This window comes from Mytilus californianus, unplaced genomic scaffold (genome assembly GCF_021869535.1).
Source record: "Mytilus californianus isolate M0D057914Y unplaced genomic scaffold, xbMytCali1.0.p SCAF_2, whole genome shotgun sequence".
In the NCBI taxonomy this organism is placed as follows: Eukaryota; Metazoa; Mollusca; class Bivalvia; order Mytilida; family Mytilidae; genus Mytilus; species Mytilus californianus.
This window is the reverse complement of record NW_026262668.1, coordinates 11596963-11650893: the sequence shown is the minus strand read 5'-3', so window position 1 is coordinate 11650893 and position 53931 is coordinate 11596963. Positions and strand designations below refer to the sequence as shown.

At 32.0% G+C, this 53931-nt stretch overlaps 2 protein-coding genes across 2 annotated transcripts; one reads left to right on the top strand and one right to left on the bottom strand.

The window, feature by feature from the left end:
* Positions 1-303: 303 nt before the first annotated feature.
* Positions 304-29314, bottom strand: LOC127729226 (E3 ubiquitin-protein ligase COP1-like). Its single transcript, XM_052236953.1, has 21 exons — positions 29029-29314; positions 26080-26139; positions 25257-25354; positions 23215-23276; positions 22120-22236; positions 21623-21691; positions 19900-19959; positions 18775-18816; positions 17762-17836; positions 14465-14715; positions 13236-13296; positions 10586-10668; positions 9997-10105; positions 8979-9060; positions 8430-8546; positions 7590-7707; positions 6592-6716; positions 5318-5406; positions 4896-4955; positions 4360-4404; positions 304-3242 (listed from the first exon to the last, which is right to left on the bottom strand). The coding sequence occupies exons 1-21, from the start codon at positions 29145-29147 to the stop codon at positions 3225-3227; spliced, it is 1860 nt and encodes a 619-aa protein (XP_052092913.1). The 5' UTR covers positions 29148-29314; the 3' UTR covers positions 304-3224.
* A 200-nt stretch (positions 29315-29514) lies between these two features.
* On the top strand, positions 29515-47860 carry LOC127729241 (DNA repair protein XRCC2-like). The gene is made up of 2 exons (XM_052236984.1): positions 29515-29572; positions 46856-47860. The coding sequence occupies exons 1-2, from the start codon at positions 29525-29527 to the stop codon at positions 47693-47695; spliced, it is 888 nt and encodes a 295-aa protein (XP_052092944.1). The 5' UTR covers positions 29515-29524; the 3' UTR covers positions 47696-47860.
* Positions 47861-53931: the final 6071 nt, after the last annotated feature.

Below are 53931 nucleotides of genomic sequence, written 5' to 3'. Positions count from 1 at the left end.
CATTTAGTCTGTTATTGTTCTAAACTTTAAAAAGACCAACAATCTTCAGAACATCAAGATCTACCTTTCCTCCATGTCAATCAAAATTATCAAGAGTTATTGCCCTTAATGACAAATTTTTTTTTACTAATTTTTTTCAAGTTTTTGTCTTTTTCTCCAAAACTTATCTATAATGGAAAGGTAGAAAGGGTAAAAAGCACTAATGATCAGCAATGCAAAACATGTTATGGCAATTGAGCCGTTAAGCCTCTTGTTTCTCACAAATTGTCATTTGGTCGCATATTAATATTGAGAACAATAATAATTGATTCTTCATTTATTTTTATAAACCTTGTTTACAGAGGATCTGTAGACATTTTTACATCCAAGAACTATCATTTCAAGTTAATAAATTTGTTCACACTTACAACAACATATGAACAAAAATCTATTAACTTGTACACTCTACTCACATGAACTGACATTCATTAACTTGCATTCTCTAACATTGACATGTGCACTAAAGTAAATCAACTTGTACACTCCAACACTGACATGTGCACTAAAGTAAGTCAACTTGTACTCTCTAACACTGACATGTGCACTTAAGTAAATTAACTTGTACACTCCAACATTGACATGTGCACTAAAGTAAATCAACATGTCCAATCCAACACTGACATGTGCACTAAAGTAAATTAACTTGTAAACATCAACACCTAGTATGTTCTGACATATAGACAAAATTCAAACACTGAGATATGATTTAAAGTTATTCAACTTGTACACTCTAATATTAACACTGACACAAATTTTATCTAATTAACTTGAACATTGACCTATGGACTGAAGTTAATTGACTGGTACACTATAACACCCAACACTAGCATATTGACTAAAGATATGTTACTTGTACACTCATAGTAGCACTGTATTAATCTTTTTCCATTTAATAAATTTAACCTATGAATACAGGAAAATATTGCTCATATAAATTGTTTTTGTTTGTAAAATTTACATGAATTTTAACACAATTTCATGTGGAAAGAGCTTGTGAATACATTTCAAAACTTAAATTTTAACACAATTTCATGTGGAAAGAGCTTGTGCATACATTTCAAAACTTAAATTTTAACACAATTTCATGTGGAAAGAGCTTGTGCATACATTTCAAAACTTAAATTTTATCATTTAAATGTATCTGTTCATAAAATGTTTCTTAAAGTTATCAAAATGTCAGAATAATGATTAAAATTCATGTTGAAATTTACATGAGAATATGCAAACTCATATCGGGTAAAATTCATTTTAAATGTGTAATTCCTAATAGCAAAATCTGAAAATCATATTAAAAATTTAAATTTTCAAGTGAATAAAGCTCATATCAGATAAAAGTTACATTAAAAAGTTCATGTTAAATTAAAAAAACACACATTTGTATCATTTTTTCTTCTTTAAAATAACATCAATCAATCAATATTCCATTTGAAAGAATTTCTTAAGTTATGTAGATGAGAGAATATATCAGAAAAGCTTCTTCAGCAAATTTTTCATCTTATTTCTGGCTAGCTGGTGCTAAATATTATTCAAACCCCACCATCCTATTAAATTTAACAGTTGTCTATTTGCATTAAGCCTACATTGTATTTCTAACTGGTTCAATTCATATACAATACATTACATAAATACCACTTTTATAAGCTTTCAGAAGTAATTTAGGGTGAAATAAGTTATAAATAGTTTAACAATTATAATAAATAAGAAACTTAACATACAAAAAAAATATACAAAATTCATTTAAAATGACTTGTGGCACAATGAAATGAACAACAATACAGTAAAGTCTGTATACTGAAATCATGACAGGTAAGATGTACCTGTATTAAGAAACCACAACAGGTAAAACACACCTGTGTAACTTACGTCATTACAGAGTAATTGTGATCTCTTAATTGAGGTACATTAACAACACAATATATTTTTGTAAAGATGGTGGTCACGAGAAAGAGGTAGACAAAATACAATCATACAAAAACAGTGGTTAACAATATGCAATAATTTACACCTCAAAACCATTCTACACTGAAGGTTAATTAGACATTCATTTTTTTTTTTAATTTCATGACAAAGCCACAATTACTGTTAAAGGCTGAATTTACCTTTAGATTAGTCCCAAGCTTTCATAGCTTTTTCAACATCTGTAATTTACAATTGAAAATCAAATATGAGATTTAAAACTGAAATACCCAATATGATTCCATTTCAAGATTTGAAAGGTAAGGTAATTGGTAAACGGGACAATACATTGATAGTTAGACAATTACATAGTTTACTCAGACCTACCAACTATCCCTATTTATGGGGGATATCCCCCATAAGAGGTGGTGACCTTAACTTTGAAATTCTTTATTATATGAACTGAACACCTCAAAACATTCATTTAAAGGAGTTTAAAAGGTATTTAAGCATATATATATATATATACTCATTTAAACAATATTGTAGTAGATTACAAACACTAATGACAATAAAAGAGGAATGGTTTGTCCTCTTGCGCTTAAAATCCCCTATGGAGATTTTGAAAAGTTAGAAGGTATGTTTACTTAAATGATGTTATCAAAAACAGACAGTTGAAAAGACTACAGAAATGATCTACACAAACAGCTGTCTAAGTTAATATTCCACACAGAACAATACATAATTATGAATGTCTAGTTATAATGAATCAACAGCAGTGTTACTGGCCTGAAATTGATATTGAATGAGTTTTTAGCCTTAATATAGACCATGTCCATATGGCAGTCTACTGCAACCTATCTTATACTAGCCTTCTCTACTTGAACCTAAACCCCAAATATAAATTAATAGTGTCCCCTTAAGTATATTATGTAGGTTTGATCATGACTTTTGTTAGTATACAACCTTTATCTTTCTGAATACTAAAAGTTCAAATGGCACATGAAAACAACCTGAGTAAACGTGGGAAAAGAGAATGCACAATGTTTTTGCAACTGAATTACAGTGGAAAAAGAGAATGTACAATAATTTTGCCACTGAATTACAGTGGGAATAGAGAATGTGTCATGCCACTTCAGTTTTTAACAACCTTTTTTGTTATTGCATTAAAAATAAAAATTTATCAAAATAATATTGTTTTTATCTCTAGCACAAAAATCTTTTGTTTGTAGTCCAAACTTCTGCACTGTTTGTTGTTTTTAGTACATAGATAAATATCGTTTTGGCTGCTATACCATTTCTAACACCTGCAAACATAAATAAAGAAAAATATCACTGTATGTATATAGAACCATATGTCTTAGAAATAAAAATTCACCCATGTAGATTTGTGATGGTCGTGGTTTATTCAAGAAACAATTCTTTCATGTCAATCTCTATGCTCATTTTAACATTATACATATTAATATCTTTACACCAAGCATTATTAAGTTGTAAAATGTTGACAAATATAACGCTTTTTGTATCTATGATTCTAACAGGAAAATTTAGAACTTTTGTACTTTGAAGCGTACCTATATGCAACGTTTGGTAGGCAGCCATTTTGATAAGGTGAAGCAAAAATGTTCTAAAAACCCAACCATTTCACGACTAAAGAGTGCACAAGTACATAGATTTACTTTCAGAATGATATTTATTAAATTTTCTAGCAAGTAACACCAACACAATGGCATCAAATTAATAGATAACAGATGTAGATCAAAAAGTAACTAACAGCGCAATTTTAATTGTGACGTCAATCATGTGCACCCCATGTTCTATTAAAATTAGGACATGGCTTTGTTTACAAAGGGAAGGAAGAGCCTCATATTGGAATGACAATTGAATCCTGGCTATGAAGATAGCTAAACATAGCGGACAAACCAGTGACAGTAAGGTTTTGATTGCACATGGGGCAATCTTTACCACATAGGGCAATCTTAACTCCAAATATCATTAGAAAAAACAGATTCTACCAAGATATTTCTCAACTTTTTATTGTATAACTTTTTAAAATGATCGGCAAGCTTTATGTTTTTCCATGAAAATTTAACTGTCTCCATATATATATATTCATTGTCTATTTCATTTGACAATGCAAGTACCCCATTAAAGAATGCCTTGCACACATTTTGATGACTTGACATTAGCTTCATTTTTTTAAACTAAGTCATTATATTCAAATGAAGAGTATAAAACATTAGTTTGATCTATATCTTAATCTTCATTAGAACAACAAGAACAAAAGGGACTGCTTTCTTTTATAGTCACATTAAATTCCTTGCCAGATCCATAATCTGATTTATTACTTGTGGTGTATTTTACAAAATATGCTGTAGTTTTCTAAATAAATATTTGAATCCTGATAAAGAAATCCAAACTCACTTTTACTGTTCCTTGACTATTGGCAGCAACCATAACATTGGAGCCCTGTAAATGATAATACCAAAAATAAAACTATGACATACAATGACCATGTCTCATGCAAAAGTTGGGAGTATACTCATAATAACATTTATATAAAACATGTTCATGTGGTGGCTAGCTTGATTTTTGTTAGATGGTCATTATGTAAATGTAATTCAATTTCAACATCAAATATTCTGGTCTTCAACTGATTTTGCTTTTGTTAAGTAACCTTAAAAAAGACAACCATATTCTTGGTAATGCTTCTACGACAGAAACATTATTTTTTTTGCAGATTGATGAAAAACACATTTATGTTTGCTTACATATTGCCCAAAACATCATTAAAAAACAGATTCAACAGATATTTCTCAACTTTCCACTGTATAATTTTAAATGTTTTGCAAGCCTGTCTTGAGATTAGTTATATATCACACTTGAAACTTTTGTTTCTGTGCAGTAACATTTTAACCACATATGTGAATTGAATTGACATTACAAAGAAGAATACTCACAGGTCTCCAAGAAACAGCACTAACAAACTCATTCACTTCCTCCTCTTTCTTATTCTTTTCCTGTAAAACCAGAAAAAAGAAAGACTTCACTATTTGTTAAAATATTAATCATATTATCGTCTTTTCTATCGATGAATGAAACAAGATGTACTGTGAGCTATAGTTCACTGATGATACCTACACTATAAGTATTTGGTTAACAGGAAGTTGATGAGCAATGAATGTGAAAACACATCAAACAGTATAACATGAAACTTGATACAAAATTTCAGTTCTTTAGAAAATGAGACAAAAATGGAGTAGGTTCTTAAAGATCTAAAATTGGTCCTAAGATTTTAATGTTTTCTATTCAGGCCAAAATACTGGGTACTACAAAATTCACATAGTGATCTCAATGGATGGCTAGCTCTGAATGTACTCACCAGCACACTTTTAACAGTCTCAAACTTAAATGTCAACAGTTGCTTTGATAATCCTTTATAATAAACAAACAAGGAATTATTCTCACTACCTAAAATAAAAAGAAAGAAATATAGGTGAAATATTAATCCTTTCCACGAGGGTCCCGTCTTTCGACAGGTTTAGAGGCCACTTTCACTTTGTGACCTTTAATAAAAAAATTTGTAAGGGTTCCGCGGAACCAAGTGTCTCTTATACTTTTGCTGTTGTCTATGCTTTCAGTGTGATAGGGGAATGCACATAAAAGATTTACAGTTAATGAAATAAAATGTTTGAAATGTATGAAAAAAGTTATGCTTGTAAAAAATGAATACAGTATGCAATCAAATCTATAGATTTATAAAAGAGTTGAAACATAAATTTATTGAATGAACAAATGATAAAGAAGATAATTTTTACATTGCTTGATGATTTATCCCTTAATTCAGACGACAACGGAATGTAGGATTGCTATGTCTCGCTTTTGCGACAAAAGTCGCAGGCTCAACAAAAATGGGGAAAAAATTATTAAAAATTTTCCTCTAGATACTATCTTTTGATTGTAAGAAGCTTTTGTCCAAATTTGGTAAAAATCTTGGATGGTTTATGAATCTAATAAATGTTTTAAAAAATTTTAACTGCGGACTGTATGTAATGTTAACTGGAAGAAAAACTAAGTCCATTTATAAGTAATATATGGAAAAACAGGAAATAAATTTTTACAAAATTTCCTTCTAGATACTAGCTTTTGATCATAAACAAGCTTCTGTCCAAGTTTAATACAAATCCAGGATAGTTTAAGAAAGTAATTAAAATTTTTAAAACTTTAACCACAGAGTGAATATTTGTGGACGCTGCCGCTGACAGAATGTAGGATCACTATGTCTGGCTTTTGCGACAAAAGTTGCAGGCTCGACAAAAATGTATGGATGGTTGTTTTTGTATTCATAAATTCAACTTAGACATATTCAAACAGTTAGGAGCCTCCCCTCCCCACCATAAACTGTAATATTAAAATGCTCTAAAATCTAAAACCAGTACAATTTTAATGGCTTCCATTGTTTTATATCAAAATTTGTTAGTCCTTTTCTGCTATTGAATTTAAAAGTTTGTACTTTTAAAAATTATTGACTTGCCTTAAAATTCAACTCAATATCCTTTTGATAATACAAAACTTACACTATCCATTTAAATAAATATAAATTGACAAACACACTGTCAAAAATTAAAATAAATCACACTGTGCTGCCAGACCTACCACAAGCTATATAATCACCATCTGTCGCCAGTCCAACAAAGTTTTTCTCATTAGTATGTCCTTTAAATGTCCGTAGACAGGATGGTTTACTGACCTCCCACAGCTTTAACTGACTATCTGTTGATCTGTTCAAATACATCATATCATTATTAAATATCATCAAATTACAATACCTTTGGTTTTTCAAGTCATATTGAAAAAAAAAAGAACAAGAGAACAAAAAATACTCCCAAAAAAAATAAAAAATAAATTTCAATAACTACTGATTAATTCAAATTGTAATTCTTGTACCATTTTCAAGCACTGTCAATAGATATGAGATGACAAAAACTGATCGTCTTGGCTATCAAAATCAAGATGTACTATAAGCTAGTACTCCCTAATAATATCAACGAGCTATGACTTGTAGTTGCTGAGAAAAATGTGACAGAAATGTTACAGATATGGATCGGCAGAGGTAACCAGTATATCCCCTCTCCATATTTCATTATTTCTATGGTAAATTTTTTTTATGTGAATAGTCAACTGACAAATAGCATTTTTTATTTTATAAGTTTACTTTATTGAAAACTACATCTGAGCTGTATTTCTGTGTATGTCTTATATTCAGAATAAAACTATTTCCATTTATTTAACAGGCAAATAATAATTATAAAAATCCAACACAAAGGCTGTTTACTTTTATGATTTCACAGAAATCTTGGTGACTACCGTAACAACAAACAGACCACAAGTACTTCTGATCATAAATTAACACAATATATCCTAAACAAGAAAATCATACTTAAAATGGGACAAAATTTGGAAGGAAATTTAGTATTTATCAACATTCATTATTATTCTAATACAAGGAATTATAAACATGACCTTCAGACTAACATTCTTGGAAGCTCTGTACTTCTCATTGTTATAGCAAAGAGACTGTTTATATTTAATTAATTTTGGTCTTTCCCAATTTTTTTTTATAGCTAACCTTATTACTTAAAAAAAATACTTACGCAGAAACTATTTCCTGAGAATTTAAGAATTTACAGTAAGATACTGCCTTCCGATGCCCTTTGAAAACCATCACAGCCTGTTTGGTGTTCCGTAAATCATAATAATGAACACAATGATCTGTAACAATCAAATGTTTTAATTCAGTGTTTATATTCAACAATGATGTATATACCAAATCTGAGAGGGTTATTTCAGAAAAATTGATAAAGCTCGGTTAGAAGTAAAGATTGAGAGAAAACAAATCCGGGTTACAACTAAAATCGAGGGAAACACATCAACTATAAAAGGAAAACAAAGGAACAACAGGAATACTGAAGTGCAACAAAAACAAACACCAACATTCATAGAAACGAACTATTTGATAACAACTGCCATATTCCTGATTTGGTACAGGACATTTTAAGAAAAAATGGTGGGTTGAACCTGGTTTTATGGCAGGCGCTTTTTCATAATAGAACATGTACAAAATCGATAACAGGAATCACCAAAAATACTGAACAGCATTGCAGACCACACCAACATCTGGCTCCCACCAAAAAATAGCAGACTATAAGACCTAAAAACAAAGACAGTCTGCTATTTATTTTAATCTGATTTTATGGGTCTTTTCAGATCAACCAATCTTTAAATCTCAAATATTTCAATGGATACTTTCTACAAAGCTTTGATATTTTTATTTTGGATGAATTTGATTGATAACATCATGGAAAATGCAAGTCAAATTGAGAGGTTTCACATGGACTCGTATACACAAAATATCTTATTAGTTTCTTTTCTTTTCTTAAATAAGACCTGCATTTATTAAATGTGTAATATTATTAAGAATAATGCGTACAAACCTGCAGATCCAAATGCTAAATGATAACGACTTTCTGGATTGAAATATACACAACACACATTAGCCTTGGCTTCTAAACATGCTATAGAATGATCTGTATTGGTGGACCATAATTTCACTGTAAAAGACAATAATCTCAACATGTTACAAGTAAATCTAACTTCTCCAACATGGTTTTTTTATTACAATATCAGTGGTTTTTTATACCAATCACTGACGCAGTGTGTGCAATAACAGAAAACAATCAAGCATCATTAGTATCCTTCAAGGCATTCAAAAGTTCTGAGTCGGATACAACTTTGTGTAATCGAATATGGGCATGTTAAGTTGAACAAAGTTTGTGAAGTTGGCCTTACAGACACATTCCTACCTTATTCACAACCTAAGCAATTGGTTGAGAGCAACAGTAATATTAAGCATCATGATATAAGAAAGTCTAAAAAAATATTTTTTTCACTGGCCAAATGCTTTTATATAACTTGTGTGATTATGACATCATTACACTTTCTATATTTATGTAGCACAAATTTTTTAATGCAAGAAGACAAACCTTTGGCATCATCAGAACCTGAAGCTAATAGTTTAGGATCCATTCTGTTGAAATCTACACTCCAACATCGTTTCTCATGTTCCTGTAAATATAATAACATTATATACTCTGAGTTTTGTCAAAGAATGGCAACACCAGACTAATGAAAGGTATGTTTCTTTAATTTTCATGCTATTTTCACATGTCTCGATTGGTGTGAGAAAAATATTTCTTCTCTCTAGAGGGCAAATGATTGGTCAAAATTTCAATTATGACGTCAAATTTTCTTGATTTCTTCTGAATTTCCTATTGTGGCGTCATGAAAAAAGGCGACTATGCCTGATGACGTCACATATAAAGAACACAACTTTCTTCAAATCTTTGAAGAGGAAGGATAAACTTGTTTAGATATGGTCTTAAAATCATTAGAGAAACAGATTCCACCACTAAATCTTGTGTATTATGATATTTCTCCACTCTCAACAGTTAAATTTCAAATATTTATAAAGCTTGGCAAGAAATGCATTTTAAATTTTAAAATTTAACTGTCTCGAACAGTCTTGTACTGCTGAATTCAAGATGAAATGAAAAGAAATGGAGCTGCTGTATATGGCAGCTTATTCCCATGCCTTGTTTTCTCATTTAAATGAATCAAATCATTAATGAAAAAAATGTCACCTACACTAAGAAAAACCACTCTTACCGTCTTTTTGTTGTGTATAGTACGCAGATTTTTACCCTAGGATAGATTTCTGAGAGGGGGGGAGTGAGAATTATGTATGTCTACATTATTTTTTATACTTTTTTTCAGGTCCAAACATATACATACATTAACATAATCCCCCAGGATTCTAGTTCAATTCTTTTCTGAAAACAAATCATTTTTCAATGTATGCATTACTGAGTTTCAAGTTGGGATTTTTCCAGAAAGTCACTGCGTATTATGCATACGTAACTTTTTTGCTCAAGTTTCCAGGACCAAAACTTTAACAACTGAAAAAGAGAAAAATATAAGTACCTCCTATTTGTTAAATCTTACCTGAAAAATTTTAGAAGTTTGACCCGTAAAAGCATCCCATAGGGTGATTGTCCCTTCATAGTCTGAGCTAGCTAGCAGATTTTTATGGTATGAACTCCAAGTAACACAACTGTAAAACATCAAATACATCATGATTAAATGCATTTGAAACACTTTCTTACATTTTGAGCACCTTCATTTTTAAGGGAAATATCCATGTAAAATTTCCTAAACATTAATCATAATGAAGGAGTTCAATTATACAATAATTACAGAAATTGAAATTAAATATGATACTACTTTACAACATGATATCTTGTTAAGTTTTAAATTCACCTTCAAAAATACCTGTGATTATATTTGTTTGGAACAATTCTTAAACAAAATACTGGTATGTTTTGCAGATGCTGCTTTATTTCATTTTTAATATCAATGTTATATATAACAAGAATGGACACATTGAAGTCGTTCCTGCATTGTTACTTAGTCATTATAAAACACTCTGTTGAAAGTCTATGAGATCAAGTTCCCAGTACATGAGCTAGTAAGTTCAGATGTTCCCTGCAGTCATGCATGAGCATTGAGATGAACAATGCCATGAAATATTTACCTGATTTTAGAATTGCACACCATTTCATGTACAGGATAATGTATATCTACAGCATCCTTTATCACAGTATCATATTCATATATCTGAAATAGAAAACGTAAGTCATGTGTCTATATATCTACAGCATCCTTTATCACAGTATCATATTCATATATCTGAAATAGAAAACGTAAGTCATGTGTCTATATATCTACAGCATCCTTTATCACAGTATCATATTCATATATCTGAAATAGAAAACGTAAGTCATGTGTCTATATATCTATAGCATCCTTTATCACAGTATCATATTCATATATCTGAAATAGAAAACGTAAGTCATGTGTCTATATATCTACAGCATCCTTTATCACAGTATCATATTCATATATCTGAAATAGAAAACGTAAGTCATGTGTCTATATATCTACAGCATCCTTTATCACAGTATCATATTCATATATCTGAAATAGAAAACGTAAGTCATGTGTCTATATATCTACAGCATCCTTTATCACAGTATCATATTCATATATCTGAAATAGAAAACGTAAGTCATGTGTCTATATATCTATAGCATCCTTTATCACAGTATCATATTCATATATCTGAAATAGAAAACGTAAGTCATGTGTCTATATATCTACAGCATCCTTTATCACAGTATCATATTCATAAATCTGAAATAGAAAACGTAAGTCATGTGTCTATATATCTACAGCATCCTTTATCACAGTATCATATTCATATATCTGAAATAGAAAATGTAAGTCATGTGTCTATATATCTATAGCATCCTTTATCACAGTATCATATTCATATATCTGAAATAGAAAACGTAAGTCATGTGTCTATATATCTATAGCATCCTTTATCACAGTATCATATTCATAAATCTGAAATAGAAAACGTAAGTCATGTGTCTATATATCTATAGCATCCTTTATCACAGTATCATATTCATAAATCTGAAATAGAAAACGTAAGTCATGTGTCTATATATCTACAGCATCCTTTATCACAGTATCATATTCATATATCTGAAATAGAAAACGTAAGTCATGTGTCTATATATCTACAGCATCCTTTATCACAGTATCATATTCATATATCTGAAATAGAAAACGTAAGTCATGTGTCTATATATCTATAGCATCCTTTATCACTTTATATTCATATATCTGAAATAGAAAATGTTGATCATGACAACACTCGGCCTCGGTGGCTGAGTGGGCTTAGTAGTCTGACTACTGTATCACTGGCCTAACAACACTGAGGTTGTGAGTTTGAATCCCACACGTGCCAGGTGCACTTGACTCCAATCTTAATTGACTAGGATTGCCAGTTTTCCTACAGAATGTCAGTGGTTCTCTCCTGGCACTCTGGCTTCCTCCACCAATAAAAACTGACCACAACAAAATAGCACAATAGTGCTGAAAGTGCCGTTAAACACCAATTGATCAATCATGACACCAATATACGGCTATGTATCCTACCTTTCTACCCCAAAAGCAAAACATGTTTTTAGGTGTAATACCACCAAATCATAGTACGTCACATCCGGTTGCATACGAAAAAGGGTCGAAAAAAAATATTCCCTTGAATTTGACAGTTGTAGGAAATTAATCCTACATTTCATTGCAGTAAAAAAAATCTGTGTCATAGACATATATCTTGGGTGTTTCAAAGCACCATTATTTTTTTATTTGGTGTTTCTATAGAATATTTTGGAAACTTGAGGTTACATGGTTACTAATGCTGGTACACAGGAAGAAAAAGGGTGAAAATTTGATTGGTTCACTTCCAGTGATGGTTATTTTCTTATTTGCAATGAAACGTTATGTGAAATTTTGTCTATAGTACTGGACAGGATAAAACTTTACTCATGCCAAGTATTTCTTTATTTGAAACAAAGATAAATTCTGCACAATTTTTTGAAAAGTGCAAATTTAACAAAGACTAATAGGGGAAAATCAATGGTGGTATTACACCAATTAATATGACAATATATTTATGTCATCCTTTGACACAGCACCATATTTATATATCCTGCAGAGAAAAGATAAGCCATGTGATCAATGTACTATGTATCAATATCATGCATATAACTACCATGTTCATATATTGGGAAAACATAATATTATATGCATATTCAATTTTAAGAACAAATTTAATTTCCATTGTCATTTGTATTTTTATCCAGTTGCCTTTCATTTAGACTCCAATTTATCGATGACCAAGATAATGTGTCCATAGGAAACCATATCCAGCTAGGACTATCACATTTCCATGTTCAGTGAATCACATAATCTGGGTCAAAACAAGAGTTTGGCATATATTTTTAAAAAGTCAACATCAAAATGAACATATATTCAAAGTATCAATGTATTGTGACCACAACTCCATGGTTAACTACCTTAATTCAAAACTTTAACTTGATAGAGGATGGACCATGAACAATATTGTATGTCCATAGGATAACTTGTCTTACTCGTACTATCATATTTCCATGTTCTGGAATAGCAAAATCTGGGTCAAAAGTCCACATCTTAAAAAAAAAATTTGTACTTTGTTTCAGGATGATTTCCAAATTTCCTTATGTGACCTAGCTTTTCTTTTTAAATCCACTAAATCTTCACTCTCTGTCCAGTTGTTTTAGGTGAAAACTTACTTTAATTTTTCTTGTAACTCCAGCTATAGCAAAATAATCACAATCTCTATCAAATTCTATACTGTAATAAAAAAAATCTCAATTTTAATAAATATATCACATCACAATTGTAATCTTACTTTAAGGTTAACTTGGGGCCTCAGTGGCCGAGTGGTATAAGTAGTCCAACTACTGTATCACTAGCCAGTCAACACTGAGGTTGTGAGTTCGAGTCCCGTATGGCGCAGGTGCACTTACCTCCAATCTTAATTGACTAGGATTGTCAGTTTTCCTACTGAAGGTAAGTGGTTCTCTCCAGGCACTCTGTCTTCCTCCACCAATAAAAAATGACTGACACGAAATAGCACAAAAGTGTTGAAAGTGGCGTTCAACACAAAATAATCAATCAATCAAGGTTAACTATATGCTATGTGTTTGTTATTTTCTACCTTATTTTGACTATTGACAGGATCATAACCTGTCTGTGGCTATTCCATTTAAATGAAATTGGAAGAGTAGGAAGGAAATTTTTAATTTGGACATCACTCATACATGTAGGTCATTTAAAGTTATATGTTCATTTGATGTAGGCAATCAAAATTACTCAAAGTATGGTGGTCGTTAGAGAATTTTGAAATTTCTTCCTACATCTGTATCAATAGCCCTTTAAAAGTAAACATCATTTGTTTGATTTTGATACTCTGTTTTTGTTTGTATGTTTGTTATCAACCTGGATTTAACATTGCTTCAACTTCCTTGAAAATCATATTGAGCCAAATAAAAAAGTCCAATGACATTCCCATAAATACAGTAATATTTCTGAATTAATTAAATAAAAATTCACTACTTTTTTATCTGTTTGTGTATGTCACTTGAATATTTGTCTGTATGCTTAAGTTCTTAAAACTTGCATGAACTTCTACATCCATTATGCGTTTTACTTGGTGTTTTTATCTGTTAGTTACTTATTTGTTTGTCTTTCTGTTTGTTACTGCCATCAGATCTTACTTAAATACCTATAAATAGATCTATTTGATTGGTTTATTTGTCTGTTTGTTACTTGTTTGTCTGTCGGTAACTTATTTGTCTATCAGTTGCTTATTTGTTAGTCTGTTACTTGATTGTATGTCTGTTTGTTACTTGTTTGTCTGTATATTTGATACTTGTTTGTCTGTATATTTGGTACTTGTTTTTGCTGTCTGTTACTTGTTTGTGTGTCAATATTTTAATTTATTATCATCAGATCTTACCTGGATACAATATTACTAGATCCATTATACATATCACTAGCATAACTAAGTGTGGCTAATGGTCGGAATGAACTAAATCTAGTAAATTTTGAAAGACTTTCAGTAAATTCATCTAAACCATTGCTCTTGTCTTCAAATTCAAACAGTTTTTTCTGTCGTATTGTGAAATAACATTGTTCTAAATCTTCATAATGCTGGTCCACTTTCTTCCGTCTTGCTGCATGTGTTGTGTTAAAGAAAGGTTTTCCAGCCTACAACAAATTTTTAAACAAATAAAATCATCTCCATTGAATTCTTTCAAAACTTTTCTAAATTTTGGCAGATTTAAAGCTAACAATGATTGGTTGGCACTTATGCATTGTAGTTACCTGTATATGTCTATTTTCTATAGTTTTTGTTTATTAATAAAGAATTTATATATCATTATTATTGTTATTCTTTTTGACGATATTGTGTTGTTATCTTGCATGAAACTTTGATTTATGTAATACAAAAGTGTCAAACTTATGTGAAGTTTCAATACTTAATTTAAGCATTACCTTCTAAAATCTCAATTGTTGGTTACATAACTAATGAAGACTTCCAACAAAGTAATGAAATGTAATTTGGTCAAGTACAATGTACACGAAAAACCTTTTACAAGTTCATTAGAAATATTGAATGCTTTGCTTTACTTCATCAATCTTCATGACAAATGAATACAGCCTGCTTCATGAAAATTATTAAAAAGCACAAACAAATGCTAGACAAATTAACCAGATTTTTTTGGAACTATTCCTTTCAAATGTATCAAGTACTTACTCATTTTCAAAAGTGTGTTCTATGATTTATAGAAAGTCACTCTTTGTAAAAATTTCTGTACATCAAACAGGATAAAATATTACTTTAAAGTTTCATTACATTGTAAGCATCCACTTTAAAAGAACAAACTTTCTGCTATAGTTTCAAAAAATTTTAATCCTCAAGGCTCAACCTTTGTATTTTATATCATGGAAATAAAAAAACGCTGGCAAATATGTACATTTATATGGCGTCAGTAAAACAATTCCAAAATATTGATGGTTTATATTATCTTAGAGTTATATATCTCAGTTACAAAAGGTTAAAACTTTGTTGTTGCATTTTAGTAAATAATTATTTTTCATAAAAAAATCTTTATCTTAGGTTACTGAGACGCAGAGTAAAATATTTACACAGAAAGGACAAGTATTCCATCAAATGTAATTTTCTGAAATAACATCCTATTCTCATGTTATAGTTGACCTATGATAGCATGGGCACAGGACGTTTACGCTTTTTACTTGTATCTCATAGGACATTTGTGCTATGAATTTTGATACACCTGTATCAAATAAACCGGACATTTGCGCTTTTTACCAGTAGTTGTCTACCCGTTACAGTAATTTAATGAGTTGTAATCATTACATAAACAAGTGAAACTGCGAGCTACTGCTCACTGATGATACCCCCACCCAAATATTTCGGTAAACAGGAAGTTGTTGAGTGATGAATCTGAAAACGCATCACACAATATAGCTGACTTATATAAACCCTGAAACCAAATTTCAGAAATCTTTGTAATGTAGTTCCTGAGAAAGATGCGACGAAAATATTCATGGGACGGACAAACAGACTGACGGATGGATGGATGAACGGACTGACGGATGGATGAATGGACGCACGGACTGTCGGATGGACGGACAGACAGAGATAAAACAGTATACACCCCACTTTTTTAAAGGGGGGGGTATAATAAATTCAACTTATATACCGGTATGTCGTTAGTTAATTCACATTGACACAAACTTTATCATAAGAGTTGAAAGTTATAGAGACTAGTAAGGGGCAAATATGTATATGGCTTTTGTCATAATGGATTTTTATCATTGAACAACAGTCAGTTATTTATATTAAAATTCGTTATATTGACTAACAGGAACCACATGCAAGAATTGAGAAAGAACAACTAGAATATTTATTATAAATGTGGGCGAAATACCAGTCAGGACAGATTACAAGCGCTAAATTTGTTCATTCTTTGGTCTTCAGCGAAACTAACCTGTGAAGACTTTACATGTCTTTTATGTCTTTAGAATGTTTACTTCGCCATATATAACTATATCAATGTGCTATGCAATGACTTTTAAACACGAATGTGCTATGAAATGACTATTAAACTTTTAACAATAAAGATAAACTGCTTCGCCAAGCACAGCTGGATACGACAGCAGAGGTCTTACCCTGAACAGTTGGAGCAAAAATGGACACAATATTCAAGCTTGATACACGTCTGAATTTGGATTGTTATTAAATATTTGACACATTATAGGTTTCTGACACAGAATAAATGCAGTCAAAGAACTGCAAAATTGGTTGTATGATTTGAATTTATATTCAATCGAAGATTTCTTTCTGTTGTGCAATACACTCTGCTGTTGCGCAATACTTAGTAAATCTGTTTTCAGACTATATACAAAGAATTTGCAAAATAAATTGTGACCCCCAATTTTTTTCTTTGGAAAATTGACAATTTCTTAAATCTTGAGGGAAAAAAAATTCCCCCCCCCCCCCCCTTTTCCAAAAAAAATAATATTTGAAGAGAATTTTCTGTTGAGGAAAAAAAATAGTTCCCCCCCTTCCAAAATAATTAATTTTGAAGAAATTTTCTTTTCTTAAAATGTGGTACAAATTAAGAGACATCCATACACTTAAACACAAGTTATTGTCTGAAAACTAGAAAAATGCTTGTTTTGGCCCCTTTTTGGCCCCCAATTCCTAAACGGTTGGGACCATCATCCCCAAAAACAATCCAAACCTTCCTTTTGTTGTATTGAACCTTTTGTTTAAATTTCATAGAGATCCATACACTTAAACTAAAGTTATTGTCCGGAAACCAAATGTCTTCGGACGACGCTGACGACGACAACGACTAAATACCAATATACGACCGTGGTCGTATAAAAAGTATGACTTTGACTCTGCTAGGTCAAACCTGCCAGTCCTAAGCCCGGATAAAAAATGAGGGAAGTCATTTGAAGCAAATATTATAAAAGCCCAAACATCCTATATAAAAAGCGTAAATGTCCTTTTTTTAAAAGCGCAAATGTCCTATAAATTGAAGCCCAAATGTCCATTAAAAAAGCGCAAATGTACTATGTAAAAGCGCATATGCCCGCGCCAGATAGCATACATCAACAGTTAATTCTTTTTTAAGTCATTGGATCAAATGTTTTACATGTTGACAACAGTAAAATATGAGAATACTAAAACATATTACAAATGACTCTCATAGCTTACATTTTTACTACCATTAAAACCATCTTGACTACCATTATCTGTAGCCACATCAAATCCATTAGGAACTAGATGATCCTAGAAATGATAAAAAGGAATTATCATTGTCAGGATTAACACGAGGTCAAAAAAAATTGCTTACATATGGTACAACACAATATTATCAAGACCCAGAACAAGTCATCCCTCTCATACAATGGAAGAAAAGTGTGACAGTTAATTCCATGCTCAGTAGTTAAAACAAAGGGACATCGGGTACATACAATGTTGGGTAAAGTATACCTCCACTTTTAAATAAACATTGATTTCAAATTCAATGCTCATTGGGCATAATAAAATAATCAAAGTATTGTCAAACAGGAATTCTGTATCATGCAGATATGAAAATTGCTTACATGGTACAACACAATATTATCAAGAACCAAAACCAGTCAATAGTTGTCTCATTGGCACTCATACCTCATCTTCCTATATCCATCCCTTCTCATACAATGGTAGAAAAGTGTGACAGTTAATTCCATGCTCAGTATGTACTACTTTCCAGTATGTTCTTTTTTGACCGGGCCCGATTAGGTGGTGTAACATCTTACAAAGTCTATCCAAATTATTTTTGCAAAGAATTCTGCTCAAGCCAGTGCTAGGGGCCATCTTAAACTTGCAGTGAGGTGAGTTTTTTTTTTAATTGCTCCATGTTGAGGTCTCACTGTGACTTTGAAATGAAGAACAGCAATAAAAGCGCTGTTCCATTGCTTTTTGTGTGGTTTTTTTTGCTGTGCATGTTATTGTGTCATGGATGGATACCCTATATCCTTTGTTTTTCTATCAGTAGTTACCATAAAACAGGAAAGAATGTATAACAGATCCTAAACTTGCTTACATTGTACAAATGAACAGATTAAATACAAAATCATTCTTTAATTATAAAGAAGCTGAATCATATTTCTTAGTATAAAAAGAGGAGCTTTTCAAGAAATCTTCCCAATATTGTCATTTACTTGGAGAAAATTGTAACTTACTGAAAATGATGAAAATTTTCTCTTTGTTTCTGAAATCATCACCTAAAAAATAACATGTAACAATACACTATCCTGTACAATGCTAAAAAAACAGTAATTTTTATCAATTTTATATAATCACAACAAAATAAAGATTTTTATTCTCACAGTGCATGCATCTATTTTCAAGATCTTAGATTTATACAAACTTTGTATTTTTGTTTATGCTTGTTATGCACATTCAACTATGCTTAAATAGATTGATATAAAACATTGTTATTGGTAGATTAGACATCTGTAAAATTGCTGAGGCATATTTAGTAATTACACTTTTTGTTGGTAACTGCTATTTACATGTTTTGTATTGTTAAATTATTGACTATGAATTCCTTTAAAAAAAAATTTGGGCATTGCTGTCTATTTGTTTTCATTAATACACATGATTGAACTTGATTTTTTAGCGACCTTACACGCATTGTTATTGTGTGGATCCATGTATAAAAAGAAGTTTCCTATGGTTAAAAATAGTCAGAGATGGCGATGAACATGTTCCAATTATCGTAACCAAAATCCCTTCCTCTTTTCCTCCAATGTGACCTGCAGAATTGGACTTGTCACAAGGTTTGTACTTACATTAGCAACACAACAGGTGCCACATGTGAAGCAGGATCTGCTTACCCTGCCAGAGCACCTGGTATTACCCCCCTTTTTGGTGGGGTTCGTGTTGCTCAGTCTTCATGTTGTGTTTTGGTCTTTTTTTAGTTTTTTGCCATTGTTTGGATGTTCCTTTGGTATTTTTCACCTCTCTTTCACACATGGAAATATTTTGCATATAACACTTAAAACATATCTGTTGTGAATTTTACTTCATAGAATTGCTCTAAATATTATAATTATTATTTTCTAAACCTGTTTATTCATTTATTCAAGAGAGACACCATATGGATTGAGATTTAAAATCTATCTATCACATGTTTACACTAATATATACATACATATCCTACTCTGCATACAAATTAATCATAATATGATACATTGTAAATTTGACAAGAAATTAATCTAAGCCATGTTATATTCATTCAATGATATCCTGGTCTTTACAACGGTCACATGATTAATCAAAGCACAATTAAAACATTATCTCACCTCCACTTTAGATAAATCTTCATCTATTAATGATAATTCTTTCTGAAGTTGATCCAGTTGCTAGAAAATAAAGGATCTTTATAAAGAAAATCTTTATATAAAAAATATGTCTTTTTGATTGAGTTAAGCCATTTCAATTGATATTTTATAGTGTGTCTTTCTATGTTGTAATGTTACACTACTATTTCAGGTTAGGGTGAAGGTTGGCGCCTGTTAAAAAATTTAAACTCGCTGCATTTATTTGCACCTGTCCTAAGTCAGGAACCTGTTTCATTGGTTGTCGTTTGTTGATGTGGTTCTTGAGTGTTTCTCGGTTTTTATATATATATAGATTAGACCGTTGGTTTTCCTGTTTGAATTGTTTTATACTAGTCATTTTGGGGCCCTTTATAGCTTGCTGTTCGGTGTGAGCTAAGACTCTGTGTTGAAGGCCGTACTTTGACCTATAATTGTTTACTTTTTACTAATTGTGATTTGGATGGAGAGTTGTCTCATTGGCACTCATACCACATCTTCTTATTTCTATCCAATGTAACTTCATTTACATTATTCTGCTATAAATTGTTTGTATACAAATGAAGGACTAATGAATACTAAACATATTTTGCAAAAGCAGGCTACTTAAAACCATCAAATATGAAACAAGTGAGCAAGATATGAGGCCTGTGTAATTCATTGTGTTAGCCAAGGAATGTTCTCCCTAAAATATATTTTAAGACTTTAGCTTGAGTTTTGACATGTTAATTCTCTAATAGCAATTCATTGACATTACTGATAAAAATGAGAAATTCATTGTAGTATACTCAATAGCTGGTGCACACAAAACTGGCTTTATGATTTCAGATGAACTTGTGAACACATAAATGTTGATTATGCTTAGCATTGCAGGTAATGTTTGATTTTTGTAATTTTTTTTCTCTCGCCAAAACTGGAAACATTTGAAAGATCAGAGTAATTGTTTTGTTGTGTCATTATGCCAAAGTGATATGTCTCCCATCTAGTAATTTTGATAGTATAATGCAAATGTTGAAATTAAAATGGCAATACTTTATCATGAAAACGGCAAAACATTCAAAGTTAATGAACCATGAATGAAGGTGTAGGGCAGAATGACCTGTGTGGAAAAGAGATACGCCAATGCTAATACAACTGCATAACAAATACCATTACTTACCATAAGTGATTTCCCTTTAAACTGACAACCAAACACAAAATTTGCCAACATTTCAAAGTCAATGCGCCATGACTGAGGGGACAGGGCCATATAATCTCCATGGAAATGAGACGTGCAAATTCTAATTCAATAGCAGACCAAATATCATGGACTTACCATTGGTGTTTCATCTAAATCTGACCTAACGACAAACTTTAACATGTAACCTAAGCAAAAGTTTCAAAGTCAATAGACCATGACTGCGGGATCTGGACCAAATAATCTCCATGGTAATGAGATGTGCCAATGCTAATACAACTGAAAACCAAATATCATTGACCTACCCCTAGAGGATCCCCTTAAGCTGACCTTATAATAAACTAATACATTGTTGACACTACAAAACAGCACACCTTATTCTCACTTCTTTTAACTTTGTTGAAGCAAGACAAAAATTAAAGTCTATGGTTTTGAAGTCTCAAGTGTGAAATTCATAGTTAAGGCTAAAACTGTAAATAATATAAGATTTATTGGCAGGGAAATGATAAAACAAAGTACAACATTTCTTACCTCTTGTTTTTTCTGTCTGACGTTATGTAAAAAGTCTTTCAATATCATGTGCTGGGATAGCTGATTGTCCTGTTATATAAAAAATATATATAATGTTTTTTTTCAAACATTTGAGATGTTTTTAAGTTTTGTCAGAATAATTTATATATGTCTCATTTTTGCAGTATCTATATTAGTTGATATTCCAAGATTAAAAAGTTTCTTTGTATTACTGTGTATTCACTATTATTTGTGGGATACAAATTTCCATGGATTTTGTGGGAATAGGTTAACAACAATATAAAATGTCTAACAAAGTACAAATTATATGTAGGCTTGTAAGCAGACTTTAACAAAACCATGAAATCTCATATCAGTAAAGATACCATTTTTCCTCAATCAATGAAAATAAATGAATCCACAATATTTATTCTGATAACATTGTATTATGTATAAAAGTATGTTTAAATCTGTTTTTGAAATGAAGGACACTAGATGACTTAATGAAATAAGATTACCGCTTCAAGTTTTTGTTTCTTGGTCTGTAAAATCTCCAGTAGGTTATTGACATTCGGCAGATCTAAACTATCTTCTGTGATCATGTCATACCAAGATGTACTTCCTCCATGTATATTCTAAATAAAATCAAATCATAAATTTTTTCTGTGCTGGTATCTCCATTTTGTTACATTCAAACTCTCATAGTAATCAAACTAGCATTTCATGACAGTCTTAATTGATTAAATAAAATTGAGAATGGAAATGGGGAATGTGTCAAAGAGAACAACCGGCCAAAGAGCAGACAACAGCCGAAGGCTACCAATGGGTCTTCAATGCAGCGAGGAACTCCCACACCCGGAGGCGTACTTCAGCCGGCCCCTAAACAAAAATGTATAATAAAGATTATATTCAGTAAAAACTAAAAAGAAAGTATTTCTTTATTGCAGGGGTCAACTTAAGCAGTGACCACTGGCCAGTGAATTTTTAGATGGGCTAGTAAAAGGTATCTCAGATGGGCCTTATGGACCAGTAAATTTAAGATGAAATTTGGTAATAAAAATTAAAGCATTAAGAGGAACAGGTAATTTAGAACGGCAGGTGGATATTTATTTCAAATGGCCCTACTGGCTGGTCTAATGTAAGTTCTTATGACGACCACTGCTACAAACCTGTGACACTTTTCACAAAAAATCTTAAGAGTAAAAATACTTGTAAGTCATACACATTTCAGTATAACTTACGATCAATTTTAATCGTAAGATTTTTTGTGAAAAGAGTCGCTGAGTGAAATGTTGTGTTGGCTGTTTATGGACTGTAAGGTTGTTTAAATGACACACAACTATACTATCTAGGTTATGGAATAAGAACTGAATGACCAAATGACTGTAACTTCCATTTGAAAATTCATTCTTCCATGTGAAAAACTTTTTTCTTTATCATATTGTTTTGTAGAGCCTTAACCTAACATTTCATTTTTATTCTATTTAATGAAAAAAAATATTTTAATGATTGCTTAAATACATAGTAAGACAATAAATTGATAAAAGATATGGTAATATTGTTTTCTGAGTTTTAAAATTAGATAATATGTACATGTACATTGTATAACTTACATTTTCTACCTTTATCTTTTTCTCTTCTAGTTTTCCTCTGTGTTTCATTATTAATTCATTCACTACAAAATAGATCATACAATGCCTGTATAGGTGTCTGTGTTTCATTGTTAATTCATTCATTACAAAAAATATCATACAATGCTTGTATAAGGTGTATCAAACAAAATATACATTCATCTTTCCACAGTATAATTTGATGCAAATTGAAATAACAATACCTTTTCTTTGTTTTAACTTGATCTGTAATGAAATGATTCAGAAATAAGTATCATTTTGCCTTGTTATTCTTTTTTTCCTTTTATAATAGTATGGGTTAGTTTAAAATTCAAAATAAAGTTTGCTGTTGCAATTACATATTAACATATCCTTTTATTCATATTGAACTATCAGTCTGCTCTACCTTATCATTTTGCTTATTGACTTTAACTGAAATATTAGAAATTTATGTTTTATTTCTAAGAAGTTGATATTCAAGTTGTTTTTAAGATGTATGAAGTGCTAAACATATTAACACTATTTAAGTATTTCTTACATTTCCATGTAGATAGGGGGGGCCTAGGTGCTCGAGTGGTCTAAGTAGTCGAACTACTGTATCACTAGCCTGTCAACACTGAGGTTGTGAGTTCAAATCTGGCTCAAGGCAGGTGCGTTCAACTCCAATCTTAATTGACTAGGATTGTCAGTTTTCCTACCAAAGGTTGGTGGTTCTCTCTGGCTTCCTCCATCAATAAAAATGGACTGCCATGAAATAGCACATTAGTGCTGAAAGTGGTGTTAAACACCAATCAATCAATCCATGATTGATGTAGATATATATGCAATTCATAAAGTAATTGTAGAAATTAATTCTGTAGTATCAGATCATAAAAGACAAATGTCACCAAGTACCTGATATTTTAATACTGTATAAATATTCTATGATCTGCCTTTGTTTAATAAATACACAATATATATATATATATATAAAATTGAGAACGGAATATATACATGTATATATATAAAAAATCAGCAATATAAATTTCTATTTCCTAGCATTTGAAATAAAAACATGTTGGCTAGTATTCATAAACTGTCTTAGGTGTGATTTTAAAATTGAATGGTACTAAATTAGAAAGTTATTTTTTATAAAATTTGAGTTTTTGAGACTGATTTAAATTTAGATAAAGACAAGTTTCTTCAAACAATTCAAATTCTATCTTCATAGCATTTTATCATTGTTTATATTCTTAAATCTTTCTTAACATGTTACTTAAGTAGCACATGCATCATTTAAACTACATATTTAATCATCCTTTTAGTTGTTTTTTAGGTTTATTTTATAAATTTGCACCCTATGACCTCACATTTAAATGTTTAAAGCTAACAGGATGCCTAGCAGGTGTAGGTTACTGGGTCTAGTAAGTTTATAGGACACTGTCTTGTAAACATCCTGTCCTGTATCAAATATAATATCCTATCTGGGAAAAGTTTATCTCAAAAATATCTGGTGTCAGCTTTAAAATTGTTTGAAATCATTTGCATGCGCCTCGAGGCATGCGCAAGTTTCAAAAATCTTCTAGTAGTATGGATCAGTGCATTTCATATACATGTATATTATATACAATAAAAACATTAATAAATGCTAAATGAACATTTAAATACAACAAACTATCCATTCACTATCTTTTACATTTATAACTGATTTCATCTTTTTTGGAGGAAAAGGGGGGGAGTGAATGAGGAACAATAATATATGGCATAATGCATAGGATTGATGTATTATTTGAAAATTAACAAAGAATCAAAGTACATTAGTTCTGTACTGAATACTGTTTTGCATGTTGTGCGGGGTAAAAAAAATCATAAGGACCATAACAGTTACCTTCCTGGAGCAATCACAGAACCATAGGTCTATTCCTGCATTTATCACAAGGACCATATGAGCTAGGACAATACATTAGGACTAAGACAGCTTTGAAAATATATATACAACATTTTAAAAATAGTTTAACAACATAAACATGCAATAAATCTACAGAGCTAAGGAATTAATTACTTACATGTGAAGTTTGGAAAGATCTGATCTGAACTCTCTATTAAATAGTTACACTTAGGACATCTATTACTATTCTCTAAACTTTGTTTGATACATTTGTAGCTGAAAATATATTTTCTCCAGTTAGTTCCAATGCCAACATAATTAGTGGTAGAAACCTTTTACAGGAATATTTTTTCAGAACTAACTTTGTCTCTGTACCCCCACATGAACCTCATTGTATGACTTGAGGAATATAAAAATCTACCACCATATGTTGAACAATGTTGAACACTACGGAATCTATACAAAACTGATAAAACATCAAGACAAAGACAGTTCTTTAAATAACTTTTTATTTTAAGATTCAATTTCTGTTTCTACTTTCATTTCTATTAATATACTTGTTAAACCACTTCCCCTTTCAGTAACTTTCAAAAGTCCACACACACCAGGTATATTTTTTCCTATTGTAACCGTCCTGATGACTCCACTCATGAGGTGTAACATGTAGACAAATGAATCTTTATTCATGCAGTATAAACATGGGTGTTGTTGTCTTTGATTTATATAATTGTATTAACCATTGTAGAAGGACAACTTTCAAATACCTGTGACTTAGGTATCCACCCCAACTTTACCCATTACAATAATATATGGTTCAATTTTAATGCACATGTACCAGTAATAATTGAAAAAAATAAATTCTCATCAATAACAAAATAAATTAGTACTATTAATAATATTATATATTTAATCTACAACTATACTCCATTGATTACACTATCTGGAGAAATATATATAATTTACAACACTTGGTTGTACTGTTTAAATTACTTTTATCTTACCAAAATGTATGACCACACTTGGTCATGTGAGCTTCTTCTATGATATCAAAACATATTGGACTGAAAAAAAAAAGAAAATGTATTTGTCCACAATGTTTCAGCACATAATTCACCTCCATTTAGATAACTTTTAAACAATTCTTTACACTAATTGTATACAAGTGGCTGTCAAATAACACCAAACTGGGTTTTTCTTACATTTTCTAGTGTACGGTAGTGGTTACAAGAGCGCAATTATTTGTTTACATTTTACTGGCAAGTTGTTTACCCCAAGATGTTACTCAGAATAGAATCTTGTACGGCTTCTGATTGGATGATACAGGATTGGAATTTCTTTTAATCGAAAGCTTATCTAATTAGGTTTAAAAAATCCAGAAAATCAAATTCACATTTTACAAAGTAAAGAAGATATTTTCAATATCTGCACGTCCAAGCCATTAAAAATCTGCTTTTTTCAATAAGTGAAAAAATAGACAATGTTTTTCAACTGCATTTTAAGTCAATTTTTGCCACATGACCATGTATATTTTTTTTAGTTGTTATGCAACACTGACATTTTTAGTAACAGGAACTGCTACCCATTTTTTCCTAGTTAGTGTAGTCTTCGAGAAAAAAAATATGGAACACCACTGGTACCCTATGGAAAATGCATTACGAATAATTGCGCTCTTGTAACCTAATTATTTTGTTATAGCAGGGGCGATAACTCATGAACTGCATAGTGAAAAATTTCAAAACAAATCTTGATCTCCATTTTGTTAAGAGAAAAAACAAATTGAAAAGGACTATGGATCAAACTCTCTCAAGTTATCACATGAAATTTGACATAAAGCCAAATTTCCCAACCAATCAAGGACCATAACTTCTGAACAACTTCAGTGAAAATCTCAAATATCAAACAGCACCTCCATTTTGTCATCAGTAAAAACATTTTAAAATTTGAAAAGCATTGGTTGAACCATTTTCAAGTTATTGCATCGTAATGACATACAGTGCCTTTCCCAAACAATCATTCAATCAAGGACCATAACTTCAGAACACCAAAAATGAAAATCATAAATATCAAACTTGACCGTCATCTAATCAAAGGTACCAGCACTAAAGTTTAAAAAGAATTTATCAAACTGTTCTCAAGTTATTTGAAAGAAACAGCTTATAGACTTTGTCCCCTTTCACAGTTAACAATAATCCCTTTTTGATTCTGAGTCCTAATAGGGTGGGCAAATCAGAAAATCTCTCCGGACTCAGAATTCCAAAATGGATTAAGGTAACCCCTAAATGTACCTCAGTCATATCAAATTTGGACAGGACCATCACTATAATGATAATGAACTTCTTGAAAAGTCACTACAGCTGCTATTTTTATCCCTGTTGTATATGATATTAAACTATCTTACAAAATGTACTTTTCTGATCCATTGAAAACATGATCTTCCAATTTGTCCTATTACTCCAAATATATTTGATGTCAAAAGCTAATTATCTTCTCATCACAATGTCTAGTGGCATGTTTCCCCTAGAAGTTCATTCATAAAATGGATATTGAAAACTCTTTTACTTCTATTAAGATAATGACCTTAATCAACAAAGCATATATGCCCCGTCCGCATGATGTTTGAATTTAGTTCAGTTTAACTTTTGTTTAATTATACTTGAAGTTTGATAGCTGTGTTTGGCTGAAAATATTGTTCCTGGCAAATTTGACAATTGCTGATTTTGCGTTACAAAATTCCGCCAACTTGTGGCAATCAAATGACATATTTTGTTGTACGCTTGTTATTTTTCCTACATTTAATTAGCATCTGCTATTTACCTGCTTCATATTGCTAAATCGGTGTCAAGACTGATGAAATTTTACTTGCTTTCTAAATTATTCATATTTATCATGGTAATACACACGATTAACCTTAAACATTATCGTCCTATTTTCTTATACACAATTTAAGGTGTGTTTGGGCATATAAAAAGAGGATTCCAACTGTCAAAATGAATTTGAACTGATTATCTGAGATCATACATGTAGGTAAATACTCTAGATCTTGACGTACTCACACATATACAAAAATACTTTTTTACATTTAGATATTAATTATTGTATTGCTTTCTGAATAATATAAATATTATCATTTAAGCTATTTAGTTACTTATCTAATGTGAGACAACCTTTGGCAAAGGCATTTTGCACAGCAGAAAATAAGGATTTATTATCTTAAAACTTAATTGTTGTCCAAAGTATAAGGCAACAATTACTACAAGTTTTGACACTGCTTTGAAAGCCTTGACTGACGGTGCTGATACAACCAAGGGAAGAAGAGCGTTCCAATCCCTGATAGTTTGTGGGAAAAAAAGAATATTTCCAGTAATCACTTGATGTCAGACGCTGGAATTTGGAAGCTTCTTTTATGCATGTTTCGTGACAGTCATTTTGGTGGCATCAGATGACATTTCCTTTGATATTGCTACTGTTTAGTGTTATATCACTTTATATATTTTATAGAGCATGGTAATTCTTACGTCTTTTTGTATGTTCCATTCTTTATTATTATTTTCTATATGCCCCTAACATGCCTAAAGGGCCGGCTGTAAAGGGCTCAAAATTGAAAATGAATTATGTTTATAAATGTTAAATGTTCCAAAGATCTCCATTGCATTGTAATTTTTAGTGATTTGCACGTCTTGAGTGATCATTCATGGTGCTTATTCATAACATGTCATGCTGATATTTTTGTATTATACTGACAGTTGCAGTAAAAATCTAAAAAAAAATGCATTGCATAAAGCTAAATTGCTAGTCATTGGTGATTTCTAATTTGAAAATGCGTGGGCGTGCAGACGACAAATTCATAATTTCTGCGCTATATATTACAGCTCTCGAACACGCGGTGAAAAATACAAACCGTCGATAACGAAACAATGCACAGCAAATAATAAATGCGATCACTGTCTTACCAAACAAAATCATTGTCTTTGTCCTCAAATGACCCACTTATTCCGGTATACACGGGTGGCAGAGTTCGACTTCTTTTTCGTCTTGTACGATCAGCTTGCTGCTGAGTTCTTCCAGCCATTATTGAGGAATCAAAATGTCACATGCCAAAATATTAAATCAAATGCTGCACTCATTGTTGCATCCTCATGTTTGCATTACTGAAACATTGGACAAGCATAGTGCAAAATGTGTATCGCCAAAAACATCAAAGAAACATCAAACGGAAATTAACAGACTGTTATGATTTTGTGCGCATGTCGGTGAATCCCAAATTCCGAAGTCCTTATATCCTAAAAAAATATTAAGAAAAGCAGCACTGACTGTCGATCGAACGGATATTTTCTGTCAATAAATATTACTTTTAAATATTTTAAATACGATCCTCTAAAGCAGCTTCAAAGCGAGTAAAGAAAAACTGCAGTGAACACTTTTTGTTAGAGATTGCAGCGACATGTCATGCATGTGGGAAATATGAATCTATCGAAAGTGGAAACTGGAGCACAGGTCTTAACCAGTTTATTTGCATTTACACAGTGCATGTTTGACAAGTGTCATTAATAAGCCAGGAACTGCTCATACCCTTTTAGAGCAAAGTTCAATTAAATTCAGAGATTTTATTGTTTTAAATTTAAATAAAATATTTTTTTTTTAACATTTTGTATAGTCCCAAGCCTTATTTTTACATTAATTACATTTAACATCTTTTTATGAATGTGCTTAAATAATGAGTGTGTTCTAGAGCACAATATCGTACTCTCTGGTTTTTGTCTCTCCTACATCGTAAGTCGCAGTACGCGTGACATAGGGATTACTATCTGGCGGAGGCGGCGTAAACTATTTTTTATAAAGCTTTATATTTCAGAAGGTAGGAGACCTGGATGCTTCATACCTTTTATGCAGATACCTTATGTAACAAAGTAACAGTCTGTCATATGTCCATTGTCCTTGACCTCATTTCTACGGTTCAGCAACTCTGAATGATAATTATACGTAGTTTTTTTGTCATGTGAATTTCTTACTTATAATGAGTAATAGGATAATTATATTTGGTATATGGGTTCCTAGCAACGTCTACATGTCCGTCAGACAGAGTTAACCTGACCTCATCCTCATTTCATGGATCAGTGATCAAGGTTACAGTTATGTGATTAGGTCCATTTCTCAGATACTATAAGCAGTAGGTCAACTATATTTGGTGTATTGAATGATTGTAAGTGGTACATTTCAGTCTGGTAGGTTTCATCTGACCTTGACCTCATTTTCATGATTCATTGGTCAATGTAAAGTTTTTGTGTTTAGTCTTTTTTTGGAATACTATTAGCAATAGGTCAAACTATATTTGGTGTATGGAATGATTGTTAAAGGTGTACATTACTGTCTGGCAGTTGTCATCTGACCTTGACTTTATTTTCATGGCTCATTGGTCAATTCAAAGTTTTTGTGTTTTGATCTGTTTTTCGAATACATGTACTACATTTACTATAAGCAATAGGTCAACTTTAATTTTTTTTTTGGTATACAAATGGACTTATTGTTAGGTCTGTTTGGCAGGTATCATCTGTCCTTGACCTCATTTTGATGGTTCATAGGTCAATGTTAAGTTTTGCTGGTTAAATCTGTTTCTTAGATCTACTATAAGCAATAAGGTTAATTATATTTGGTGAATTTTATGATTGTAAGGTGTACATGTGTATCTTGCTTGGTTTATCTGCCCTAAAAGTGTTGTTCAATTAATTAGGAAGAAACTTTATACAAACTGTACACTGACATTGTACTTACATTCATGTTACACATATTTTTATGTAAAAACACATTTTATTTAGACACTTATAATTACCATTAGAATAGTTTACAATCATTTTTAAGATAAAGACAATCAGAACAATTATAGATTAACTCTAAATTTAGTAACTTCATTTGCATTGTACTATGTTTGATTCATTTTCTGTTCAACAGTACATTTTGATATAGAGTATCCTATAGCAACGTCAACAATGGACAATTATGACGTCACATACAAGATGCCGTTTTTTTGTACTTCAGGGGTTCTAATTTTGTATACTTTGTCCTGATGACGCTGGTCTAATCGGCGAAACATGTGGACAATAAAAGATGCAGTTTACTTAAGTGTTGTTGTCAATGAAGCGGTAGTTTATTAATATGTTGTTGCTGATGACACAATTGAGGTCAAGTTCAATATTTTTCATTTGATTTTTCACTTTTGCCATTGGCTATGTTGGCATTCAGAAGTTATTGTCTTTGATTTGATTGATTGGGAAGTTACTTGCCAATGATTTCATAGACAATAAAAACTCATAAGAAAATTTTGACTTATTTTCAAAATACTGCCTATTTACCAGCTCCTCAGGGAGCAATTTTTTAAGGCTTTATAGATTTACTTAACATTTGTTGGCAGTATAGATTTCTTTGTTTAATTGTGTTAGTCAATGAGATAAAACATTGAACTCTCAGATAGAAAAAAAATAGCAAGCAAACCAGAAATAAGAATTTGAGACACATTTTTTTAATACAAATTTATTTATACAAGTAAATGTTAATTTATACTTAAAACTGTGTAAAAATAAATTGTATGAATAATACCCAGCACTGGTACCAAATTAACTGTCATATGACTCCATTAAAACAAGTCTTTTTTTTGTAAAATAATTTCAGGATTTTTACAGATTTAACATGTTCAATTTTGGCAGGGATTCTTATCATTTGTTCTTGTACAGTGGTCTTTTTGTCACCTCCATAAACATGTATCCATAAGTTAGAGTAATTTTCTGAATTATATTTATTTATGTCCTTGTGTAAATTGTATTATTTGTGAACAAAAAAGGATATACATGTATTGTATTAATTCATGATCCAAAATTCCTACACTTTAAGGTCTGAATTATTTTGTTCTTTGAACAGAAAAATTAGAGTTAGAATTTTTTTTTTAACTGATGAGCCTGTTATGCTATTTCTGATATATTTTGGTATTTCTGTGTATGTTGTGTCACATTTATGGAGTGGATTTATCTTCTTTTTCCCACATTTCATTTTGGTTAGTTTTCATTATGTTATATTACACTCCACTATATTATTTTATTTGAGAACCTCAGAACAAAGGAACATGGCACGCTAAGAAACTATAGAATTATTAGAAATCTAGTGGTCCTCCACACAGTAAGCTTTAATTTATTCCCTGCCTGATATAATCATTTATTTTGTATGTAGATAAGGTTTGTGTCGTAAGACCAAATTATGAAGGTCTAGTGGCAGTTCATAAGCCTCTTCATTGTAAGCTTTTTATATGACCGCAAAAAATTTGCATTCATATAATGCTGTCATTTCGTCGTCGTTGTCGTCCAAAGACACATTTGGTTTCCGGACAATATCTTTAGTTTAAGTGAATGGATCTCTATGAAATTTTACCAGAAGGTTCAATACCACAGAAGGAAGGTTGGGATTGCTTTGGGGGTTATGGTACCAACAGTTTAGGAATAAGGGGCCAAAATCAAGCATTTTTGTAGTTTCTGGACAATAACTTTTGTGTAAGTGTATGGATCTCTCTGAAATTGTTCCACAAGGTTCCATATCACAAAGGGAAGGCTGGGATTGAGTTTGGGGGTAATTGCCTCAAACGTTCAGGTATTAGGGGCAAAAAAGGGGCCAAAAACAAGCATTTTTAAATTTAGCTCACCTGGCCCAAAAGGGCCAAATGAGCGTCCGTCGTAGTTGCCATCCGTTTACTTTTACAAAATCTTCTCCTCTGAAACTACTGAGACAAATTTAACCAAACTTGGCCACAATCATCCTTAGGGTATGTAGTTTAAAAAATATATCCGACGACCCCGCCAATCAATCAAGATGGCCACCATGGCTAAAATAGAACATGGGGGTAAAATGCAGTTTTTGGCTTATATCTCTGAAACTGAAGCATTTAGAGCAAAAATGTTCATCAGGTTAAGATATATCTGCCCTGAAATTTTCAGATGCATCAGACAATCCGTTGTTGGGTTGCTGCCCCTGAATTGGTAATTTTAAGGACATTTTGCAGTTTTTAGATATAAGAAGATGTGGTATGAGTGCCAATGAGACAACTCTCCATCCAAGTCAAAATTTATAAAAGTAAACCATTATAGGTCACAGTACGGTCTTCAACACGGAGCCTTGGCTCACACCGAACAGTAAGCTATAAAGGGCCCCAAAAAATTACTAGTGTAAAACCATTCAAACGGGAAAACCAACGGTCTAATCTATATAAAAAACGAGAAACAAGAAACATGAACCACATCAACAAACGACAACTACTGAACATCAGATTCCTGACTTAGGACAGGTGCAAACAAATGCAGCGGGTTTAAATGTTTTAATGGTACCAAACCTTCACCCTTTTTCCGAAACAATAGTGTAAAATCACAACATAGAATGACACACTATAAAATATCAACTGAAATAGCTTAACTCAATCAAAGGACATATTAACACCATTGAACATACACTGAACAAATAAATTTGACCTATGACACAATGTAAATACAAAATAAATAAACTAAGGGAAGAATAATAAAAGTAACATGTTATATCGGTAAGAAATGTTAAACAATTAAAGAAAAACAATATGCTCGAACAAAAATATCAGACATTTGCAATAACTTTAAACACAGGTAATTGAAAATAATTTTGTTGTTAGGTATACGTGTACAGTACCAATAGAGAAAGGAAATATTTTTACAAAATAAATAATTTTGATGTTCATAGTACGAAGTGGAAATTTATAGTTATACCAAACACTTATCAAAGCTGGTATATAGACCAGATATAACCCTGAATAACATTAAATAACAAAAAAGCAATACAATTAGTATCAACAGGTCAAATAAACAAGAAAGTACGATTTGAGAGTACTCGCAGTTACTGACAGCTAGTTAAAAGCCAAAACAATTAATAATAAAAAATCATGCATCAGAGACTAAAATCAACTAAAACACATCCCAGGGATTTAGTATTTTAACGTCATGGACAGTCAAAGAAGACATGACTAGTGCAATGCCAAAAATAAATGTATTGACAGACAGTAGGATAGTTAGGAGTTTAACCTCTTTATAGATCTAAACGAACGTGGGTGTGTCTTTATACATCCCACTTGAAAAAAATACAAATTTAGTTATGTTTTAATTTGCTGATGACAAAATCGATATTAGTGCCAATGTAAGCTATATTCAAAGATCTAATTACAACATTGGTAAGATAACCTTTACTAATAAGTTTGTTTAAAGGTTCGATGAGTTTACACGGATCACATAGTGATTTTCGCGCTTTAAGTACAATATTACCGTAAAATTTAGGATGTGAAATACCGTTTTTCATCAGTTTTCTACAAGTACAGCCAAATTACTAATCAAATCTTTGTATCTATGAAAGAACTTAGCAAAAGTTTTACGTAATTTATGGTAACGAAATCCTTGATTTAATAATTTACCAGTGATGCATTGATTACGATTTGGTTATTATCTTGAATATTATAATAGATAGAGATAAACTGTAAACAGCAAAATTGTTCAGGAAAGTAAGATCTACAAATAAGTCAAACATTACCAAAATTGTCAATAGGCCCCATATTTCATGTATTTGTTTTCTTCAAATTTTTGAAGAAAAAAAATTTTGAGGAGTGTGATTTTTTTTTTTTTTCAATTTTTTGGGGGAGGATGGTTCATTCTTTTTTTCTTCAAGATTTTTCAAAAAAAAATTTGGGGAAAGGGGGGGGGGGGGGGGGGGGGGGGGGGGGGTGGAGACAAATTTTTTGGGGGGATTTTTTTTTTTCATTTTTTGTTTTTTTTCCAAAGTTTTTCCATTTTTACATTGATCATTTCTGATTTATACATAAAAGCAACAAATACTGATATAGCAGGAGATACACACCAACACACCAAACAGGGTGTGTAAATTATTATGTATAACAGATAAACTAAGTATTGTGCAACAGCACAGTATTGCGCAATAGCACAGTATTGTGCAATAGCAAGAAATCTTCAATTGAAAATAAAAACAAATCTTTTAACCAATTTCAATGGGATTAATTTTTGGGGGTTTTAACCTTGTATTACTATTTTGGATATTGGGCCCCATTTTTAAATTGATCTACATTGAGGTCCAAAGGGTCCAAAAATAAACTTTGTTTGATTTCATCAAAAACTGATTTATTGCGGCTCTATGATATGCTGAATCTTATTGTGCATTTAGATTTTTTATTTTGGGCCCTGTTTTCAAATTAGTCCATATAAAGGTTTGAAGGGTCCAAAATTAAACTTTTTGATTTCAACTAAAATTGATTTTTTGGTGTTTTTTTATAACATGTTGTTAGATTTTGGATATCAGACCATACTAGGTGAACTAAATGTCCCATTTCAAATTTTTAAGATCTTTGACCACATTTATTTTGTGTCAGAAACCTATATTACGGGGATTTGGGGATGTACGGCGGAAGGAGGGCAGGCTGGTGGGCTGCTGCCTAACTGTCCGTTTATTTACATGAAAACACTTTGAAGAATTTTTTTCAAATTTAGATATGTTGTTTCCTGTTACTAAATGAAGGTCAAGTTCAATTTTCACGATTTTAGCTTTTCTCGTTGTTCAGTTATAGCCCTTTCCCATGAATTTCAATTTTTGATGAATAAATTCATTTCTTTACAAAGGAAAATAACTCAATTTTTTAAAAGATTTTTAAAAGACATTGTATTTATGATAAATGACATTTTGGATTTTTTTTTCTTTTCTTTGATAAATTGTTTGAAGAATTTTGTGGTAGGTTTGTTTGTTATTCTGTATAAACTAATTTTCTGAATACTATATATATAATTTTTTTTTTATGAACTGAACTCCTTTGATTAGATAATAATCTATTGTTATTAAAGGATATATTTCATTACATTACATTGTGTAGAAAAATTTGTTGACTTTAATAGATAAGCTGCAGATCTATATTAGTTTTTGACAAATGAAAGAACAAATATTTGGAACTATTGATAATATTTGATTATAATTTGAAAATAGATATACATTGTAATACATCATATCTAATTTTAGAGAACTTTATTAAATCATATCTAATTTTAGAGTACTATGTTAAACCATATTTCTGTTCAAAGGAAAATAACTCAAACTTATTCCATGAACCAGTAATGATTACATAAAAATTTCTTTGTAACTATTTTTTTTTAAATTGGGGGGGGGGGGGGGGGGGGGGGGGAGGTCAATTCACAACAGCATAGTGTATTGCACAAAAGCAAAAAAATTGAATATAAATTAAAATCATATAACCAATTCTAAGGTCTATGTTCTTTGACTACAGTTATTCTGTGTCAGACACCTATTATGTGTCAATATTGAATATTTAATTACAATCCAAATTCAGACCAGTATCAAGCGCGAATATTGTGTCCATTTTTGCCCCAACTGTTCAGGGTTGGACCTCTGCGCTCGGCGAAACAATTTATTATGCCCCTGACGTAGCGGAGGGGGCATTAAGTTTTACCATTGTCCGTCTGTACGTACGTACGTACATCCCAAAATTGTTTTCCGTTCTCTAACTTTAGTTTGCCTCAACCAAATGTTATGAAACTTATACACAATGCTTATTACCACAAAACACAGATCAAGTTTGAATTTTGGTGGCGTCACTTTTACTGTTCTAGAGTTATGCCCCTTTACAATTGGAAAAATTGCTGAATTTTTCGTTTCCGTTCTCTAACTTTAGTTTGCCTCAACCAAATGTTATGAAACTTATACACAATGCTTATTACCACAAAACACAGATCAAGTTTGAATTTTGGTGGCGTCACTTTTACTGTTCTAGAGTTATGCCCCTTTACAATTGGAAAAATTGCTGAATTTTTCGTTTCCGTTCTCTAACTTTAGTTTGCCTCAACCAAATGTTATGAAACTTATACACAATGCTTATTACCGCAAAACACAGATCAAGTTAGAATTTTGGTGGCGTCACTTTTACCGTTCTAGAGTAATGCCCCTTTACAAATGGAATATAATGCTCCTGGGCGCAGCTTGATACGACCGCAGAGGTCGAACCCTGAACAGTTGGGACAAGTATGGACACAACATTCAAGCTTGATACAGCACTGAATTTGGATTGTGATTAAATATTTGACACAGCATATGTTTCTGACTTGAGAATGAATGTGGTCTAAGAACTTAAAAAATTTAGTTTACCTATTCAAACCATATCATTATTATTTGCTTTTATATATAAATCAGAAATAACCAATTTAAAATGGGAAATTTTAAAGAAAAAAAAATCCCTCCCCCCCCCCAAATTTTTTGAACCCCCTTATGATTCATCAATCCCAGCCTTCCCTTTGTGGTATGGTACCTTGCAGTACAATTTCAGAGAGATCCATACACTTGAACACAATCCATTGTCTGGAAACTAGAAAAATGCTTGTTTTTAGGTCCTTTTTTGGCCCAAAATTCCTAAATGTTTAGGGCAATTACCCCCAAACTCAAACCCAGCTTTCCCTTTGTGATATGGAACCTTGTAGTACAATTTCATAAAGATCCATACACTTACACACAAGTTATTGTCCTGAAACTAGAAAAATGCTTGTTTTTTGCCCCTTTTTGGCCCCTAATTCCTAAAATTTTGAGGCAATTACCCCCAAAATCAACCCCAGCCTTCCCTTTGTGGTATTGTACCTTGCAGTACAATATCAGAGAGATCCATACACTTGAACACAAGTAATTGTCTGGAAACTAGAAAATTGCTCATTTTTGGCCCCTTTTTGGCCCCTTATTCCTAAATGTTTTGGGCAATTACCCCCAAACTCAATTCCAGCTTTCCCTTTGTGATATGGAACCTTGTAGTACAATTTCAGAAAGATCCATACACTTACACACAAGTTATTATCATGAAACTAGAAAAATGCTTGTTTTTTGCCCCTTTTTTGGCCCCTAATTCCTAAAATTTTGAGGCAATTACCCCCAAAATCAATCCCAGCATTCCTTTTGTGATATGGAACCTTGCGGTACAATGTCAGAGAGATCCATACACGTAACACACAAGTTATATCTGGAAGTTACAAAAATGCTTATTTTTGGCCCCTTTTTGGCCCCTAATTCCTTAACTGTTGGTGCCATAGCCCCCAAAATCAATCACAACCTTCCTTTTGTGGTATTGAACCTTATGATAAAATTTCATAGAGATCCATTCACTTAAACTAAAGTTAGAGTGTGAAAACCAATGTGTCTTCGGACGACAATGACGCCGGACGACGAAGCCAATGTCATACCAATATACGACCGCAAATTTTTTTTGCGGTCGTATAAAAATTGCTGAATTTTTCATTTCTGTTCTCTTTTTTTAGTTTGCCTCAACCAAATATTATGAAACTTAATCACAATGCTTATTACCACAAAACACAGATTAAGTTTGAATTTTGGTGGCGTCACTTTAACCGTTCTAGAGTTATGCCCCTTTAGAAATGGAAAAATTGCAAAATTTTTATTTTCTTCTTAATATCAAGTAATTTTTAAAATTGGAGTTATCTTCCTTTGTCCATGATTATAATTGAATCAACTACAATCAATGCTTTATACAATGCAATGTTTAATTTTGACTTCCACTGATAAAACACAGATCAAGTTGAATTTGGGTAGTGTCACTTTAACCATTTTTGAGTTTTGCCCCTTTATAAATTGAAAGATTGCAAAATTTTTAGTTTCCATTCTGTAACTTAAGTTTGCCCCAACCAAACATGAAACCTATACACAATATTCATTACCACAAAACTAAGATCAAGTACAAATTTTTTGTTTCTGTTTTCTAACTTAAGTTCGCATCAACCAAATGTTATCAAACTTATACACAATGCTTATTACTACATAATACAGATTAAGTACGAAATTTGGTGGCAACACTTTTACCATTCTTGAGTTATGTCCCTTTATAAACATAAAAATTGCTGAATTTTTCGTTTCCGTTTGTGTCAACCAAATGTTATAAAACTTATACACAACCGTTCTAGAGTTATATGTGCGTGTTTACAAATAGAAAAATTGCTGAATTTTTAGTTTCTGTTCTCTACTTAAGTTAGCCTCAACCAAATGTTATGAGACTTACACACAATGCTTATTACCACAAAACTCAGATCAAGTTCATATTTGGGTAGCGTCACTTTTACTGTTCTTCAGTTATGTCCCTTTATAACTATATGATATGCAAGCGGGGGCATCATTTGTGTCCACATGTGGACACTATCCACATTTATTTTTTAAATGTTATAAACATTTTGCATATAATAAATTTGAGTTATATGGCCCGAGAACACAGTTATTTCGTAGTGCATTTCTTCTAGACAATAAATTCAAATTAAAAAAATCGCACCTGCTCTATCTCAAAAAGATTTTTACAGTGTAGTGTACTACTATTGATACAAATAATATCAAAATTATAGAAACTTCTACCAGCTCTAACTCAAAATATTGACAATTCTGTGTTAAGGGGGGCTAAAATTCAGTTTGACAGCTTCAGACATTCTAATTTTTGACCTTTTTTAACTGGACCAAATCACTTCTTAACATAAAGATTCAGCACCCAAATTTTTTTAAACATGTAATTTCATCCCCTTACTTAATATTTCATGCATAAAATATCAAGAAATAAATTGGGAAAGTGTATTAAAAAAAAAATGCAAGTTATACACTGTTCACACTAGGGACTATATTCGTTGACAACGAAAACCAAAGGACGATAACTGTGTCCTTGGACCTAATAGGATAGAAAGACTTGACCAATTTTAATAAAACTTTGCATGACATAAGCTTAGGCAATTATAAGATAAATGGCCAAGTTTCATGGTCATAGGATATATATTATAGAAACTAGGGCCATTTTAATATTGAAATTTGGATGTTTATTTTTGACGTTTAAATCAAATATTTTCAACTGTCAAGATTTTGGCCTAAAAAATTTAAATATTGCAAAAATTTGCTTTTTAAATACTCTTGAATTTAATATAATAAGTATTAAAAGCAACGGAACACTCATTTGATTTATCAGATTTATTACAGTTATTCAAAAGTCAAATTTATATGAGCCTGTGCCTGAAAATAGAGATTTTCGAATTAAGGGAAGCCTTACATAAACATGCTTTTTTTTCAACCAATTTGAAGTTTTTGAAGTTTTTTAACCATACATTATTCTTTCATATATATTAAATGTACTTTAAATGTAAAGAAAAGTTACAAAAAGCATACCACATGAGTATAAAATGGTCTTAGGCCATGTAAGACCGAGAATTATTTAGAGTCGATTTAGGCCGTAGCCCATATTTACATATAAAAATGCACACAGAGGCTATAAGAAATTGAAATTTGTTACTTTTTGCTCATTTCTATGCTAAGATGTCATGATACAAGAAGTCTAACTGCAAAAAGACTCTTGAATTCAATTTTTTTTTGCAGACAGTATGGTCTGATGACCAGTTTTTCACTTTTCAATGGAAAATGTGCATGTAGTTTTAGTCTCATTTGGCATATATTTGAACCACTTACTATCCTAAAGAAGAAAATTATGGTAGCATATGAAATGAATAGGGTGTACTGATCATTGTAAAGTGGTTTTTTTACAGATTTAGTGAAATATTTGTGATGGACTACAGATTTTATGTACAGAGCTCTTCACATTTCACATACATCAAACAGGCCGTTTAACCAGGGACATAAATACAAATATTCTGCACATTTTTTCTGTGATAATCTACTTTTCTCTAGATTCCGAGTTCACAAATGGTTAATTAAATTTGATTTAAGCATAGAAACACAAATATCAGGAACATAAAAAGCTGTCAGATAGAAAGTCAGCATGGCTCTTAGGCATAAAATGGAAACTGCTTTAAAATGCTTATTTTAGTCGTATAATGCCAAAATGGGACATTTTAACAGAATTTGTGTCAAACAAAGATGTAAATCCTTTACTTTTATTGAGTTTGACAAATTGAAACCAGCAAACCATTCAGGAAAGTTGCCAAAGTACAGAATCTACATTTACTGAATTCATCTCTTAGGCCCGAAAACACAGTTATTTCGTAGTGCATTTCTTTTAGACAATAAATTCAAATTAAAAAAATCGCACCTGCTCTATCTCAAAAAGATTTTTACAGTGTAGTGTACTACTATTGATACAAATAATATCAAAATTATAGAAACTTCTACCAGCTCTAACTCAAAATATTGACAATTCTGTGTTAAGGGGGGCTAAAATTCAGTTTGACAGCTTCAGACATTCTAATTTTTTACCTTTTTTAACTGGACCAAATCACTTCTTAACATAAAGATTCAGCACCCAAATTTTTTTAACATGTAATTTCATCCCCTTAATATTTCATGCATAAAATATCAAGAAATAAATTGGGAAAGTGTATCAAAAAAAAATGCAAGTTATACACTGTTCACACTAGGGACTATATTCGTAGACAACGAAAACCAAAGGACGATAACTGTGTCCTTGGACCATATATATGTTGTGTACAAGATGTAAGTTTGTACAAATTATAATTTGTATAGAATATTTTGTACAAGTTATAAGTTTTTTGACACATACCTTCTTGCACCAGGTGATAAAAGTTTATCTTCTAAAATGGATCAGTTTAATGTCTTAAATTCAAATTTATATTCTTCAACCTAACATTTAGTGCTATTCTCTTTGTCCTCAAACTGGAAATGAGCACACCTGAATGGTTTAAATTCTAATTTTATTTTTCTCCTTAAACAAAATCATATCCATAAAAATTCTTTTTGTGTTCTTTATAATATTTTTGTATCAATGCTCAGTATTAGACTGTATCATGTAGTTGTGGAAATATGACAGAAATATGCGAAACAAAAGACTGTGTGCTTGCATCATTCATTTGTGTTTAGCTGTTCATAAAACACTGATAACTTGTACAAAAAATCTGTACAAATTATTATACAACATTACAACTGGTACACAACACGGTTCATTCCTTCTATTCCCACTTTTTATAAATAGGCTCAGACAGGAGTTAAATGTACCATAAAACATATAACAAATAGACAACGTATTATTTTTTTTCTAAATAATATTATACTTCATTTGTACTTAAACAGTGTAAGAAATATGTTTTCTTTTAAAAAATACAGGTAAATCTTTGATTGTTATAAAAACAAATTAGTTATCCAAACATCTATTGTTATTTGCATGTGGGAATAGAAGGAATAGTGATTTTTAAAAAGTGGGAATAGGAGGAAGACACCATTCCTTCTATTCCCACTTTTTATAAATCTGGTAAGGAAAATTAAAATTTCATGTGGGAATAGGGGGAAAACTTGTGCAGACAAAGGATTATACTGTATAAACATTGTTTAATCAACTTTTAATTGACAAGTGTTTTTTAGGACAGGTAATAGGTTATTTTTGTATGTGTATGCATTCTGTGTTTTTAATCAAAATAAATATGAAAGAAATGGAAACAGATATAAGTAAATTATTTTATTTCTTTTATAACACAAATTCAACAGTAGATTCAAGCAAGCATTTAAATATGAAACAAACAATACAACAGCACTAAAACAAATCACACATTGTAGCACACACATAAGAAATTCACTGTATATACCGGTAAGTCTATTAAAGTTTATTAATCTATTCAACGTGAAGATGGTGGGAGTCTGCATCACCAAACTGTACTGTTGTGACTTCCTGGTTGCGGTGTCTAACTTAAGCTCTTCTAATCTGTTGTTGATTTCAACATACTTTCCGGTTTTTGGGCCACTGACTCTTCCCAGCTGCTGCATACTGGATCATGGTCAGGGCGTTGAAAGCTTCCTCATGTTTCAGTAATTTTATGAGTTTAAAGATGTTTGGATGTGGGTGCTGGACATGTTTCTTCAGCTTGCTGTGCCAACCCTCTAGATGATTTGTAGTCCTCGGTCCCTGTGTTGTGTAATGGTTCCAAAGGTGACTGTTCTGTTCGTCCCAGTATGTTGTTACACAGTCTGTAAAGGACATGTAGTTGATGTTAGTATCAATCTGATCTATGTCTGTTAGGGCACTGAACCACACATCTTCAACTTCAGCAGTAGGTACAAGTGGAAGGACAGTGGCTCGGCGTACTAGTTGAAGAATGTTGTTGTCTTCCTTGTATGGAACCTGAAGACCTTTTTTCTAGTGCTCTTCTCCAGATGCATGTGTGTTGTGGAAAAAAAAGCCTTTTGCGTTGATGCCAGGAAATACAGAATAAGCTGCATTTCGGATGGCGACTTCATAGTCCAGGAAGATAGTGGTAGGCTGAAGTTGTAGTTGGTGTTGGTGGCATACATCTTTGAGTAAAGTCAGGAACCTTGTGTATTCTAATTCGCTCTTTGCTACATTGCGCAGTCAATCATTGCGTTGTGAAATGTGTAAAGTTGGAAAAATAGGCTCAGACAGGAGTTAAATGTACCATAAAACATATAACAAATAGACAACGTATTATTTTTTTTCTAAATAATATTATACTTCATTTGTACTTAAACAGTGTAAGAAATATGTTTTCTTTTAAAAAATACAGGTAAATCTTTGATTGTTATAAAAACAAATTAGTTATCCAAACATCTATTGTTATTTGCATGTGGGAATAGAAGGAATAGTGATTTTTAAAAAGTGGGAATAGGAGGAAGACACCATTCCTTCTATTCCCACTTTTTATAAATCTGGTAAGGAAAATTAAAATTTCATGTGGGAATAGGGGGAAAACTTGTGCAGACAAAGGATTATACTGTATAAACATTGTTTAATCAACTTTTAATTGACAAGTGTTTTTTAGGACAGGTAATAGGTTATTTTTGTATGTGTATGCATTCTGTGTTTTTAATCAAAATAAATATGAAAGAAATGGAAACAGATATAAGTAAATTATTTTATTTCTTTTATAACACAAATTCAACAGTAGATTCAAGCAAGCATTTAAATATGAAACAAACAATACAACAGCACTAAAACAAATCACACATTGTAGCACACACATAAGAAATTCACTGTATATAAGTCTATTAAAGTTTATTAATCTATTCAACGTGAAGATGGTGGGAGTCTGCATCACCAAACTGTACTGTTGTGACTTCCTGGTTGCGGTGTCTAACTTAAGCTCTTCTAATCTGTTGTTGATTTCAACATACTTTCCGGTTTTTGGGCCACTGACTCTTCCCAGCTGCTGCATACTGGATCATGGTCAGGGCGTTGAAAGCTTCCTCATGTTTCAGTAATTTTATGAGTTTAAAGATGTTTGGATGTGGGTGCTGGACATGTTTCTTCAGCTTGCTGTGCCAACCCTCTAGATGATTTGTAGTCCTCGGTCCCTGTGTTGTGTAATGGTTCCAAAGGTGACTGTTCTGTTCGTCCCAGTATGTTGTTACACAGTCTGTAAAGGACATGTAGTTGATGTTAGTATCAATCTGATCTATGTCTGTTAGGGCACTGAACCACACATCTTCAACTTCAGCAGTAGGTACAAGTGGAAGGACAGTGGCTCGGCGTACTAGTTGAAGAATGTTGTTGTCTTCCTTGTATGGAACCTGAAGACCTTTTTTCTAGTGCTCTTCTCCAGATGCATGTGTGTTGTGGAAAAAAAAGCCTTTTGCGTTGATGCCAGGAAATACAGAATAAGCTGCATTTCGGATGGCGACTTCATAGTCCAGGAAGATAGTGGTAGGCTGAAGTTGTAGTTGGTGTTGGTGGCATACATCTTTGAGTAAAGTCAGGAACCTTGTGTATTCTAATTCGCTCTTTGCTACATTGCGCAGTCAATCATTGCGTTGTGAAATGTGTAAAGTTGGAAAAATAGGCTCAGACAGGAGTTAAATGTACCATAAAACATATAACAAATAGACAACGTATTATTTTTTTTCTAAATAATATTATACTTCATTTGTACTTAAACAGTGTAAGAAATATGTTTTCTTTTAAAAAATACAGGTAAATCTTTGATTGTTATAAAAACAAATTAGTTATCCAAACATCTATTGTTATTTGCATGTGGGAATAGAAGGAATAGTGATTTTTAAAAAGTGGGAATAGGAGGAAGACACCATTCCTTCTATTCCCACTTTTTATAAATCTGGTAAGGAAAATTAAAATTTCATGTGGGAATAGGGGGAAAACTTGTGCAGACAAAGGATTATACTGTATAAACATTGTTTAATCAACTTTTAATTGACAAGTGTTTTTTAGGACAGGTAATAGGTTATTTTTGTATGTGTATGCATTCTGTGTTTTTAATCAAAATAAATATGAAAGAAATGGAAACAGATATAAGTAAATTATTTTATTTCTTTTATAACACAAATTCAACAGTAGATTCAAGCAAGCATTTAAATATGAAACAAACAATACAACAGCACTAAAACAAATCACACATTGTAGCACACACATAAGAAATTCACTGTATATAAGTCTATTAAAGTTTATTAATCTATTCAACGTGAAGATGGTGGGAGTCTGCATCACCAAACTGTACTGTTGTGACTTCCTGGTTGCGGTGTCTAACTTAAGCTCTTCTAATCTGTTGTTGATTTCAACATACTTTCCGGTTTTTGGGCCACTGACTCTTCCCAGCTGCTGCATACTGGATCATGGTCAGGGCGTTGAAAGCTTCCTCATGTTTCAGTAATTTTATGAGTTTAAAGATGTTTGGATGTGGGTGCTGGACATGTTTCTTCAGCTTGCTGTGCCAACCCTCTAGATGATTTGTAGTCCTCGGTCCCTGTGTTGTGTAATGGTTCCAAAGGTGACTGTTCTGTTCGTCCCAGTATGTTGTTACACAGTCTGTAAAGGACATGTAGTTGATGTTAGTATCAATCTGATCTATGTCTGTTAGGGCACTGAACCACACATCTTCAACTTCAGCAGTAGGTACAAGTGGAAGGACAGTGGCTCGGCGTACTAGTTGAAGAATGTTGTTGTCTTCCTTGTATGGAACCTGAAGACCTTTTTTCTAGTGCTCTTCTCCAGATGCATTGTGTGTTGTGGAAAAAAAAGCCTTTTGCGTTGATGTCAGGAAATACAGAATTAGTTGCATTTCGGATGGCGACTTCATAGTCCAGGAAGATAGTGGTAGGCTGAAGTTGTAGTTGGTGTCATACATCTTTGAGTAAAGTCAGGAACCTTGTGTATACTAATTCGCTCTTTGCTACATTGCGCAGTCAATCATTGCGTTGTGAAATGTGTAAAGTTGGAAAAATAGGCTCAGACAGGAGTTAAATGTACCATAAAACATATAACAAATAGACAACGTATTATTTTTTTTTTTTTTCTAAATAATATTATACTTCATTTGTACTTAAACAGTGTAAGAAATATGTTTTCTTTTAAAAAATACAGGTAAATCTTTGATTGTTATAAAAACAAATTAGTTATCCAAACATCTATTGTTATTTGCATGTGGGAATAGAAGGAATAGTGATTTTTAAAAAAGTGGGAATAGGAGGAAGACACCCACAACACATACATCATTTAGCATCAATCACTTGTATTATGTCTAATTACATTACATGTTTAGAAGTAACTTGCTTATAATTGTTTATCTTTTTGTAGCTTTTTACCTTCTACTTGGAAGTTTGTGATGAGAATAAAAGAATTACAGCAAAGATTTGTTAGTTGTTAGGCATTACACTGTGCATATTTAATAAGGTCATTTTTTACTTAAAATTGTAAGGGTTATCTGTGAACATGGTAAATTTTAATAAGGCATACAGTAAGTACTCAACCAATTTTTCTTTTTTTTGCAGTTACTAGCTCGTCTTGGGAGCAGGCCCAGTATTCAAGGCATAGAAGACACATTATTCTTAGATGGCCCTAATGTGAAAGATGTGTATGAGTTGTATGGTGTTGAAGGATCAGGAAAGACCGAGTTATTATTATCTCTTGTAACATCAATCCTCTTGCCCAAAGATTGGAATGGTTATAATTTAAATGGAGCAAATGCTGGAGTAATATTTATTGATACAGATTATAAACTTCAAATATTGCGTCTTGTGAATATTATGGAGAAACGAATCATGGTAAAGACTGAACATGACAAACTGGACACAAATAAAAAGATGTCCTCAAATGATATTGAAGTTCTGGTGAAAGAGTGTTTAAAGAAAATAATGATTGTTAGGTGTACAAGTAGTTTTCAGTTACTTGTTACCTTGCATAGTTTAGAATCAACAATTTCAAACAATCCTGATATAGCTGTTATTATGATTGACTCCATTTCTGCATTTTACTGGATTGATAGATGTAATGGCGGTGAAAATATTGGGGCACAGGAAACAAATATGAATCATATTGTAAAACAATTGTCAAAACTCATAAACAACTATAATTTAGTATTGTTTGCTACAAAAGCATTAAACTTTAAAAAGACCAATAAAGAGAATGAATTAAAGGGGGGAAACTGTGCATCTCCATCAGAGAAGAAAGTATTAAAAGACAACCATGCTGAATTTTTATGTAAATCTTGGTATAAGTTTGTAAAACATAGACTTATATTTCACAAGGAGAAGTCTTTCAGTGTTTATTGTAATTCATTAAATATTGACATTCAGTTTACAGTAAATGAAGGTGGTATATGTTTTAAATGAAATAAATAAATGTTTTCAAGAAAATAGAAAGAGAAACATTGCATAGATATTTATGTTGACATGAAGTAAAAATGCAAGGAACAGTCAAATGTTACATACAGTAGAACATTTTCAAGTTGAAATCAGGAAGTAAAAAGATGTCTTTCCCATTCTTATTAAATTCTATATATTTATGTAAAAAATAAAATGCTCCGCTGGGCGCAGCTTGATACGACCACAGAGGTCAAACCCTGAACAGTTGGCGCAAGTATGGACACAACATTCAAGCTTGATACAGCACTGAATTTGGATTGTGATTAAATATTTGACACAGCATAGGTTTCTGACACAGAATGAATGTGGTCCAAGAACTTAAAAAAATTTAATTTACCTATTCATATCATTATTATTTGCTTTTATATATAAATCAGAAATAACCAATTTAAAATGGAAAATTTTAAAGAAAAAAAAGAGGAAAAAAATCCCCCCCCCCCCAATTTTTTGAACCCCCTTATGATTCATCACCCCAAAACTCAATCCCAGCCTTCCCTTTGTGGTATGGTACCTTGCAGTACAATTTCAGAGAGATCCATACACTTGAACACAAGTTATTGTCTGGAAACTAGAAAAATGCTTGTCTTTTGGCCCCAAATTCCTAAACATTTAGGGCAATTACCCCCAAACTCAAACCCAGCTTTCCCTTTGTGATATGGAACATTGTAGTACAATTTCATAAAGATCCATACACTTACACACAAGTTATTGTCCTGAAACTAGAAAAATGCTTGTTTTTTTGCCTTTTTTTGGCTCCTAATTCCTAAAATTTTGAGGCAATTACAACCAAAATCAATCCCAGCCTACCCTTTGTGGTATGGTACCTTGCAGTGCAATTTCAGAGAGATCCATACACTTGAACACAAGTAATTGTCTGGAAACTAGAAAAATGCTTATTTTTGGCCCCTTATTTCTAAACGTTTTGGGCAATTACCCCCAAACTCAATTCCAGCTTTCCCTTTGTGATATGGAACCTTGTAGTACAATTTCATAAAGATCCATACACTTACACACAAGTTATTGTCATGAAACTAGAAAAATGCTTGTTTTTTGCCCCTTTTTTTGCCCCTAATTCCTAAAATTTGGAGGCAATTCCCAAAATCAATCCCAGCATTCCCTTTGTGATATGGGACCTTGTGGTACAATGTCAGACAGATCCATACACTAATACACAAGTTATGTCTGGAAGTTACAAAAATGCTTATTTTTGGCCCCTTATTCCTTAACTGATGGTACGTTAACCCCCAAAATCAATCCCAACCTTCCTTTTGTGGTATTGAACCTTAAGGTAAAATTAGAGATCCATTCACTTAAACTAAAGTTAGTGTGTGAAAACCAATGTGTCTTCGTACGATGACGACGCCAACGTCATACCAATATTTGACCGCAACATTTTTTTGCGGTCGTATAAAAATTAGACTTACTTGGCTGCACACATTTAGTTTTAGGATCAGAAATAGGTGACCCTTGTCTTATTGTCGATTTCTCCTAATCTCCTTTTATTTAGTATATTTAATGTACTGAATTGTTAAACAAATATTTAATTGTTGATATAAAAATAAGATGTGGTATGATTGCTAATGAGACAACTATCCAGTTAAGACCAAATGACAAAGATATTACTTTTTTCTACTTTCTTATATGTCATCAATGCAAATGTAAGATCGGGTACATTAGAAAATACCAAAGTAAAAGCAAAATTGAGAATGGAAATAAGGAATGTGTCAAAGAGACAACAACCCGACCATAGATCAGACAACAGCCGAAGGCCACCAATGGGTCTTCAATGCAGCGAGAAACTCCCGCACCCGGAGGCGTCCTTCAGCTGGCCCCTAAACAAATATGTATACTAGTTCAGTGATAATGGACGTCATACTAAACTCCAAATTATACACAAGAAACTAAAATTAAAAATGATACAAGACTAACAAAGGCCAGAGGCTCCTGACTTGGGACAGGCGCAAAAATGCTCATTAATGCTATTATACCAAAAAGTTGTAAAAAGAAGTCAACATAAGCACCATTCAATATTTGATATAACTATGAGAATCGGTATGGAGGTGAATGAGACAATTATACACCTGAAACCAGAGGACAAGGAAGTGATCAAATATAAGTTGCCATACAACCTTCAAATAATGAGCTAAACCAATACCATACAGTAAGCTAAAATGTATAACAGGCTCCAGTTTGACAAAATGTGAAACAATTCAACAGAGAAACACAAAGGCCTTATTTATGCTAAAAACAATGATGGAAATATGGAAGACAGCAAACAGTGACAACCACTGAATCACAGGCACATAAAGAATAAAACTTAGTTTATAGAAGAACCCATCTTTGATGAGAGAAGTTGAGATTTCAAATGTTTATAAGAAATTCTGAGAATGCTTAAACTGCATCTTATTCTTTTGAAAAGTAAAGAGCTGTACTATTATAGGTAGCTTGACCCTTTTGGGACAAGAATAACTAAAATTGATATTTTAGTGACCTTTGTATCCATGTAATGGATAAGAAGGGAAATGTTGTAGCTACCAATGGTACAAAGCATCTACATTCACGTAACAAAACCCAAAGCAAAGGAACAGGGCTTTATTGCTTTTTTCATCTTCATTTTGGTAAAATTCTGCATACAACTTTGGCTCATTACTATAACTGAAAATCAAAAAAATAATGCATTAATTTCTTTTATTTTTGTCGAGCCTGCAACTTTTGTCGCAGAAAGCTCGACATAGGGATAGTGATCCGGCGGCGGTGGTGTTAGCTAACTTCTTAAAAGATTTATATTTTAGAAGCTAGAAGACCTGGATGCTTCATACTTTGTATATAGATGCCTTATGTTACGAAATTTCCATCTGTCATATGTCCATTGTCCTTGACCTCATTTTCATGGTTCAGTGACTACTTGGAAAAAAAGTCAACATTTTTTGTAATGTTAATTTCTTTCTTATTATGAGTTATAGGATAACTATATTTAGTATGTGCTTACCTTGCAAGGTCCTCATGCCCGTCAGACAATTTTCATTTGACCTCGACCTCATTTCATGGATCAGTAAACAAGGTTAATTTTTTGTGGTCAAGTCCATATATCAGATACTATAAGCAGTAGGTCTACTATATTTGGTATATGGAATGATTGTAAGGTGTACATGTCCAACTGGTAGGTGTCATCTGACCTTGACCTCATTTTCATGGTTCAGTGGTCAAAGTTAAGTTTTTGAGTTTTGGTCTTTTTTTCTAATACTATATGCAATAGGTCAACTATAAATGGTGTATGGAAATATTTTATGATGTACATGTCAGTCTCACAAGTTTTATTTGAACTTGACCTCATTTTCACGGTTCATTTCTCAGTGTTAAGTTTTTGTGTTTTGGTCTGTTTTTCTTCAACTATATTTGATGTATGGAAGGATTGTAAGGTGTATATGTCTGTCTGGCAGGTATCATCTGACCTTGACCTCTTTTTCATGGTTCATTGGTCAATGTTAAGTTTTCATGGTTAAGTTTGTTTCTTAGATACTATAAGCAATAGGTCAACTATATTTAATGCCTAAATTGATTGTAAGGTGTACATGTCTGTCTGGCATGGTTCATCTGACCTTGACCTCATTTTCATGGTTCATTGGTCAATGTTAAGTTTTCTTGTTTAAGACTGTTTCTTAGAAACAATAAGCAATAGGTCAACTATGTTTGGTTTATTGAATGATTGTAAGGTGTACATGTATTTCTCGTTTGGTTTATCTGACCTTGACCTCATTTTCTTGGATCATGTTAAGTTTATGTGTTACTTGTAGTAAAGCTTTGTATTTAGGACTATCAACAAAAAATCAATGGTTAGTAAAGAAGGCAAGACATTTCAGCGTGTGCACTCTTGTTTGAATATTACTGATTGAATTCTTTCAATTGTTAAGAAAGCAAATTTGTCTTAAAATCATCAAATCTCCAATTTTAAATCCATAGATTTGTGATACATTTGTACTTAAATTTCGGTGTTTATGTGTGCTTTCTATACAAATGTTCGCCTATTTTGAAAAAATCAATCAGTTATATTTCAGAAAGTAAAAGAGATAAATCCTTATTTTTTTTTCAATTTTCAGTTATAAGCTTCTCTCTGTGATATGTCAACTGTCCTCACTTCATTTTCATGGTTCAGTGACCACCTAAAAAACTTTAATTTTAATGTCTACATGTATGTCAGACATGGTTCATCTGATCTTGACCTCATTTTATGGATCATCGGACATAAAGTTAATGATTAAGTTTTTTGTGGTCCAGTCTATCTCAGATACTATAGCAAAAGGTCAACTTTTTGATGTATAGAATGATTGTTATATGTGTACATGTCTGTCTTGCTGGTTTCATCTGACCTTAATAACATTGTCATGGTTCATGGGTCAATGTTAATTTTTCATGGTTTGTTTTTTTTGTCAAATATTACAAGAAATAGGTAACCTATATTTGGTTTATATAGAGTAATTGTAAGGTGTACATGTCGGTCTGGCAAGGTGCCTCTGATCTTGACCTCATTTTTTGTTGGTTGATTGGTCAATGTTGAAGTTTTTGTGGTCAAGTTAATTTCTCCGATACTATAAGCAATAGGATAACTATATTTGGTATATAAAATGATTGTATGATGAACATGTCTGTCTGGAAGGGGTTAATCTGATCTGGAACTCATTTTCATGGTTCATGTGTTAAAGTTCTTCTCAGATACTACAATCAATTGACTTAACTATATTTGGTGTATGGAATGAATGTTAGAACTTTGATGAACAGTTGTCATAGGCGGATCCAGCATTTTGTTGGAAAAATTTGGTTGATTATATAGGGAATCACTGAAGCATGACTGGAGCGGCCCTCCCCTTAGGTCAGTCAGTGGGCCCCCCCCTTATGAAAAGTTCTGGATCTGCCACTGGTTGTCTCATTGGCAATCGTACGGCATCTCCTTATTTTTATATAGTCTGTCTTGCAGGGTTCATCTGACTTTGAATTCATTTACATGGATCATTGATTATGTTAAGTTTATATGATTCTTGTATTAAACATTGATCTAATAGACTCCACATAAATTTAATCATGATAGTTGTCTCATTGGCAATCATATGGCATCTCCTTATCTTTATATTATAACAATTCTACTCTTGTAAAAACACCCTTGAGAGCACTTACAATTTGAGAAAAAAGAATTATACATTTTTATGTCAATGGGTACATATTATTTTATGTAAATTTAAGTATTAGTTTTCTTTTAAACTAGACTAATACTGTGTCTTGACTTGCATCTCTGCATGCAATTGATTGCGATGACATGTATACTGAAGAATTACTGATCATTCCCTTTCAAGAAAATTATGACGAAAATTTTCCTTGTGCAATGAGTTGTAAAATTTCCAAACTATCGACAAACAGGAAGTAGCTACATGGTAGATGTAAAAATTGCTTACTCCCTACAACTAAACATTATAAGACTGCAGACAGAATATTAAATCATTTCCTTTCATATACTTTCTGACAGAAATGAGCGGTTACTAGACCGTTTTTTTGCCTTTGGCAACAAAGGTATAAATACTTATTACAGGTTTCTGTTGTAACAAATTAAAATGACCCAAAATAACAGGAAGGTCAATTGAAGCTTTCCTACAAAACTCAATTTGAGGTTGCTAGGGGATCTGACAGAAACTTACATTCAACAGCATAATAGTAATTTGGGTACATTGGCTTATTTTCACTAAAGATGTTTTTCATCTGTCTACAACTGACCTGGAGTTGACAAAGGAATATCTAAGATTTGCTTACATGGTGCCATGAGGTATGTGAGCCTACTCACTATGGGTTCTGTCATTTGACAAGACAAATTGTTATTCAAATTTATTTAATGATAAATGCTGTAATAAGTGTACACCATGACCAAGTATGTGTGGTCATTCTTGAAATAGTTACATCTTGATGTTATATGTGACATTTACCAAGATGATTACCGGTATGTTTATTCAAATCCAATTACTAGAGAAAAACGTACTTCTGTGGATTCATTTATTTTCATGGGTACCAATTTTTCGTGGCTGGAGAAAAAATTTGATTTTGCAGTTTTGCCTAAGTTTGCATTTTAGCCTACAGAAAATTTTTACTTCATTGAACATTTAAATTTGTGGTTCACTCATACCAACGGAATCAACTTAAATTGGTATCCCACAAATAATAAT

Excerpts from the sequence above, each read along its gene's own strand:
- LOC127729226 (XM_052236953.1), bottom strand. The coding sequence starts at position 29,147 with ATGGCTGGAAGAACTCAGCAGCAAGCTGATCGTACAAGACGAAAAAGA. Across the intron at positions 14,716-17,761 it reads GTTTTAATGGTAGTAAAAAT|GCTGGAAAACCTTTCTTTAA; the intron begins GTAAGCTATGAG and ends AATTTGTTGTAG. Across the intron at positions 6,717-7,589 it reads TCTCAGGAAATAGTTTCTGC|ATCAACAGATAGTCAGTTAA; the intron begins GTAAGTATTTTT and ends GTATTTGAACAG.
- LOC127729241 (XM_052236984.1), top strand. The coding sequence starts at position 29,525 with ATGCATGTGGGAAATATGAATCTATCGAAAGTGGAAACTGGAGCACAG. Across the intron at positions 29,573-46,855 it reads AAGTGGAAACTGGAGCACAG|TTACTAGCTCGTCTTGGGAG; the intron begins GTCTTAACCAGT and ends TTTTTTTTGCAG.